The sequence below is a fragment of the Delphinapterus leucas genome, chromosome 15 (genome assembly GCF_059928025.1).
Source record: "Delphinapterus leucas isolate spDelLeu-1000000601 "Yukka" chromosome 15, BTC_Dleu_Yukka2, whole genome shotgun sequence".
Lineage (NCBI taxonomy): Eukaryota > Metazoa > Chordata > Mammalia > Artiodactyla > Monodontidae > Delphinapterus > Delphinapterus leucas.
The window spans coordinates 83,131,166-83,203,086 of NC_143143.1; the positions used below are offsets into that span (position 1 = coordinate 83,131,166).

Sequence of the window (71,921 nt, forward strand, 5' to 3'; positions counted from 1 at the left end):
TCAACAACAGGATACACAGTTTTCTCAGGTGCACATGGAACAGTCACCAAGATAGACCATATTCTGGGCCACCAAACAAACCCTAACAAATTTAAGAGAAATGATAGCATACAAAGTTCATGCTCTGACCGTAATGTAATAAATCTAGAGTTCACAAACCGAAAGGTATATGGAAAATTCCCAAATATTTAAAAACTAAATGCACTTCTAAATAACCCATGGGTCAAAGTGGAAATCTCAAGGGAAAGTAGAAAATATTCTGAACTAAAAATAAAAATATAACATATCAAGATTTTTAAAATGCAACTAAAGCAGTATTGGGAGGGAATTTTATAACATCAAGTGTGTGTGTTAGAAAATAAGAAACATCTCAAATGAATTATCCAAACTTCTACCTTAAGAAACTAGAAAAAGAATGGCAAATTTAACCTGAAGGGATGAGATTATAAAGATAAGAGCAGAAATCAATGAAATTAAAATCAGGAAAAATGAGGGAGAAAATTAATGAAACAAAAAGCTGGCTACTTGAAAAGACCAACAAAATTGATAAACCTCTAGCTGGACTGACCATGACAAAAACAGAGAAGACAGAAATTAGCAGTATTGAGAATGAAAGAGAGAACATTGCTATAGACTCTACAGACATGAGAAGGATAATATAGGAATGTTATGAACAACTTTACATCCTAAAATTTGACAACTTAGGTGAAATGGACAAATGCCTGAAAGACATGGACTACCAAAGCCCACTCAAGAAGGAACAGTTAACCTGAATAATCCCATAGCTATTAAAGACATGGAATCCACAGTTAAAACTTTCTAACAAAGCAAACTCCAGACAAGGTGGCTTCACTGGTAAATACTACCATTCAAGGAAGAAACAATCCTAATTCTATACAAACTCTTCTAGAAAACTGAAGAGGAGGGAACACTTCCCAACTCATTTCTTGAGGCTAGCATTACCCTAAAACCAAAGATATTACAAGAAAACGACAGACCAGTATTGCTAGTGTACGTAAATAAAAGAATCTTCGGCAAAATATTATCAAGTCAAATCCAGCAAAATATAAAAAAGAGAATACATCATGACCAAGTGAAGTTCATCCTGGAATGCGAGGCTGTTCAACATTGGAAAATCAGTCAGTGTAATCTATAATATTGGCAGATACATTAAAAAGCATATCATCATCTTAATTAATGTAGAAAAAGCATTTGGCAGAATTCAGTACTCATTCATGATTAATTCTCAGCAAACTGGTCATAGAAAGAAATGTCCTCAGTGCAGTAAAGGGCATCTACAAAACACCTACAGCTAATATCTTACTTAATGGCAAAAGGCGCAGTGTAAATTGAGTTCCCTGTAAATTGGAAACTAGGCAAAGATGTCTACTCTCACTACTCCTATTCAGAATCATACTGGAGGCCCTAGCTAGAGCAATACGGCAAGAAAATTAAAACATAGATTGGAGAGGGGAAAAAATAAAATTGTCTCTATTTGCAGATGGCATGATTGCCTATGTAGAAAATACCAAGGCATCTACAAACAACTTGGCAGAACTAATAACAAGTGAGTTTAGTAAGGTTGCAGGATACAAGGTCAATATACAAAACTCAACTGTATTTCTCTATGCTAGCAATGAACATTAGGAAACTGAAATTCTAAAAACAGTACCATTTACAATAGTACCAGAAAAAGAAAAACCTCATGAAAAACTCAGTATAAGTTCTAACATCTGTGCAAGATCTGTACACTGAAGTCTACAAAACAATGATGAACAAAATCAAAAACCTAAATAGGTGGAGAGATATATTGTGTTCATGGATTGGAAGACTCAATATTGTTAAAATGATAAATTCTTCCCAAACAGATCTGTAAATTCATCCCCTCCAAAATGTACTTTTGTCCAACAAAACGTACAAATTTGTACATCTTTTGTACAAATCAACAAATGGATTTGTAAATTTATATGGAGAGGCAACAGATCTAGAATAACCAAAACAATTTTGGGAAAGAAGTACAATGTTGGAGGACTCACATTTTCTAATTTCGATGCTTACTATAAAGCCACAGTAATCAAGACAGTGTGGTACTGATGAAAGCCTGGATCAGTGGAACAGAATGGATTCCAGAAATAGATCCCACGTGTGGCCAATTTACTTTCAACACAGCTGCAAAGGGAATTCAATGGACAAAGGATGGTTTTTTCAACAAATGGTGCTGGAACAATTGGTCATCCATATGTGAAAAAGAAACCTTGATCCACACCTTGTATCATATACAAAATTTGACTCAAAATGGATCCTTGACTTTCACGCAAAACATAAAATTACGAAACTTCTAGAAGTAAACCTAGAAAAAAGTCTTTGTGACCTTGCGTTATGCAAAGATGTCTTAGCTAGGACACTAAAGGAATGATTCACCACCAAAAAAAGGATAAATTAGACGTCATCAAAAAATTTTTTTAAAAATCTGCCCTTTGAGAAACACCATTAAGAGAATGAAAAGAGAAAACAGAGAGAAAATACTTGCAAAATATATGTCTGGTAAAGAACTTGTGTCCAGAATCTATAAATAACTCTCAACCCAATTTAAAAAATGGTTAAAAGATTTGACCAGATATTTCATCAGGGAAGATATGCAGATGGCAAGTAAGCTCATGGAAAGATTTTCAAACTCACTAGATATCAGTGAAATGCAAACTAAAACCACAATGAGATGTCACTACACACCTACTAGGACAGCTCAAAACAAAACAAGACAACCCCCTGACAATACCAAGTGAAGGCGAGGATGTGGGCAACTTGACCACTCATACCTGGCTGGTGGGAATACAGGTGTGTCCACTTTGGGAACTGGTTTGGTAGGTTCTTATCAAGTTAAACAACTTCTGTCTTATGACCTAGAGATCTCCCCTCAAGAGAAATGAAAATATATATTTGCGCAAAACCTGTACACAAATGTTTGTAAGATCTTTATTCACAATCCGCCCAAAGTGGGAACAACTCAAATGTCCTTGACCTGGCGAATAGACAGGCAGACTGTAGAATAGCCATACAATGGAATATTGTCCCACAGCAGAAAGAAATGAACAAACAATCCAGGAAACAGCAAGGCTGAATCTCAAAGTCATTACATTGAATAAAAGAAGCCAGACTTGGGCTTCCCTGTTGGCGCAGTGGTTGAGAGTCCGCCTGCCGATGCAGGGGACACGGGTTCGTGCCCTGGTCCGGGAAGATCCCACGTGCCGCGGAGCGACTGGGCCCGTGAGCCACGGCCGCTGAGCCTGCGCGTCCGGAGCCTGTGCTCTGCAACGGGAGAGGCCACAACAGTGAGAGGCCCGCGTACTGCAAAAAAAAAAAAAAAAAAAAAGAAACCAGACTGAAATATATAGTGTATTTGATTGGAAACATATGATTGCATCTATATGACATTCTGGAAATGACAACTGTAGGGACATAAAGAAACCAGTGGTTGCTATGGATTGGGAGCCAGGGAGCAACAGGGAGCACAGTGGGATTTGGGCCCATGGTTACATGGCCATTCGTTTGTCAAAACTCAGAATTGTACACTTAAAAGGGAGAATTTCATTCTATGTAACTCATACCTCAAAAATTAAAAATATGTAAAAAAATGTATTGTTGGAAAATAGCACTAAGAAGAATTCTAATATCCATTTCACTTAGATAAAAAGTTGTGATTAGTAAATTAATTTCTATTTGGCCAACATTTAAAGGCCCCGTATTCCCATGACTAATTTCTGATTCTTCATGAAATTTTTTAAAAACAAAATTTTTAAAAATGTGAGCAAGTATCTACCTGTACACATCCATCCATCAGTCCTGACATTATCCTACCTGTTGCAATAAATGGTAAGGATAATTTTTAAGAAGATCCAGCTGTTCTTATTCTGAAATGGGTCTGTGTTATCCAAAGTGCACTCTTAGCCTGACACAGGACACATGCAAAGTTTGCAAAGTCAGACAAACGCATTTTCAAACGTTCGTGCTCTACGTGACACATTTACCGGCAGCCTGATAGTAACTGCCGTACTGTTGGCAGGTCCCGGATCTTCCTGCCATCTCCCTCCCCTTGCCATGGGTCACGCGCCGCCACCGTGAAACAGCTGTCCCAGGCCACCTGAGCGTGCGATCTCGGTGCCAAACTACGGAGGAGGCCTCGCAAATTCCAGAACACAGCTCACATGTCGCTTCCAGAGGCCCTGTCTTCTTCCGTTCCCTGTGGGACAAAAACCAGTTGACAGGACACCTGAGAGCTGCTGAGTTGCTCTTTGGGGTAGAACCACCCAGAGTGAAGTGCTTAGGTCCTGGTATTAAAAGCATCTTCACTTTTCCAGACATTGGTGAAAACAGGGAAGAAACCCAGCCTGGAGGGCAGACGATGCCGAGGTGGCGTTGCCACAATACTGCCTGATTCTCCGGTGCCGCTTGGAGCTGCTAATTCCGTGGACTGGGGTGTCCAGTTCACAAGCCCCTGGACAGTCCCAACGCCCAGAGAGATTTCTGAAGCTCCATGGTCAAGGGCCTTGGAGGAGCTGGGATTCCACCCTCGCCCCCGTGACGGGAGCAGGTGACGGTCAGGTGTGTTGTGTGGTGGGACATAGAGCCACGCTTCAGGAGGGGCCTCACGCTGGCCGAGGCCAGTGGGGGACCAGGTGACCAGTGCAGTGAGAAGTACACGCCCAAGCAACAGGCGACGCTGCTCCGAGCAGGACCCAGGCCCTCTGCAGAGACAGGCTGCCACTGGAGCAGAAGCCCCCCAGAGAACTGGGGTGTTGCCTGCAGACACAGGCTTCAGTCCAGGTGGGGCTGTCCCGCTGTCCTCACTGCCCACCTGCAGCTCCAGCCACGCCATCCATCCCTGAAAACACCCCTCCCCACCCCCTCCAGCAAGGGTGCCAGGCTCCCGCTGTGGCTCACCGCTCTTCCCAGGTCCTGAAACATTACTTCCATTTCGTGCTGGGGCTTCCGAGGGAATTCAGGAATCAGATGCAACATGGGTTCACGCATACGGTATTGAATATCCACAGCTTTGGGATCACATTCTAAAATCCAGGCGCACAAAGTTGAAAAAGAGTGGTCAACAATTGTGGCCGCTTCTAGGGAGACGGTCATGCTGGGTGACACTTCAGTCTCCAGGGCTTGTCCCAGCAGAAAATGTTCCAGGGATTTCACTGCTAAGTTGGGCACATCCATTAATAAAATTTCAACTTCCTCTAGCTCCTTCGAAAGACTCCTACTTTCAAATATTAGCTTTTTTATTTAGGGAGTTGGCCTCAGGCTTGCTAATGACACTCTGTGGCCAGGACAGAAAAACCCTATTTGTTCCTATAGTCCATTTAAAATTGATTTTTGACACCTGGGGCAGCTGTACTTAAACCCTTCTACACCAGCAGCAAACCTTGGGCGTGCCTGTGTAGTGAAACTCTTTTTTCTGCTTAAGATAAATGATTTAACTGGCAACATATTTTTATATTGTTGAAAAATCCTAGGATCCTTTTTTTGTGTGTGTGGTACGCGGGCCTCTCACTGTCGCGGCCTCTCCCGTTGCGGAGCACAGGCTCCAGACGCGCAGGCTCAGCGGCCATGGCTCACGGGCCCAGCCGCTCCGCGGCATGTGGGATCTTCCCGGACCGGGGCACGAACCCGTGTCCCCCGCATCGGCAGGCAGACTCTCAACCACTGCGCCACCAGGGAAGCCCCCTAGGATCCCTTTTAGAATTATTTTGTCAGCATTCACCAACGATTTCAATGCCGTAAGCATGTTACTCTCATTTGTAGGGGGTAAAGCGGTTCTCATGCTTTGAAATACTAGATGAGCTTCTCTCCAGAAATTCATTTAAAGTTTTCAAATGGCCATTATGTGAAAGGACTACCTCGGAAAAGGTTAAACACAGCTTTTCCAATCAAGTTAGTGACCGATTCTGATTGATTTAAAGTAATTCATCGTCTGGCGTGCTGTTTTCTGTTATTACTTTCCTGACACTTATAGTTCAGGCCTTGGGATACAATTATAATAATTATCTGGATGAGTCTTTTAATCGGTGACCTTTGGACTCTTCAACAAACTGTCACACTCCATTAACAGGAAATGACATCACGTGCCGGCGGTCGTCTGGCTGCTTCTCTGAGGAATATTCCACCATGAGAACTATTTGTAGTCTTCCTATATGGTCTCCCGTGGCTGGCTCCCAGCCATTGTGGCTCAGTTAAGAGGTATTTTTTCCTTTACTGCATTTTTTTTGTCTCAACAAGCATGGTGAGCATCCCGTATAGTACTTACCTGCAACTGCTCAGAAAAACAAGCACGTATGTCTTTTGACATCCTAAACTGTGCATACTGTAAAAGACAATGATTTATGCAAATGAGGCTCATCATGGCAGCCATGCCTTGGAAATGAGACAAAAGCTACTTAAGTAGCACCGTAAACGAGGCTGCCCCTTAAAATCTGTTTTATCTGATACACTCAATTAAAAATAAACTGCAATAAAAAAATTGGGGAAATGTAGAAACAGTCGGTTTGATAAGCCAAAGGTCCTAAGGCTGTTCATTGAACATGTTTAAGTATAAATAACACTACCCACTAAAGACTGATCGTCATACAGGATACATTCCCAGGGGCTGTTCAGTAAGATTATCAACGGTTAGCCAAATGCGTAACATTTGTACTGGAAATAATACCTGGAAAATAAGAAATTCCTGCCATTTTCACAAGGCTGTCGAACTTTATAATGTAAGCTGCTTGAGTGCCATCAGGACTTAACCTCCCTTGTGGTCCCAACCCTTTCAGTGACTGATCTCAAACAACAGAGGCAAGTCATGCCTCAGGTGTGTTTCAAAAGCATCCTTTATATAGTAGAACTGTTGTCAAACAATGTTGTAATTTGAACACCCTTGGCCCCAAAAAAAAGGCATTAAATTGTGCAAGAGGTGTGCATTCTAGAATGATCTCCTGCTGGATTCGCAGAACTAGGTCGAAGGCGGCCTCTCTCTCGGCATCCTGACCCCGGGGCCACGAGTGTCTTCTCTTCCAGGTCCTGGAAAAGCCCTTTTCTCACTGAGCAACCTCAAGGGCCAGAAGCCCTCCTGTTAAAGACACAGCTTTTTACTCACTCTTCTGTGTTGTACGAAAGTGATCAAATGAATCGCCAAGACTGTTATGACTTGGGTTTGTTAACTGTCTCCAAGGTCTGGCGTCCGTCTCCGTGTTTGAAAATAAAGAAACCACTGCCCTCTTGTGGAGACTTGTGTCATTGCTCCTGTCACAGAAGTCAAAGGCATCAGGAATTTCTCCTTCGATCCAGGCGTCAGTGGGAATCTGGGCACATAACGGAATCAAAGCCGAGCATCTGAACTTAATTCTACCTAACAGCTCATCCAGATGTTATACATGCAAAACACTGAAAATTACCTATGAAAGACTGTTTCTGGGGAGTTTCTGATGGTGTCTACATACCAACTGGGCTTACATTTTCAAACCATGTTTCTTATGTTATCTGTTCTTTTTAAATTAAAAAACTTACATGCTAGTAAAATACATGACGTGAAGTTCAGCACCTTAACCATTTCCAGCGTACAGTTCAGTAGTGTTAAATACATTCACTCTGCAACCAATCTCTGGAACCCTTTTCGTCTTCCCAAACTGAAACTCTTTCCTCATTAGACAATAATTCCCCCTCCCCCACCCCTCGGCCCCTGGCAGCCACCATTCTGCTTTCTGTCTCTATGAACTCGACTCCTCTAGGGAGCTCACATAAGTGGAATCATACAGTATTTGTCCTTTGGGGGCTGGCTTATTTCACTTAGCAGAATATCCTCAAGGTTCATCCATGCTGTAGCAGGTGTCAAAATTGCCTTCCTTTTTAATGATATTCCATTGTATGGACAGACCACATTTTGTTTATCCATTTATCTATCTATGGACATCTGAGTTACTTCCACCTTTTGGTTATTGTGAATATTGCTTCTATGAACATGGGTGTACAAATATCTCTTCAAGACCCTGCTTTCAATTCTTTTGGGTCTATCCCCATATTGCTGAATCGCGTGGCGATTCTATTTTTAATTTTTTGAGGAACCACCATAGTGTTTCCATAGAATCTGCACCATTTTACATGTCTACCAACAATGCACAAGGGTTCCAGTTTCTCCACATCCCCACCAGGCAAAGAAGACGGTTTTTTAGAACCATCATTCACATATAACAAAGAAAGGCAATTTTAAGTCATTTTATTTTATTGAGTTTTGCAAAAACCTCTTTAAACAACAGTCAAAGAATAAGAAACTACTGCAAAAGTTCAAATAGGCCCAATTATAGCATACAACAGACCATGGGGTTAGTCTTATTATGTGATTTCAATTAATTCACTGTCATAAAATGAATATACTGCCTTTCCTGCTGGGAAATTGCTTCCGTATGTTCACCTGACATGGGGCTTCTGAACTTGGGGTATTTTAACACCAGATGAGCATTTTAAGAATTTGAGTTTAGTCAACTAGATGGGAGAAATTCTTTCACAATGCATACATACATCAAATTGTATATCAAATCATCACAAGGTACACTTTACAATTTTATTTGTCAATTATATCGCAATAAAGCTGAAAAAAAAAAAGAATTTGAACTTAGGACCTATCAATGATTTTAAAATATGGGCTGGAGGGGAGTTCCCAGCAAAAGCAGCCGCTGAGCTAAGAAAAGAAGCAAAATACGACTCAGTATAAAGATAGATACTAGTTAATTTTAAGTACGAAAGAGGCATTTCATGTGCTGCTCGAATGTGGGAAAACCTCTTCGGTGTGGCAAAAAAATACTCATTATAGGTGCTCTAAAAAAGTACAAATTCTCTGCAAGTACACATTTTCATTATCAGATTTTTCTGTTTCTTCGCACTTGGCCAATTATTTTAAAAATATAAACAAAGGCGTTTTAGCAAAACAGAAGGGTGACAAACTGATATACTAATGAGCTATAACGGAATGTAATGGGGGGACTTCATACCTGCCGAAGAAAATTAAGAAAGAAACAAAATCTCAAAGCGAGCCCTGCTGATCTGCCACAGTAAAAAAAATTGCTCATCACTTTCCAGTCTAATGTGAGGTTTCTCTTTTTCTACTCAGTTTTTAAAAATACCATTAGGATCCTTTGCACTGAGTTTAGAACTAATTAAAAGTATTATGGTAGCTTTAAATTTTATGGATAACTCATTTGTATAAAAAAAGGACATAAAATTAGTCTTTTATGTTTAAAACTCATAATATCAGAAATATCACGGGTGTGTACAATTCAACCTGTAGTTCCCCAGCTTTGCCTGTCTGGTGAAGCACTAAGTAGTCCACGTTATCGTGGAGATGACTATTATCCAAAAATCACTGCTCATTCATTGGGGGTCACCCTGCCAGTATCAAGTGAATGAATTCATAGGTCTGAGGTTTCATCCTCCAATTCAGGATTTGGGCCCTTTATCAAATACCTGCAGTGTTTCTGAAATACCCAACTGAAAATAGGCAAACAATTCTAGGCACTACCACAAGCTCTGGAAAAACTGTGACCATCCGCTGTCATGAATTTAATTGTTTCAAAGACAGTGCTAAACCCTCGTAACGCGCGTTAAGAAGGACACGTTGTCACACCGAACCTGGACTCCCCATCACTTCTCCATCATGGCCAGGATCATCTCACAGGTCATGTCTTCATCCGGGTCCTCGCCTCCAGCCGTGGCTTCTCCGAAGTCGATGGGAACCAGCCCTCCCGGGTACTGCTCCCCGCTCACCAGGGAGGCCTCCTCGGCAGCGGCTTCTTGGGGAAAAGGCACAGCATTGGCAAATTTAAAATAAAGCAGCCAAGAAATCAGAATTGATAGACGCTGCGATTGTATTTTGGAAACAATGGCTGAATTTTTAGCGCAGCATTTTAGAAAACAATACTTCCATTTATAGGACAGTACAAATACCCTGATCTCAACTGTTTAAGGCAGGGCTTCTCAACCCCAGCTTTAAGGCAGGGCTTCTCAACCTCAGCTCTGCAGACATTCAGGGCCGGAGGGTTCCCTGCTGTGGGAACCTGTCCTGCGCACCGTTACGTGGTTAGCAGCCTCCCTGGCCTTGACCCGCGGGGCGCCAGAAGCACCCTCCCCCAGCTGTGGCAACCAGAAATGCCACCAGACACAGGCACCTGTGCAAAATCACCCCCCGCTGAGAACCGCGGCTTGAGGTGAATGCAGGTCCTGTGAATTACTGGCCGGACGGCTTCACAAGTCTTGTCCTGGTGCCCACGGAATGACACTGATGACATGAAAAAGGCCAGCTGCTCTCGGGACACCCGTCCCATCAGCTAATCAACATACCCCGAGTCACCTCCGGGCCAAGCGTCCTGCTAGGTACACACCTATGAGCCACGCTGAGATCCGTGACCATCCCTGCCCTCCTTCAAGCAGCTTCTAAACAGTCAGCCCAACTTTGGGAGTCTCAAAACAGAGGCTCACATCCACATCCAACCCCCTACCCATTTTCCAAATTCCTCCCTGAGAAGACCCGTGGAAAGTCACTGACGAGGTACCGGGAATGAGAGACAGAGGGCCCCGCGCAGAAGAAGGTTTTTATCGCATGTGACTTCAAACTTGTTGCAACATAGTTTTGCTTACGGTTCCTTGAAGCATTTAGGAGGGGGGAGGGGGGAGAGGAATAAGACTCAGGCCTCGTGTACGAAGATGAACACAAGAGTCGGCGGAGTAGGTGCCGTCTGACAGTAACTTGCAGAAATCTACCGCGGACCTGGTGGGGGACACGCTGACCCACTAACACAGCAAAAGCAGAAATGAAACGATGACCTGGAGGATGTAGGTTCAAAAAAAAAAACCCTGAAGTGCAAATCAAGCCCTGTTTCTGGCTAATACAAGTCAGGTTACTTGTCTCAATTCACACTTTGCTTTGAATACACAGCTGACCCTCTTCGATACGCAAAACGTTTTAATATATCCAGTCTTTTCATCCCCGATTTTTAAAACTGCAAGAGTTTGGCCCTTTCTGCCCTTCTGGCTCACAAACAGTCAACGCCAGCCGTGTCTCCAGGGCCCTTCCCAGAGCTCGTCGACAGAACGGTCCTGTTTCAAAGACTAGTGTAAGTAAATGGGGGAGAAGGCGCACGTGGGGACCTACTCTTCATCACTAAAAAAATTTTTTTCTGTTCTTTCAATGTCAACGTCCAGAAAGCACGTTGGGGAGAGGTCAGCTCAGGATTAATGAGGGTGAGGTGCTGCCCCACAACTGCGGAGGCCGGTGCCCAGGCTGGAAGCCCTCAGGCTTGAACAATGGAGGGGCCGACGGGGCAGGGGAGAGGGGAGTCCATGGGAACAAGAGGGAGCAGAGTGGAGCTGGGAGTCCTGCCGGTGTATTTATTTTTTCTCAAGACACAAGTATATTTGAGGCTGGTGAGAAGGATCTGGCTGAACCGGACGAGCTGGCCGCTGGGGAGGGAGAAGAGAAACGTGGAGGGGTGAGCAGGTGGGAGAGGTGCCACGGGGTGTCCACGGGAGCCCGGGGCGGGCTGTGGCCTCTGCCATCCAGTTCTCCACTGGCGGACGGCATGAAGGCCTGCGGTGTGGGGCTGCACTCAGGATAAAAGGGACCACGTGTGAGCTCTCGGTGGGACATGGTAACTCCTGCAGGAGATAAAACAGGTGCTCCAGAGATGGGCCGTGGGTGCGATTCTGGATGGTTGTAACTGAGCTGGGCAGCTGTGCACCGACTGAGGACCCCTAGGTCCTGCCAGGTAACCCGCCCTCCAGGACCTGGCTCCCGCGATGCCTCCAGGGTTTGAGCTTTGCCAGGTGGGTGAGACGTGCAAAAAGAACCAGGGAGTTTGGCATGTGGACAGTTACTGAAATGAGGGACGCTGCACAGAGGGGAAAGGGACGGACTGCAGGACGCCCTGTTAAACGTGAGTTTCCGATAAACACTGAATCATTGCTTAGCATAAGTTTATCCCAGATAGTGTGTGGGATATACTCAGACGACAAAGTTATTCATTGTTTATCTGAAATTCAAATTTAACTGGGCGTGTCCTCCACTTTACCTGACAACAACCCTTGGAGGAAGGAAGAGGCTTCCAGCTCTCCGTGGGAACATTCACAAGTCCAGGATTGGGGCTGGAATCAAAATCTAGGGAATTTAAAGGATGAGGATGCCATGCAAACATTTTCCATTTGTTTTTGCTGAAGGTTGCCTTGGTTTCCAGTCACACTCTAAGTCTAAGATTCTCATACGAAAGGAACAGAACAGCTGCACAGGAGCTAGGGCCTCCTCCTCGTGGAGCAGAACCTTCCACAGGGCCGACAGCGCACGGACAACCCGTGTTAACCTGGGGACTCACATCTGCTCCCTGAGGCTGGAGGGAAAAGACTGACGCCTGGAGTGGGTTGAATGGCAGCCCCGCAAAAGACACGTCCACATCCTAACCCCCAAACTGAGACTGGGACTTTATTTGGAAGAAGGGTCTTTGAAGATGTAATGAAGGCCCTCGAGATGAGATCATCCTGGATCTTCCAGGCAGGCCCTAAAGCCAACGACACGTGTCTGTATGAGACAGAAAAGGTGAGACGCAGATACAGGGGATGCGCCCACGGGCAGACAGAGGCAGAGACGGGGTGATGCAGCCACAGGCCCAGGGGCGCCTGGGCCACCGGAGGCCGGAAGAGGCAAGGAAGGGTGCCCCCCCCCCCCCCCGCCCCAGAGCGTGCAGATGGAGCGTAGCCCTGCTGATGGCCTTGATTTAGGGCTTCTGCCTCCAGACCTACAAGCAAATCAATTCCCGTTGTTGTACGCCACCCAGCATGTGGTCATTTGCTGCGGCAGCCCCAGGAGATGGACACAGGCCCATAGCTCCACCAGGCACAGGGACGGTCCACCAGCACGACCGAGGACAGCGGGGGCACGTGCAGCGTCATCGCCTGGCTCTCACGTCCCGTCAGGACCCCACGTGACGGGGGGTGTGGACCCACCGGGGTCCCCAGGCTCACTTCCTCTGCGCATCCTCCCACTTCACCAACCCGCCCGTCGGGGCAGCAGCAGCAATGGCTGCTGGGACCAGGCGCCTGCTGCGGTCGGACACTCAGGGTTTCTGGATGCGTCCCCTGCATAGTAACGCTCAGCACCCAGGGAAACGCACAACCAGAGAACCACCGTCAAAAGAAAACCGGATTCATTTAACAGGAGGTACCGTCTTCCTCGGCTGCCTCTTTCGGGATGGTCGGCTTCCTCATTTTTGTTCGTCTTCCTTTTTCCGAGGTGGTTGGCTTTTCTCGCCTGGAGCCACACTTTTTCAGGTGTCTCTGCATGTTATTCTGCCGGAGAAATGAGAGCACAGGGAAAGCCAGCATCACTGGGAATGGCGTGGAAAACCCACGGCTAAAGAGACGGGAAGCGGGGAGGAACGCGCGCCTTGGGTAATCTTGTACAAAAAAGATGGTTTTTTCAAAGGTGACCCTTTTCCGTTGTGTTTTCGGTCTGGCCGAAACCCAGCTTATTTTTAAATATTTTTAAAGTCGTGGACGTCAATGAGAAGACAAAATTCATTTTCCTAGACTGCTTCTACTGAAGCGAGGCTTGAAAAATTCAATAGACCCTCGATTTTATGAAAATCAGTAATATACCATGGGCATTCTACTGCCCTACCAGCTTCCCTCCAGACCCACTATGCATGGAGGTATTAAGGCTGTACAACATTTGGAATTAAGAAGGCAGCTCAGAGCTTTCCTATCGAACCTAGTAACGATATATTTTTGTCTATGAACACGCAGGATGGTTTAAAATAAGTGAGAACACTTAACACTAAGTCCATATGCTAAAGTAAGATACTGGCGGCATGTCATTAAATATGCTGATTATATAAAATGTGACCCCTAATTTCCACTGAGACTTCAGTGTGGTGGTCGGGGCTGTCCTGGTGCGTCGGGGGGAAGAGGAAGGATCCATATGTGAGGGGAGGGGGATGGTATTTAAATTTCTTCCATTTTATGCTTATCCATAGGCGTTGGCAAACTGCTTTTGAGCTACAACGGCAGGCTTGAGTAGTTGTGAAGCTGAAAATATTTACTCTGGCCCTTTCCAGAAAAAAGCGTGCCAATCCCTGGTTTATAGGATGACGAAGTATATAAAACCAAGCCTTTTGGGGTCAAGGATTCCTTTGTGAATATGATAAAAAGCAAGGCTCCTTCCCCAGCAACGGGCATGTGTATCTCCATACACAGTCTCCCTACAACTTCACAAAGTTCATGGTTAAGAACTCCTGACACAAGTTTGGATGAGCAAACAAAACAAACAAAAACACATCCAGCCTTTACAAAGTAAGTGGGGTAAGATTTTAAGTAAATATATGGACATTTACGGCCCAGGGGGCAAAGTAATAATACAAACCTCTGTGTCAGGGAAATGTTTCTCAAGAGAGGAGGTGCCCAGTATTCTGAATCCAGAGCAGGGGGTCCTTACTGGGGAGGAGAGGGGTGGCCCTGTGACATTCTGGTATACAGATACACTGGGACCACTGTGGGCTAAAGAATGGAAGTTTGTGAATCATATACTTTTTAAAAATTAAATTGAATTTGAGTATCCAGATATACTTTCATTTATTTGTCTGTTTTTAAACATAATTTTTAAAGAGCAGTTTTAGGTTCACAGCAAAATTGAGAGGGAGGTAGATTTTCTTCCCTACAAATCCTCTGCTGTCTACCTATTCTTTCTTCCCCCAAACCCCAACCCCAAGCGACCGCTGGTCCTCTTACTGTCTCCACAGTTTTGCCCTTTCCAGAGTGCCACAGGGTTGAAATCATACGGTATGGAGCCTTTTCCGACTAGCTTCTTTCACTTAATGCACATTTAAAGTTCCCCCATGTCTTTTTTTTTTGAGATTTTTTTGATGTGGACCTTTTTTATTTTTGCTCTTTCTAAAATAGTAATTTAAATGTTTATTTCCTCTTTTACATTTTGTATTATAAACTCATTTAAAGCTACAACTTTACAAATATTGACAAGCTAATCCTAAAATTCAAATGGAAATGCAAAGGACTCGAACAGCTGTAGTTTTTGGCTGCATCCCATTAGTTTGGACACGTGCTATTCATAAGTTTTGAATATAATCTTAATTCTATTCTTGATTTCTCCTTTAGTCCTAATCATGTTATAAAAGAGTGATTTTAAATATTCAAATTTGTACTGCTGATTTAAAAACATTTTTTTGCAATGGTCAAGAACATGATCTTGCAATTTCAAGTATTTTGGAAGTTAAAGAGAAATTTGAGGTTTTCTTTATGAACAATTTTGATAAAATTTCTTCCGATTCGTGAAATGTCCCGCCCCATAACTTTGAAAGTAAATATTAACTGTTTCTACCATCTAATTGTTATATTTTGCCCATTGTGTACTGTGAGGCTAAGAATGAAAACCAAGTATTTAGTCGGTAGTTTTCTTTATGCCTGTGCCATCAAATCTTTTTTAGAGAGGAAAGACATAGAAGTTTAACAGCTATTCTTAATGAAGAAACAGCTTCACCCCACTCGCTGTCACACAACAGCTGAGAATTTTCAACGGGAAAATAACTGGTTGCTCTCATGTTCAGAAAGGGGAGATCTGAGGAGAATTACACCATTTTCATTAACCTGGGACACTTATAACCCTTTACCCCACCAACGCTTGCTGCAGCTCATTTTGTATTACTGCGTACACTATGAATTCCTAACACAGGAAGCTAATGCAAAGTATACTGTTGTCCTCCTAGACAAAGATAATGTGCTGATAACAATGTCACTTCTTGTATTTACAAGTTCAGCGAAAGAGATGAAAGGGACACCCATTCCTCTTCTTGGGAATCACAAGTTGAATAGAAGTATTCAGCACTGGTCATGCTAGATCTCTGAAGAACTAGGCACACAAAAACCAATAAGTAACCATAAGTCCATAAATAATCATTATTTCACTTAATTAAAGTATTCACTCTTTCTAGATAACATCTTCAAAATAGAATTTTTCTCTTTGATATTAAATTTTTTTGTTGTTGTTGCCATTGTTTTGTTGGTTTCGGATTACCATAAACTTTTGTAACTTCTCTTAAAAATAAGAGTAATAATTTTCCAACTGTAATGACTAAACATTTAGGCCACGCTAAATTGTTACATTAAAAGCCTGCTTTTTAAATTATATAAAGGGAATTAATAAGAAGTTCTCTAACTAAAAAAATGTTTTTAATTAAAAAAAAGAAGAGTAACAACAAAAAAAGAGTGACAATGTTAGGGAGCTAATAGATTTAACGATCCTCAAAGATATAACTCCAACCTTATGAATCCGGCGTCCTTAGGGTTAGCACAGAGCCTGGCACCTAGTAAGTCCTTCACAAATTTGTGTTAAATGAGCATATGTGGCACTGTCAAAATGATGCAGTTCCAGAAAAAGCACTCTGGTGCCATCCAAGACAAATCACATACTTGCCGCGTGGTTAAGATCCCTTGACTTATCTGGTCCTCTACCAAAGCTTTTCTCTCCCTTCTTGGAAGCCCTTTTAATCCAATTCTAGTTCTCTGATGCTAACATTATCTTTACAATCTACTAAAGAAGGAGGAGTCGGAAAGGGACAAGGGAGAAGAGGGAAAAGAAGAGAAAGGAAGGTATACAGACCACGAAACTTCTCCACCGTCTCCATCTTACTGCTGTTTGCTCACAATGAGCCATCCAAAGTCCAGGAGGTTATGGTCTATGCAGGTGTTCAATCAGGAGTCTCATTGTTGATGTGGACCATTTTTAAAGCCTTTATTGAGTCTGTTACAATATTGCTTCTTTTTTATGTTTTGGTTTTTTGGCTGCGAGGCATGTGGGATCTTAGTTCCCCGACCAGGGATCGAACCTGCACCCCCTGCGTTGGAAGGCAAAGTCCCAACCACTGGACCGCCAGGGAAGTCCCTCTCCATGTCTTTTCATGGCTTGATGGCTTGTTTCCGTTTAGTGCTCAATAATATTCCACTGTCTGGATGCACCACAGTTTGTTTATCCATCCACCTACTCAAGGGAGTCTTGGTTGTTTCCAAGTTTGGGCAATTATGAGTAAAGCTGCTATAAACACCTGTGTGTAGGTTTCTGTGTGGACATAAGCTTTCAACTCTTTTGGGTAAATACCAAAGAGCACGACTGTGGAACTGTGGGGTATGAGTATGTTTAGTTTCGTAAGAAAGTTCCAAACTGTCTGCACCATTTTACACTGCAACCAGCAATGAAGAAGAATTTCTGTTGTTCCACCTCCTCACTGGCGTTTGGTGTTGTCAGTATTCCGGATTTTGGCCATTCCAATAGGTGTGTCGTGGTATCTCATAGTTTTAATTTGCATTTCCCTGATGACATATGATGGGGAACAATTTTTCATATGCTTATTTGCCATCAGTGTATCTTCTTTGGTGAGGTGTCAAAGTCCTTGGCCCATTTTTTAACTGTGCTGTTTTCTTATTGTTGAGTTTTAAGTGTTTTTTTTTTTTGCGGTATGCGGGCCTCTCACTGTTGTGGCCTCTCCCGCTGTGGAGCACAGGCTCCGGACGCGCAGGCTCAGCGGCCATGGCTCACGGGCCCAGCCGCTCCGCGGCATGTGGGATCTTCCCGGACCGGGGCACGAACCCGCGTCCCCTGCATCGGCAGGCGGACTCTCAACCACTGTGCCACCAGGGAAGCCCTGCCTACTTTTTCTGTTAGCGTCCTTAGCATATGAATCATAGTTGTTTTAAGCTCCTAGTCTGATAACTCCAACATCCCTGCCATTCCTGATGCTTGCTCTGTCTCTTCAAATTGTGCTTTTTGCTGTTTGGCACGCCTTGGAATTTTTCTTTTTTTTGGATAAAAGGAGCTGCTGTAAATAAGCCTTTAGTAATGTGGTGGTGTGGGGTGCATTCTCCAGCCTGTGTTGAGGGCTCAGCCTTTTCGTGAGCCTGTGCCTCTGGGCTGTGGTTTCTCAGTTTCTTTTTTCTCCCCTCTTGGGTGGGACAGAATGTCTAGAATGGGGTGGACTTGGGTATTTCCCTTCCCCAGGTCAGTTAGGCTCTGATAAAACCCCAGCAGATTAGGCACTGGTTAACTAGTCTACCCCTAGGACAGGCCCTGGTAAGAAGAATGGTTCCTTTTCCACTCCCCCTGCAGGAAGCAGAAGGAGATTTTTTTTGTTTTTTGTTTTAGATATTCGCTGTGGGAACCTTGTTAAACTCCTGGTGGTAAAACTCACAATATTGTGGGGATCCCCCTATGACTGGATCCCCCTGCACCTTTCAACACTCAGTTGTCCACACCGAGCCTCCAGCAATTCATCAGTGACAGCTCTGGTTTTCCTACACCGGCACTGGCTTCCACAGCAGTTCCTGCTTCTAAGTCTCTGCTCAGGTAAGAGGGGACTCCCTGCGTTCACCTGTCTGTGTCTCCAAGCTTGGGGGCAGCGGTTTGCCCTGTGGCCTCGCCTCTTTTACGGATCCTAAAGAGTGGTTGATTTTTCACTCTGTTCAGTTTTTTACCTGTTAGGATGAAGCAGTGACTTCCAAGTTCCTTACACATGGAACCAGAAACGGGAAATCCCTTTCTTTTATTCTTTATAAACAGCTTTATTGAGATATAATTCCCATGCCATAAAGTCCACCTGTTTAAAATGTGTAATTCAAGGTTTTTAGTTCATTCACAGAATTGAGCAACTATCCACCACAATCAATGTTAGAACATTTCAAAAAGAAATCCTATACCGTAAACACTCTGCATTCCCCCTCCTTCCAGCTCCAGGCAGCCACTAGTCTACTTTCTGTCTCTATGAATTTGCCTGTTCTGGACATTTCATCAAGATGGATCATATAATATGTAGCCTTCTGTGTCTGGCTTCTTTCGAGGTTCACCCACGTTATATAGCATGTATCAGTGTTTCACTTCTTTTTGTGGTTGAATAATATTCCAGTGTATGGGCGGGCCACGTTTTATCTGTTCGTTAGGTGATGGACATTTGGGTAGTTTCCACTTTTTGGCTATTATGAATAACGCTGCTGTGAACATTTGTGTACACGTTTTTGTGTGGCTATATGTTTCAACTCTTTGGGATACATGCCTAGGAGTGGAATTGCCGGGTCACATGGTAACTCTATGTTTAACTTTTTTGAGGAACTGCCGGACGGTTTTACAAGGTGACTTCACCGTTTAAAAATCCCACCAGCAATGTATAACAGGTTCAGTTTTCCCACATCTTTTATTATCTGCCTTCTTTGATCACAGCCATTCTAATGGCTCGTCCTAGGGGTATCTCACTGTGATTTTGACTTGCATTTCCTTAGTGACGAATGTTTTCATGTGCCTATCGGCCATCTGTATATTTTCTTCGGAGAAACGTCTACTTAGATCCTTTGCCTGTTTCTAATAGGGTATTTAACTTTTTATTATAGTGCTGTAAACATTCTTTTTATATTCTAGATGCAAGTCCCAATGTGCTTTCTCGAATGGAAGGAGAAGCTTCAAAACTTCTGACTTCATGTTCTGAAGGATTCTGTGAGGTTGACTTACTCTTTACTCTGCTTTCTTGTTCCTCACACCAAAGGGCAGCTTCTTTACAATTTTAACTCAGTATGAATGACACTGTTTTTGGAGCACTGCCACCGCTTCTGTTTGAAATTTTCAACTAATAGCATTAACACTCCAGAACTGTCCCACACACTACCCAAAAAACACAACTACCCTACCATCTTCCTCTAAGAGAAAAGATAGTTTCTTCCATAAAAATAGTCAAGTTCAGATAATTTTCAACTTTTATAAAGTACACACATCCTCTAGGGATCTAGCTAATCACCTGTGGTGGCTTTAAAATGTCCACAAATTCTTTGGCGCTCTTTCTTTCAAAAGGGACTTTACTCCTCACCCCTTGAATATGGGCTGAATTTCTAATGAAATTAGAAAAGTAGGGTCGTGTCACTTCTAAGATTAGGGGACACTGTGGCTTCCTCCTTGCTCTCTCTCGCTCTGGTTACGAGGACACTTGAGCAGCCCAATGGAGGGGTCCACGTAGCGAGGAACTGAAGCCTCCTGCCAACAGCCATGTTGAGCACGCCATCTTAGAAGCGGTACCTCCAGCTCCAGTCACGCCATCAAATGACTACAGCCCCTGACAACATCCTGACGGCAACTCACGAGAGACCCAGAGGCAGAACCACCCAGCTGAGCCACTCCCAACTTCCCAACCCACAGAAAATGAGAGATAACAAACGTTGGTTGTCTTAAGCCACTACGTCTCGAGGTGATTTGTTATGCAATAGATAACTAATACGACACCTAAAAAAATAAAACTGAAGAGTAAATGTATTTCTGAGCACAGCACCGAGCGCCCTATTCTAAGAATATCTACAAAACATATTAAAAACTGCATTCTCTGTGAAGTAGCCTAAATCTAATCCACAGGGACAATTTTTAAAATGTTACCCTAAAAGCAGGGGTTCTTTGTAGATTGTTTGGGAGCCTGAGAAAACCCTAAAGCCATTTGCAAGATTCTGTCTGCAGGAGTGTCTTTTTTCACGGAAGGGAAACCACATGTTTATAAGATTTTCAAGAGTTTTGTGACTCCAAAAAACTAATAACCACTTTCTTAAGGCATGACAGATGCTACCTTAAATCCTGGCAAGTTTCTATAATCAGGATAAAACTGCCCAAGTGTGACACCGTGCCTGGGGACACAGGGATCTTTTCAAGGAGGATTTATTGGGACTTGAGTGAGCTTACCAAGCGGGAAAAGCCTTTGCCACACCTGGGGCATTTGTAAACAGTCGGGACGAAAGTTGTGTCGTGGTATTTCTTGAAGTGCACGTTTAGAAGTTGCTTCTGTTGGAAACGTCTATTGCAGGAGAGGCAGGCAAACGGCTTCTCTCCAGTGTGGGTACGTATGTGAACTGTCATATGACGTTTCTAGAAGGGAAGGAAAACAAATGGCTGAGCTACTGACAGGAATTTTTTAGCATCAGACGTTATTTACTGTATACCTTTTTTTTTTCCCCTCCCCAAAGATGTGTGCATTTTTAAGAAAAAACAAAGCAAACGCATTCTTGACACAGCACTACGGTGGAAGTAGCGCGGTCTGGCCTCTAGGAAACAAGCTTACACAGTCCCTGCCATCAGGTTACCAAGTTCTCACGATTACTCCCAGCTGGTCCTACAGTCCCAGGAGGGATGCAGTAGAACATACCTTGGGGAGTGAAACCGTAATCAATTTCCCCTCCAAAAGAGCTTATGTATTTGCAGCCCTATTTCTATAATTATTTGCCATGATCTGAGTTTACAAAGGGCAGATGGAACCTGCAAACTTGAAAATCTATTGTTAGAGTTTCAACTCAGCAGGCTTTTGGGGTCTGAAGGACATTAAGCATCTAAACATTTTCCTGGCTACTTCCTGATAGTGTTACAAATCTTCATATCGATTTAAAAGCATAGTGGGGGACTTCCCCAGTGGCACAGTGCTTAAGAATCCACCTGCCAACGCAGGGGACACGGGTTCGAGCCCTGGTCCGGGAGGATCCCACATGCCGCGGAGCAACTAAGCCTGTGAGCTACAGCTACTGAGCCTGCACTCTAGAGCCCGAGAGCCACAACTACTGAGCCCATGTGCCACAACTACTGAAGCCCGCATGCCTAGAGCCCGTGCTCCGCAACAAGAGAAGCCACTGCAATGAGAAGCCCACACACTGCAACAAAGAGTAGCCCCCGTTCACTGCAACTAGAGAAAGCCCATGTGCAGCAGTGAAGACCCAACGCAGCCATAAATAAATAAATAAATTCCTTTTTTTTTTATTTAAAAAAAGCATTTGGGTGAAAATAATTGTTCTTGGCAAAGAAATCGCCAAAAATTTTAACTAAGATTTATATGAGTAAATCATTTGGGGCATCAGGACAAGAATATAGAGAGAGCCAAGCAAAAGTACACATTTTTTTTGTTTCTTTTTTTTTTTTTTTTTTTGCGGTACGCGGGCCTCTCACTGCTGTGGCCTCTCCCGTTGCGGAGCGCAGGCTCCGGACGTGCAGGCTCAGCGGCCATGGCTCACGGGCCCAGCTGCTCCGCCGCATGTGGGATCTTCCCGGACTGGGGCACGAACCCGTGTCCCCTGCATCGGCAGGCAGACTCTCAACCACTGCGCCACCAGGGAAGCACCAAAAGTACACATTTTATTTGTTTTACTTAAAATGGCATGATTATTCAGATGGAATATACGACCACTTCTGCATTACTGTTAATGCCCCAACTGATGGCCTTCCTTGCAATCTTTCTCTCATGAACATACACCTCCCCGCCACACACCTTTCAGCTCATCCCTCTCTCCCAGGTAAGCATCACCTGGTCTCCTGCTGGGAGTCGTGGTCCAACCTGGGAGGGCTGCTCTCCAGGACCAAAGCGGCTCAGTGCACCCAGCAGTGCTCCAGCCTCATCCCTGGTCTCCAGGTACCCCTGTCTGCTCTCTGCTCCCCAAACACCTGGGGCTCTATCCTCCCTGGGACCACCTCCCAAGTCTCATCCATCTTCCAGGAAGCTCTCTTAGTTGATTTACACAAATTTGAGCCTGAGGCATCCAAACAGTCTAAACCTCAAAATCTATGAGAAAAACGCACTCTCTTTTATTCAAAGCATATGCTATTTCTAGCCCACACTTTGAAACACAATAAGAACTGACCTCCACCTTCGGTGACCAGCGGCAAAATATTCACAGTAGCGCACAATGCTTCAAAACCGCTGTTGAGTTCTCCAGCTTTTGGTCTTAGGACCCATTATACTCATAAAAAATCATGGCCAACTCCAAGGAGCTTTTGTATATGGGGATGATATCTATTAATATTGACTGTATTAGAAATCAATCGAGAAATTAAAAATATAAAAAATATTTATCAATTCATTGAAAAATAACAACAAACCAACTATGTTAACATACCTCTGTAAATGTCTGTTATCTATTTTTAAATTTTTATTTATTTATTTTTTGCGGTATGCGGGCCTCTCACTACTGTGGCCTCTCCCGCTGTGGAGCACAGGCTCCGGACGCGCAGGCTCAGCGGCCATGGCTCACGGGCCCAGCCGCTCTGCGGCACGTGGGATCCTCCCGGACCGGGGCATGAACCCGTGTCCCCTGCATCGGCAGGCGGACTCTCAACCACTGCGCCACCAGGGAAGCCCTATTATCTATTTTTTTTAAAAACAAAAACACTAATGTCTCGCCTCATATATAAGATGGCACTATTTGGGACATACTTGTATACAAAAGTATTTGTTGTTTACCTGAAATTCAAATTTAACTGGTCATTATCTATTTTTATTTCTAAGTCTGGCAACCTTATTCAAAGGAAATAGCTTCTGCCTTCGGTCTGTAGGGGTGTGTTATTGTGGCCGAAATAGATGAAGAACATCTGCTCTCCCAGATATGTAGTTGGGAAAGGGAGCAGAATTTTTATCGTTTTTCCTCAAATAATTGCGGGTATTCTTCTCTATTACACCAACATTCAACAAGTGGTAATTTCTTAAAAGTTGGTTAAAATGTGGGACCTGAAACCACACCAGTGAACTTTTTGTACTTTGTTATGTTAAAATGTGTTGCTCTTTTTATACTTAGAATGGATCTTTTACCCATGCATGATTTTGTAAATAACAGGTGGGTTATTACATGATTTTGTAAATAACAGGTGGGTCATTTGGAAACCATCAGAAGCTCTGAGTTATAAAGAGCTTCTAGGTGTTGAGTGTATACTATTAAAAATGCTTTCTTAAAATCACTTCAGTCTCATTTGAAAAGTCTTAAGTATTAGAAAGCTGCCAGGTTCACGCTGATGGATGTAAGTTTTCCAAGTGGGAACTGCTTTCTTGGCAACCCACTTTCCTTGACATGGCAGGATCACTTCATTTGCTTTCAAGAGAACGTCTACCAAATACCCAATAATGGAATAAGTAGAGTTTGTCATCTGTTCTTTCAAGAAAAAATAGTGATTCACGAAAAGGTGGCTAGTTGAGCTGGCAACTCAAAAGTCCCACGGATGCCTCCTCCAGATGACCACCGTGCTTTGGAGGACAGCGGAGGTGCTTTATGCCAACTTCGTAGTTCATCACGCAGACTATTAAAAAGAGCATTCAGGGTCAATCAAGATGGAATAAAGTGAATAACTTTCACGGCTTTGTCAAGGACATTCTTAAGTAAACTGCCCTTCCTTTTTGCTGCCAGTGCACGAAGAACAAGAACACAGTGGTCCTGCTTGGTGTGGCCGCACTGACTCACATTAAAGCAGCTCCACTGTTCTTGCACCATCAGTGCCAATGTCACCTAGTGAAAAGGGCAAATAATGTGTTGGCATTACAACTAGTTAATAACAGTGATCTTGATCTTATGATCCTGATTGGTTTCAAGGACCTCTAGGGGTCTGTGAGCCACACTTTAAGAACGCTTGCTTTCAACTCCTGGCTCCTCCCCAAAGTGCCTGAAACACAGTACCTGCTTGCAGGCGTAGCTGCAGTGTTCACACTTGAACCTCTTCTCGTTTCTGTGAGTTTTCTGGTGCTGAATGAGAGCGTAGCGCTCGTGGAAGACAGCAGAACAGTAGCGGCACTTCATCTCTGCAGCTTCGTACGTATGCAGCTTGAGCAAATGGACACCTAAAAGAGTAACAGAACATCACGTGGGAGAATAGGGTTACTTTCTGTGAGGCCGATTTCCCCCTACGCTCCAAATAGGGTTTCTCACCCTTGCTACTACAGGCAGACCTCGGAGATACTGCAGGTTCCGTTCCAGACCATCACAATAAAGTGAATCACATGGATTTCCTCGTTTCCCACCGCGTATAAAATTTACGTTTACGCTATACCGTAGTCTGTTAAGCGTGCAGTAGCACTATGTCTAAAAAACAATGTACATACTTTAAACATACTGCTAAAAAATGCTAATCGTCATCTGAGCCTTCAGCAAGTGATCATCTTTTTGCTGGTGGAGGGTTTGAAATATTGCGAGATTTACCAAAATGTGACATGGAGACCAGAAGTGAGCAAATGCTGTTGGAAAGATGGTGCCAACAGACTTGCTCAACGCAGGGTTGCCACAAACCTTCAATCTGTAAAATACGCGGTACCTGAGAAGCACGAGAAAGCAAAGTGCAATAAAACGAGGTCTGCCTGTATTAACACTTGAGGCTGGCTAATGCCTTCCTGGGTGGGTGTCCTGTTTTCAGCAGCATCCCTGGCCTCTACCCTCTAGTGTGCCAGTAGCATCCCTTCCTCCCCACTTGTGACAACCGAAGTGCCTCCAGACACTGCCAAATGTCTCCTGGGAGGTAAAATCAGTCTCAGCTAAAAAACTGCTGCTCTAAATGCACATCACACTGACATCTCATTTTAACATTCGTTCATACAGAGTCAAGCGTTACATAAGCTAGGGCATATTGGACCTAGTGTGTTCATTTAACAAAGCACTTGGAGAACCTTACGGTGTGGGCGGACTTTTAGGATAATGTTAAGATGGTTTTACATAACAAAGATATAACTTCAGTATTCTGGCTTAAAATAAAAGCCCCGACGTTCTGTTAGAGGCCAGTGCTCTGTTTTTTCCTACGTCGTACTTGAGAGGCGCGCTCTAGGATAATTTCTGCTCAACTAGGTCTAAAGCATGGTGGCTTTGTGATCCTTTGTGTAAGACGTCTCTGCAGGGCAGAGGTACACACCTCATACGTGCCGACTCGGTCATTTAAAGAGCTTGGTGTCTCATATAGTGTCAGGAAGGAAGACTTAGCTTGTGTACAAAGCACCTTACGGCTACATGGAGGTATAGGGAGTGCGCCACCGACTTGGATGGGACATGACCTGTATTTCTTTGCCGTGGTGTCGAAAATGTCCTTTCTCGGCAACTGGCTCAAGACTCTTGTGCTCTACAGGGTCTCACTGGGCTGTGTTTTGCAACTGACAAAGGATCTGGACGCAAAGTTAAGACTTCATTAAACACCTTTACCCTTTCAGAAATGTTTGCAAATGTCTGTGCCTCTCATCTCCAGAATTTCTCTGGGCAAACCAGGGACTCTATTTCTGCCGACATATTCTGAGTGTCACAGTGTTGTGTGCTTTAGAAAGAAGAAAATGAGAGACCAGGAACCCTGAAACAAAGGAGAGGGGCTGGTTCACTCACCGTCACCTCCACCACCGCCCCCGGCTAAGTAGGGCCGGTTTCCCCTGCAGGCGAGATACAATCCCAGCTCCCAGTCTGGCACTCGGAACTGCTCAAGGTGCCTCGTATCATTAGGAGGGTTCACCTTGTCACAGTACGGATTTCACGTCACGTGAAGCGGGCTCTTTTACTGAAGCAAGTTCCTTATGGGAAGAACCATGTCTTGCTTCCACCCTCGGTTCCCAGAATTGTTTAGGATCACAGCAAGGGTTTAAGAAAAATTTGCTGAGTGTCACGGGAGAGATCATTTAATAGAGAGTCAGAACCTGCAATCAGGCCACCTCCTGGCACCTGGTCACGAGACTCTGGGGCAGTTCGCTTTTTGTCCCTTATCCGCTTCGTCATCTGTAAAAACAGGCCCACTATGGAATAAAATAGTATCCGGGGAAGCCCTCTATGAGCTCAAATGCCCTTGAGAGCTCATCTGTGTACCTGGACCGGGCCTGGGCCAGACTCTGAAACTGCACTTACGAGATCTAGCCACAAGATGGCATCACAGGACGTCCGGAAAAAAAACACACACACACCCAGGAGCAGCTCCTGAATCCCGCTGCCTCCCTGGAATCAGGCCCAGGGCTCCACAGGCTTCCCGAAGAGCCGGCCCACGGGGCAGCTAAAGGAAGTTCTCTAAGCCAGACACTCACGCAGGTCGCTCTTCCTTGCAGTGACGGTGTCACAATGCGGGCACTGGTACTTGGGGACGTTCTCGCCGTGCTTCTGCAGGACATGTATCTTCATGGTCCCGCTCTGGGTGAAGCGTGCGTGGCAGATGTGGCATTCGTAGGGCCTCTCACCTGGGACACGGATGACAACAACGACCCTCCGCCGAGGGGCTTCACCCCGAAACCCCTGGTGCTCCCCAAAGGACACCTGGAGCTGAAAGCCTTTCTTTCCCCCCCAAGACTCCCTTTGCAACTCCTTTCCCATATGTTTAACCCCCAACTAGGGCCAGGCTCCTAAATCAAGCCCGGACAACGTGATGTCCAGCTGTGTGGACAGCAGCCCAGATGGGCGACTCTCCTAACATCTGGCGGCACTCACAGTTCAAGACCCAAATCTAGTTCCTACCCTTGGTGTAAAGAACCCAGAAGCACACATAATCATAGTCCTTATACAACAAAATATAAAGACAGTGCTTTACGAAATCAGTACACTTTGTTTTTCGTTTTGCCTTAACGTTGAAGGATGAATTAAGGCGCCGACTTTGAAAAACCTGGAAAACCTATGGGAGCAAATAGTTGACGGTGTTTACTCTTCACAGTGGGGTCACCACGGGGTATTTACGTGCTGTGTTTATGTGTTGAATTACGCTCCCTTAACGCTAAATAAATGCAGAGGCAACATCCCTGTGTCAAAACTTCGCTTTGACGTTCGAACTCTAATTCTGCACCGAAGATAACTTTGACAAGGTCACTTGTAAGAAGGAAACTACGCTTTACTTATTTGGCCTTAAGCGTGAGAAACTTTTACCGGAATGCGTCCTCATGTGCCGTTTCACCTTGTAGGCGTCTTTGCCAGCGTAGCTACAGAGATGGCACTGAAAGGGGCGTTCGCCCGTGTGCGAACGGATGTGGCGCTTCAATTTACTTGCCTGATAAACAAATGAAAGATATTTATTGCAACAGAAACTTCAAACTTGTGGCGTCTTCGATAAAGCAGCGTTATAAAAGATATCTAAACGAGTCCGATCTTAACAGCAGAGCCTACCTCCCACCCTGGAGAAAACCTGCTAAAGCCACTGCTGCTTCCTTTCTGTGGCGGATGACGCTCTGCATTTGATGTGTGTGCATAAGACCCTCGGGCGATAATGAACAGGACGTTCAAGAGACTCTCACCTCAGCTTCACTTTACAAAGGAAAATGGAAATCTAGCTGCTCCGTGGCATCCACAATCTTATTTTCATTTCTAAGGCAACGGCCTCTCAACAGCTGCAAAGTTTAGATCATGCTGCGGAAGTGCAGAGGCCAGAACATTTTTTGCTTTGCATAAACAGAGAAACTTGAAAACATGAGCTCTTGAATGGACCGACACCTGTCGGAGGCACTTCACAGTTCCAAGTTCTGTGGACCCTAAACGGCCCAGGGATGGAGGAACACCTTCCTTGCCATTAAGAATAGATTCTACGCGGGGACTTCCCTCGTGGCTCAGGGGTTAAGAATCCGCCTGCCAATGCAGGGGACACGGGTTTGAGCCCTGGTCCGGGAAGATCCCACATGGTGCGGAGCAACTAAGCCCGTGCGCCACAACTACTGAGCCTGTGCTCTAGAGCCCACGAGCCACAGCTACTGAGCCCACGTGCCACAACTACTGAGCCCGTAAGCCACAACTACTGAGCCTGTGCTCTAGAGCCCGCGTGCCGCAACTACTGAGCCCGTGTGCTGCAACTACTGAAGCCTATACGCCTAGAGCCCGCGCTCCGCAACAAGGGAAGCCACCGCAATGAGAAGCCCGCGCACCGGAACGAAGAGTAGCCCCCGCTCGCGGCAACTAGAGAAAGTCCAGCACAGCAACGAAGACCCAACGAAGCCAAAAATAAACAAATAAATAAATTTATATATATAAAAAAAGAATAGGTTCTACGCGGTAGCAGTTTGTAAGAACTTTTAAGTAGAAGAAAATACATTCTAATTTGATTAATTACATATCGTAGGCAATTAGTTAAAAGGCAAACATGCCCATTTTATCATGTTTTGGGCCTATTGTAGTGACCTTCTAGGACTGTTCTTATTCTGTATTCATTTATTTCAGGCTCTTTTCTACCTTTAGCAGAAACAGAGGTAATGAACCATGCTTGGGCTACAGACGTGGGAAAGCCCTCAGCAGCCTGTCTGTGATCTTAGGAAGGCTTCACTCGGCCTGCTTCCCTCATGTGCAGCAAAAGTACCCAGAAGCCTAAAGAACATTCAAGGACAAAGGAAGACTTGGAATGGAAAACAGGACCCAAACCAAAAAATTCAGCTTAGATTTTTAGAAGAAAAAGAGATATCTTTGAGTGTATCAGAAAGCAAAACAAAAGGAATTTTAAAAATTGTAGCATGAGAGGTTTGATAAATGGAGTGGTGTGCATGATCAAAGAAGGCTGTGTGTAAGCCTTCTCTGGACGGCTTTGAACGGTAGGAGGGGGAGGGAGGGGAGTTCAGAAGTTGGGGTACTCTGCATCCCAGCTTCACACATTCCTGCTGGCATATGTGTAAAGGGGTGGCATCAGAGTGGGGGGCTTTGGCTACTCCCCCTTAGAGCAGACCAGCATGCTAGGACTTGGAAGATGCAAAAAACAAGGTGATGGCAGAAACAGAGGGTCCACACGTCGAGGTCGACCCTGGAGAAGGGTCTCAGCGAACGTGGGAAATTTGTGCTGAGAACTGGCAGGACACCAACCAAACGTCTATTCTAGGCTTAGGATTCTCAGATGGCTTTGTTCTTTGAAACCCTCATTTTGTGTTTTCAGCGTACAGTTTCAACCTTTAACTCAGATGACAAATAGTTTTTAAAAATAGTTATAGCAAAAAAAAAAAAATTATTTTTTTGGAATCAAATTCTGCCCTGTGAAATTTCCTAGTTGATGAAACGCAGTTTCATCACTACTGCATTTAAACTTTAGCCATCCCCTTTAACTCAGTTCAATTCAAGGGTATCGTCCTTTCCCAATGGGGCTCAAAATCAGGACCCAGCGTGCGCTCTGCTAGATAGTGGCGTTCTTAAAGATTAATTGTACAAAAGTGACACTCAAAAGTAAATATAGAGCTTCCCTGGGGGCGCAGTGGTTGAGAGTCCGCCTGCCGATGCAGGGGACACGGGTTCGTGCCCCGGTCCGGGAAGATCCCACATGCCGCGGAGCGGCTGGGCCCGTGAGCCACGGCCACTGAGCCTACGCATCCGGAGCCTGTGCCCCGCAATGGGAGAGGCCACAACAGTGAGGGGCCCGCGTACTGCAAAAAAAAAAAAAGTAAATATACCGTTCTGTTGTTTCACTGAGGGTGTGCTAAATCTGTTGGAAGGTATAAAGAAACCGATCCAGTTGAAATGAACATGACTTATAACTGAAGATTTAAAAAGTTGGCCTCTGTCATTAAGAGTGGAACTGGCCATGTTTAAACCTTTTTTTTTTTTTGCTGTACGCGGGCCTCTCACCGCTGCGGCCTCTCCCGTTGCGGAACACAGGCTCCGGACGCGCAGGCTCAGCGGACGTGGCTCACGGGCCCAGCCACTCCGTGGCATGTGGGATCTTCCCGGACCGGGGCACGAACCCGTGTCCCCTGCATCGGCAGGCGGACTCTCAACCACTGCGCCACCAGGGAAGCCCGGCCATGTTTAAATCTTTAAGCACATTGCTTTGTATCAAATCAAGTGCCACTGAGGAAAGCTCAAAACTCTCGGCGAACATTCAGATTGGGTCTCTGTTCTGTCAGAACAAATACACTTTGATTTTGTGGAACGAGTCCTACAAAGAATGCAGGGTAGAACTTTTTAACAAATATGAGAATTATTTCTCAAGGACCACAGATTATTTGTAATTTGTACAGCTCTGCATACTGCTTTCACTAGTCAGTAATCAAAGAAATCACATTTAAAAAATTAAATTTAGGAAACAAAGTGAGTATTGTTTCCTGCAGAGATGTTACAAGAGAGTCTACTGGTAGTTTGACTTACTGACTGTTACAGCAGCTTCTTAATAAAACACTACGAAACCTGAAGAGTGAACTTACCTCTACGCTAGCGTACGCGCACATGGAACATTTAAAGGGCTTCTCGTGAGTGTGTTTATAACGTCTGTGTCGGGCACGTTCTCCACTGGTGACAAATGCCATGTCACAGTCATCACACTTGTAGGGCCTGGTTCCTGTAAAATCACATAGTTTATTCTTTTAAGCAAGATTTAGCCACAATTTTCCTAGGGAATCATAACTTATTAGTGGCACTCAGTCTCAAAATGCTTTAAAAATTAAGAGGCTCTTTAAACCACAAATGCCCCGGAAAGATATGAGAAAAATCTTGGGAGCATCCAACGTTTTTAACTAAAATTGAAGAAAAAAGACAAAATTAAAGTCTAAACAAATGCATTATTTTAATATACAAACAGATGGATTTGCAATCTTACCTAAGCCTCAACACACATCATTCAAGGTAAACGTCCCTCTCAGCTGTTTACCTGTATGGGTGTTGATATGATTCCGAAGGACAGTAACAGTACGGAAAGCTTTCAGGCAAAGGTGACACGTATAGGGCTTTTCATTGGTGTGAGTTTTCATATGACGATTCAAACTCGAAATTCTAGAAGAGGTGAACGTGCAGATGTCACAGTGGAAGGTTCGTTTTACTTCTGTAGGAGGGAGAGACAACATTTATGTATTTGTAAAAACCTTTCTTTAGGTCTTCAAGTTCCACTTAAATACAAAGTAACTACACACATCCTTTTCTCACCTAATGTGGTAACTGAACAAAAGGTGCTCCATGCAAATGGTAAGCAAAAGAAAGCTGGGTGGCTATACTAATAGACAAGACAGACTTTGACAAAAATTGTTACAAGAGACAAATAAGAACATAATGCAATGATAAAAGGGTCAAACCATCATGAAGATATAACAATTATAAACATACGTGAACCTAGTAACAGATCCCCAAAATACTTGAAGCAAAAACTGAAAGAACTGAAAGTAGGAAGAGATGCTTCAATAACAGTTGAGACTTCAATGCCCCACTTTCAACAATGAAGAGAACTAGACAGAATATCATCAAGGAAACAGAAGACTTAAACATTATAAACGAACTGGACAGAAGAAACAGCTATAGAACACTCCACTCAACAACAGGAGAACATACATTCTTCTCAGGTACATAGGGTACCTTCTTCAGGAAAGACCATATGGTAAATCAGAAGACAAGTGTCAATTAATTTTAAAAGACAGAAATAATTTGCTCTCTGACCATTATGGAATGAAGTCAGAAATCAATAAAAGAAGGAAATTTGTAATATTCACAAATATATAGAAGTTAAACAACACACTCCTAAAGGACCAATGGGTCAAAGAAGAAATCACAAAGAAACTGTAAAATACTTTGAGATGAATAAAAGTGAAAACATGGCATACCAAGCTTACAGGATATAGCTAAAGTGCTCAGAAGGAAACTTTTAATTGTAAACACTTACATTAAAAAAGAAAAAATATTTCAGATCAATAACCTAACTTTACATCTTAAGGAACAAGAAAAATAAGAGAAGTCTAAACTCAAAGCTAGCAGAAGGAAGAAATAATAAGGATTAGAGTGAAGATAAATGAGATAGAAAATAAGAAAACAGCAGAGAGGACCAATGAAACTGAAAGTTGGTTCTTTTAAAAGATCAACATTGACACTTTCTCTAGACTTGTAACCAAAAAAAAAAAAAAAGATAAGTCAAATAACTAAAATCAGGAAGCAAAGTGTACTACCAACCGTACAGAAATAAAAAGGACTGTAAGAGAATACACAGATGTGTGTCAATAAACTAGAAAACCTACACAAAATGGAAAATTCCTAGAAACACACAAACTACCAAAACTGACTCAAGAAGAAATAGAAAATCCAAATAGCCCTACAATCAATAAAGAGATTGAGTCATTAATCAAAAAAGTTCAACAAAGAAACCCCCAGGGCCAGATGGCATCATTGGAGAATACCACCAGACTTAAAGAATTAACAGCAATCTAAAACTCTTAAAAAACATCTAAACTCTAACATCTAAAACTCTTAAAAAAAAAGAGAGAGAAGAGTAGGAAACACTTCCCAACCCATTTCATGAGGCCAGTATTACTCTGATACTGAAAAAAAAGACACCAGAACAAAACTATAGACCAATATCCCTTATGAATACCGATGCAAAAATCTTCAACATACTAGCAAACCAAATCCAGTAGCATACTTAAAAGACTGTGCACCTTGACTACGTGGAATTTATCACAGTAATGGAAGAGAGGTTGAGCAGATGGAAATCAATCAATGTAATACACCAAACTGACAAAAGAAAGGGAGAAAAAGCCCTACATGATCATCTCAATAGGTACAGAAAAAGCACTTCACAAATTCCAACACCCTTTCCTGATGAAACACTCAACAAACTTGGAATAGAAGGTTTTGGGGTTGAGTTGTGTTCCCCAAAAAGATCCGTTGCAGTCCTAATGGCAAATATCTATGAATGTGGCCTTACTTGCACATAGGGTCTTTGAAGACAATTTCAGATGATCATACTGGACTAGGACGGGTCCTAATCCAATATGACTGGTATCCTTATAAGAAGAGAACAGAGACACAGAAAGAGACACATGGAGAACTTTATGTGACAACAGAGGCAGAGACTTGGAGGGATGCATCTACAAGCCAAGGATGCCGTGGTTGCTGTATCAGCAGAAGCTAAGAGAAAGGCATGGAACATATTCTCTTTCAGAGCCTTCCGACAGAGCATGGCTGTATCAACACTGATTTCAGACTTCAGCTTCCAGAGCTGTGACAGAATATGTTTATTTATTTATTTATTTATTTTTTTAAGATGTTGGGGGTAGGAGTTTATTAATTAATTTATTTTATTTTTGCTGTATTGGGTCTTCGTTTCTGTGCGAGGGCTTTCTCTAGTTGTGGCAAGCAGGGGCCACTCTTCATCGCGGTGTGCGGGCCTCTCACTATCGCGGCCTCTCTTGTTGCAGAGCACAGGCTCCAGACGCGCAGGCTCAGTAGTTGTGGCTCACGGGCCCAGGTGCTCCGCGGCATGTGGGATCTTCCCAGACCAGGGCTCAAACCCGTGTCCCCTGCATTAGCAGGCAGACTCTCAACCACTGCGCCACCAGGGAAGCCCTGTTTATGTTGTTTTAAGCCACCCAGTTTGTGGCATTTTGTTATGGCAGCCCTGGGAAGCTGATACAGGTACCAATTTAAAAATGGGCAAAGGATTTGAATAGACATTTTCGAAGAAGACACACCAATAGCCAATAACACATGAAAAGATACTCAACATCATTAGTCATTAGGGAAATGCAAATGAAAACCATAATGGGATACCCCTTCACACTCACTAGGATGGCTGTAATTTTTTTAAATGGAGAATAGTGAGAATGTGGAGAAAGTGGAACCCTCCTACATCGCCGGTGGGAATGTAAATTGGTGCAGCTCTGCAGCTCCTCAAATAGTGAAACATAGAGTATCCAGCAATTCCACTCCTAGGTATACACCCAAAAGAACTGAAAACAGGTGTGCAAACAAAAACTTGTCCATGAATATTCACAGCAGCACCATGGACAATAGCTAAAAGGTCAAAACAGCCTAAATCTGGATCAACAGATCACTGGATAAACAGAACATGGTGTGTATCCACACAATGGAATGTTATTCAGGGGTGAAGGAATGAAGTACCGACACATGCTCCGACGACGTGGATGAGCCTTGAAAACGTTATGGTATGTGAAGGGATCCAGACACAAAAGGCCATGTGTTACCTGGGTATGATTCCATTTAAATGAAATGCCCAGAAGTGACTGTTTGATGGGTACACTTTTCTCTTTAGGGTGATAAAAATATTCTGGAATTAGACAGTGGTGACAGAATTGTGAATATATTAAAAAACCTGAAAATGAGCTAGGAGCTGGGAATTTGGGGGTACAATCTCTTGACTTAAATATATGAGAAACTAATATATAGCAAAGGTTACGAATGCAACCAGCTACTGAAGCCAGAGGCAATCAGCCTAAATGAATAACGTTAACCACACGTAAGGAGAAGGGACAGTGGTCGCAGTGTGGCTTTCTAAACTGAGTCTCTTTCTAACCCCGACTAGCTGTTGCTAGAAGGAGGAAACAGCCGAGGGTGGCCAGATATGACTTCTTATAAATGAGCTAAAAGTTGAGACTTCAAGGGTGAACTCTCTTGATTTAAATAAGGGAGAAAAACTAATACTTTAAAAAAAAGCTGAACAAATACTTTCCGAGGGTCAGAGTCATCCTCTTTCCTGGCCTCACCTAAACATCCCCTCCCCTTAAAGGGAGCCTCTGCTGCCCTCTGGGCATCACTCCTTCCTTCTCCAGGGCCTGAAGCACTTGCTCTGGTCTCTGTCAGACCCCCTAACCCCCCGGGGATGCAAACTAGGGAGCAGATGGGGCCCAAATTTCTATTTATGTGCACGGCCCTTTTCGGGAGCCTCCGTTCTATGCTTTCAAAACATCTGCGCACAAGATGCAAAACTCTTTTGGATTTGACTCACAATACAGAACGTTAGCTCAAAACTTCTCCCATTTCCTGACATTCTGAAAGCGACTAAGGCAACCACTTCAAACTTCAACTACCATCCCCTTCCCCTAAAGAGAATCAGCAGCCCTGTTGTTTGAAGAGTCTCTTACAAAGGAACTGGCCTACCCTTCGTCTTTTTTTGACTTTCTGTAGCGTTGGCTTCTTCAACATGTGCTTGACCCAGCGCAGGTTTCTCAATATTTAAGGGTGAAATTGTCAGAACAATTTCAACTCTTCCTTCATCTCCTGGGCTCACTTCCAGAAGAGAAAACTGCCCTTCTGTTTCTTCACTGGATCCACCTTCAGCCAGCAGCCGTTCCTCTTCCTGACCTTTCTCAAGCTAATACATAAAAACAGGTATTCAAACAAGTACAATACTATTAATTACAGCCTGATTCAACTCTTTGCTTTGATGAAACCATAGAATCCATAGAGAAAAACACAAATTAAAGAAGCACAAAAGATTGTCCATTGCAACCAAAATGCTTAAACTGTAATTACTAAGCATCAAGGGTCTCGGTGGTGAAACAGAATACAATTTAAAAACTCGATGCATCTCATCGTATTCTAATTAGTGTAACTTTTTAAACTCTTCAAAAACAACATGAGGTCCCCCAAGATTTTCCTGGGAAGTATTTTTACTGTATTTAATTTTAAACTGCAAATTTTAAACTGCTTGTCCATACATAATACTGCATGAAGGGTAGCTCTAAAAAACAGTTTTCTGGCTTCCTCCCCTGCCCCCCATTTTATTAAAGCCAGTTGTACCTTTATAGATCCAGAGCTTTCTGCCAGGCTCACTGCACACTTACTGTCTTCACTGGCCCCGGTCACTTTCTCCTCCAGAACATGAAACTGCATCACCTCCACCTCCTGCAGCAGGTACACCTCCTCCTGGATGCTAATGGTGACACACTGGTGCGGGCTCTGCTGGGACCCGTCCCCACGCCACACCCGTGACTGCAGGCCACTACCAGCCTGCACCTCTTCCTGGCCCTGTGGTGCCAGGTCCCGCAGCTCCGCATCTTCGGAGGTCAAGTGCACCATCTGCAGGGTCAGGATGTGCTTCTCGCCCTCCTCCGGGATGGCCAGCAGGAGCTCCAGCTCGCCCCCTGGGATCTTGGCCTGGAGGGCCCCGTGGGTGCTCTCGGCCTCTAACTCTTCAGAGCTTGGGTGTTCCCTCGCTCTGCACACCCCTTCTTCTTCCTCCTCCAGGACTTTTTCTGTTATCAACTCTGGTTCTTTGCTTTTGGTGAACTGCTCCGGAGGGACAGAGATCTCGGTCCCTGCCATTGTGACTTGGTCTGTCAGAGAAAGAAGCAAGCCGTGTGGGTGGGCACAGTGGGTTCGGCCTAGCAGGCTTTGGGGCTGATCAAGGCCTGACAAGTTTCCAGCCTCAAAAGGCTTTGGGGCTTACACGGCTCAGGACTAAGTTAACTCAGCCTAGGCCTAGAAGGGGCTGGACTAAGTAGGACTGAGACTAAAGCAGGTGTTTGTCCAGAAGATTCTAGAACCAACAGATGTGGGCCTGGGCAGGCTTTCAACAAATGCACATTCCAGGCCTGGAACGCTTGACCCTGTGCAGGTTTCCAGCAAATGCGCATTCTAGGCCTAGAAGGGAGGCCTTGACAAGCTTCCCACCAGGGCACGATTCCAGACTCAGCACCCTTTGAGCCACGGAGGCTTTTTGCCTCGACCCTCTACCCACGCACCCTTGGCCATGCAGACCTCAGGTCTAGCATGAGCCCCTCCTGGCTCCACCCTGGCCGACTCCCTCCTCGCCACCCACCAGAACCTTTCCTGCCCACACCCACGCGGAGCAGCTCCGGCTCTGGAGGAGGCTGCAGTCTGGCCCCCGGGGGTGGCCCCTCACCCGGGAGGCGTGGCCTCGTTGCCCGGCCGGCCCAGTACCGGTGGGCTCCACCTCGTGCCGTGTGCTGCAGGCCACCGCCTGCCGCCGCAGACAGCTGCCTGAGCTCGAGGGTCAAGAATGGCAGTACGCAGGCGCAGGGCAGGAACGTGGCCGCGTGCAAGGGGCGGGGCCGGGGGAGGGGTTGATGGGGCATGCGGAATCTGGAGGAGGGGAGGTGGGAGCTGCAGGGGGCGCTGAGACCTGAGGGGAGGTGGATGGGGGGAGGGGAGGGGACCTGCAGGGGCGCCGAGACCTGAGGGGAGGTGGGTGAGGGGGGGAGAGGAGGGGGACCTGCAGGGGGCACAGAGACCTGCGGGGAGGTGGATGAGGGGAGAGTGGAGGGGGACCTGCAGGGGGCGCTGAGACCTGGGGGGAGGTGGTGAGGGGAGGTGGTGAGGGGGGGAGGGGAGGGGGACCTGCAGGGGGCGCTGAGACCTGGGGGGAGGTGGATGAGGAGGGAGTGGAGGGGGACCTGCAGGGGGCGCTGAGACCTGGGGGGAGGTGGTGAGGGGGGAGGGGAGGGGGACCTGCAGGGGGCGCCGAGACCTGGGGGGAGGTGGTGAGGGGAGGTGGTGAGGGGGGGAGGGGAGGGGGACCTGCAGGGGGCGCTGAGACCTGGGGGGAGGTGGTGAGGGGGGAGGGGAGGGGGACCTGCAGGGGGCGCCGAGACCTGGGGGGAGGTGGTGAGGGGAGGTGGTGAGGGGGGGAGGGGAGGGGGACCTGCAGGGGGCGCTGAGACCTGGGGGGAGGTGGTGAGGGGGGAGGGGAGGGGGACCTGCAGGGGGCGCTGAGACCTGGGGGGAGGTGGTGAGGGGGGAGGGGAGGGGGACCTGCAGGGGGCGCTGAGACCTTGGGGGAGGAGGTGAGGGGGGAGGGGAGGGGGACCTGCAGGGGGCGCCGAGACCTGGGGGGAGGTGGATGAGGGTGGGGGAGGGGAGGGGGACCTGCGGGGAGGTGGTGAGTGGGGGGAGTGCAGGGGAGGAGAGAACCAACTGAAAGGGGTTTTGAGAGATGGAGTGTGTGGAAGGGGGAGGAGGGAACCCGCTGGAGGCTACGGAGAGATGGCGGAGGAGAGGAAGAGCGGGAGTAGAGGGAGGGAGGGGGGAACACGGCGGGCGTGATGGAGAACAGGAGTGAGCCCAGGACATGGCCAGGGGTTGAGAAATGGAGGTCAGTGGAGTAAAAGACGTTGAGGGGTGAAGGGCGGGCTGTGGAGGAGATATGAGGAGGCCAGAAGGAAGACACGGCTATAGGTGGAAGCAAGAGGGAGCGAGAAGGCGAGACGCTGGGAGGGGGCTGGACCCCGTACAGTTTTACATCCTTCCCGGCTCTTTAGACAGTCTAAAGTGCTTTCCGGAAGCTCTCCTGTAAGGCAGCTGGAGGGCAAGGGAAAGTGAGGGAGAAACAGAGAAGGGGGTCGGGGGAGAGGTGAAACTCAGAAGGAGCTGTGAACCCACCACCTGTCCTTGAATTGTTCGTTTTAAAGGGGTTACTTTCTCTTGTACGAATTTCATCTCAATAAGTTCTTTTTAATGGAGAATAATGGTTTTGATGGTCTCCACAAGGAGTTGGTTCTCCAGCTAGATACAAACTAAATACAAGTTTGGAGCCAACACATGATTAAAATCATTTGCAGTTCACTGATGTTTTTAAGGCATGGTTTACACTATTCCAGGAAATTTCATTGTTTTATTTTTACTTTTTTTCAAAATTCTAATGAAAATTTAATGTTTGCTGATTGTGTATAAATATATTTGGATGCTGGGAAACAAAAAATAACTCAAAGAAGAAAGCATTCTTGAGGACAGGATTGGGGTGGGCCTCCAGAACCTCAGTGGAGGAATGGCCTATCATTTGGCCTGCCTTTATTTGAGCCCATCTTCCAACAAACCGGTGATGGGTTTTTCTCCCATCCATAGCCAGAGAATCGTTGACGTCCATCAAAGTGCTTCCTGTATGTCGGCCCATTCATTCTCCACAGCCCCTTCTTGTAGCTCTGTATCTTATTTCACATTATCGTGCAGAGTACATATGCAAATTTTTTTCATTTTTGATAGTACAAAGGATAGAACTGAATTCACTTTTAAAAGAAACTCATTTGAAACTAACACAGCATTGTAAACCAACTATACTCCAATAAAAAAACAGAAAAACAAAAAACCAAAAACTCATGTACCAACAGTAATGGGTTTGTTGGTTAAAATCTTGGATGGCTAGTCTTAACATTGTGTCTGGGTTTCTATTAGAGTATGTGTGCTATATGGGGGAAGATAAATATTTGAAGGTCACTGGGAAAAGACTGTGTTATAATAACTTCTTTTAAATCATTTAAATGAGTTTTTCTGCTCGAGCAATCACGACCTATTTAGTGCCTTCTCGGGTAATTTTGCATTATTGCTCTCACACTCATGAAGCTAGAAAGTTTTAACAGGATTTTATATAATAAATTCATATTTAGAAATTTCAACTACGAATTAAAAACACATTTTTTAAAGGAGAGGAGGGACATAGAAAGGGGAAACCGAGGTAGACTTGGAGGGAAAAGTAGGGGCTTAAAGAGGAGAGAGTCGGGCGGAGGGGCGAGCAGGGGGAGAGCGTCCTTGAAAGGGAGAGTAGGGTGACGTGGATGAAGCACTCAAAGGAGGTAGAGCAGAGCAGACAAACCTGCAGTTTTCCAAACTTTGGTTCTGATGTGGAAAGTTCCAGCAAAGATTGCATCTGCTTCCTTTCCTCTTTGCAGGCACCCCTGGGACTCCCTGGCAAACCTGGACTCCCTGGCAAACCTCCCACCGAAGGATGTGTCACCTTGGAGCCTCTGCGGAGCCTTCTTTCAGAAGGTCGAGGTAGGAGGGACACCCCAGAAGGTTGTCTTCCTTTGAGAGTCTCCAGGCAGCCCTGCTGACTGGGGGAGGGGGAGGAGATTGCACATGTGCAGGACCCGCGAGGCGGCGGGTGTCGAGGCAGCCTTCCTGGGCCAGGCTGCTACCCTGGCCGTGTCAGTGACTGGGTTCAAAAGGTGGGCAGTATTTGGAGCCCACCGGTAGGCCAGACACGATCTCAAGACAGCAGGTTTGGCTGGCAGCCTCTGGAAGAATCCACACTGTCGAAGCCTCATTTCGGCAGGGCTGGCTTCTTTGCGGATGCAGGTGACTGTCACCTGTCCATTCCTTATTCTCTGTGGAATCTGAACTGACCCTTCCTTTCCGATTCCATAAGCCTCCCTGCGTTCTTGGTTAATATAATATTCGGGGGGAGACACCTCCAGAAAGAGATGCTGGATTTCTGTAAAAGGCCCGTGGAGTGCAGGAGACTAGCAAAGTAGGAGATGTGACCGATTTCAGCCCGGGTGCGTGGAGCAGTTTCTACCAGTTAAACTCTCCATCCCTGTTTATTAGGGGCATTGAGGTAAAGCGTGAGGCAGGCTGCTTGCATTTAGTCTAGAATGAAAAGAGCGATCAACTCGTGGGTCTGCAACCGTCTTGTCAAAAGCCTAAACTCCTCAGATTCGCTTCAGTTGCCTCCCTTACCCCTTCCCGGTCCCTGCTCCATCCAGACCCATCTCCTGATGACCTCAAGTGGCCACACAGGGTGTAAGCTGAGCCATGTGTCTGTTCTAATACCCAGAGCTTTGCGCCTGGCTTGGCTTTGCTGTCGTAGGTGTCCCTGAGAGCACTGACGGGTACAGCGTAGCCCTGCTGAGACCTGGCATCCTGTCCCGGAGGCAAATGTTGCATCTCCTAAAGATGCTGCGGTTGGCACCGGCCAGCCTCAGGCTCCTCCAGCACCTTTGGTGTAGTTGTTGGTCACTTGCCTCCTTCAGGTGACAGGGATGCTCACCACACCTTTTGGCCAGTATGTCAAGCGACTTGTGTGTGGTTGTCAGCTGCTTGCTGGATGGGCTCCTGGGAGAGGCTACAGAGGCCTGTAGCATTGTGGGTGGTATTGTTCCTTGGCTCTCCACATTATCAGCTTTTGACCAGCCAGTGTGGCTCCAAGGAAAGAAGGGTCCTGGCCAAGTATATGGTGCTTACCACGTAAAATGGAACAAGGGTAGGAGGCCACGTTAACACTTGGTTGTAGAAAGCAAATGTTCGAGTACCTCTACTCAGCTCTCTTGGCCACAAGTTCTACCTCCAAGGTCTGCTTTTGACCCAGGAGGCATGGATGACGGGGGCAGCGGGGGGAGCAGAAGTAATGTATAATCCTATTCATAAATGTAATAAATTTACCCAGAGATATATACGTGATCAATATAAAAATATTTTGAAACAAAAATATAATAAATGCATGTCTTGCAGGACGGCACTGAATGAGGCAGGCCAGCAAGTGCTGACAACATCTTTAAAGTTTATTCTCAGTCTGCTCACTGCTTCCAGAGTGAGTGTCATGAGCCTTACCACCTAATGAGTCCCTGGCCCCCTAACTTGAGTGCAAAATCTTGATAAGGCACGTGGTGCGCGCTTAAATAGTTGAGCTTCCCAAGTGAAAAAGGAGTTTAGTGGTGAAGTGCTATGTGAAGGTTGGAATTGTCAGAGAATCTGCGGCAAGGGGTCTTTGTCAGTAGTTTGTATCCAGTGTGCGTAGGACAGGGAGGGCCCTCGGCAGTGTTTTGTGGAATTGCTGGATGCTGGCGTCCATAGCCCTTCCCCATTCTATTTTTCTTGCCTCTTTAGCATCCAGGAAGGGTGAATTTGGTTTTTATATCCTGGAATCTTACCTAAATAAACGTCAGAGTGGTTTTCTCCTGTTGCCCTGAAGCGATATTTACCTGAACAGTTGAAAGACATCTCTGACCTCTTCATTTTAAGAAGCCTTCCTGAAACTTTTTACTTTCTTCAACAGTTGTTCATTCATGCCGTAGGTGTTTATAATTAACTCAGCTAACTCCATCGCTGGGAAATGGGGTACTCAGAGGACCTTTCTGAAAGGTGGTCTGGTGCCCCAGAATTTCCAAACTCCACACTGGATGGGCCACTTCCCAAGACGGGCGGTGGGCCTGCTTTAAGGTAAAGAGAATTTAACCCATGATAGGTTAGGAGGAAGCCCTAGTGCTAACTAAGGTATGTTCGTACTGCCTCAGCTGCGTGTGTTACTATAATCAGTGCACCTCTAAGGAAGAGGAGATGGAAAGTTAATTTCTACTTTGTCAAATATTAGAATTTAAGAGTAGATACCAAGTTTTTCTTCTGCATGGTTGGTTGTTTCTGTGTTTATTTGCTTATATTGCACTGAAGCCTGACTAGCAAGTGGTAGTACATTATTATTTGATCTGCTGTTACAGTGATAAGGTTGGCCCCTCCGTGTGTCATAAAGATAATTCATGCCCAAAGAATACATAAACAGCCTAGCTCTTTTGCCTGAAATGTGATTGCTGTCATTCTGGCTTCAACCAATGGGTTGCCAAGGAGCGTCCGCTTTCGAACCTGCCAGTTAACCTGTCGGGCAAACAATGTTTTTATATGGATCATTATCCTTTGACCTTTGGTATGAACACAGACCGAATGTACTTTTATTTAATGAGCAATTCAGCATTGCTTGTGGACTTGGCCACAGGGTGAAGAGTTTGGGGACAAAGGAGGCACAGGGGAGAATTCTTAAAACCATGTGGGATGTTTATGAGAAGGGAAGAGGCAGGATACAAGCATGGGAATTTGACTATTAAGCAAAAGTGCAGTAGGTGTTCTGGAACTCTCCAGAAGTTTATCATTATAACCTCTACCTTGTCCTGCTTCTACACGAAGAAACGTTTGGGAAATAAGTAGATAACTAAATAATAAAAGCTTTATTACATTAAGTCTGATTAGCTGGAGTCCAAAAACAAGCATCTTGGGGGGAAAAAACCTGGAAATGTGTACTCCAGCCCATGAATGGTAGTTAACCTGGGGGCTGGGGTACTGAAGAGGCCGATGGGAAAGACTGTTTTATTCTGTGCGTACTTTCTTTAAATAGTACCTAAAACGAGTGTGAAAGAAAAGGTGATCTACTTTTTTGTTGTTGGGAAAAAAAAACCCTGGAGGATCGAAAATCTGAAATAAATGCTGAGGGTTTATGGACTGTGTTCCGTTTGTCTCTACAGCCCAAGCTTCTAACTGCTGTTCAGCATCCAGAGGAAGCATAACTTAGCAGTAAAAGTGGCGCACAGCTTCCCTGCTGTGTGGCCTTCGACTGCTTACTCACCCTCTCTGAGTATTTTCTCATCTGTAACTTGAGCCTAATAATAGTGCCTTCCTAATTTTATTATTATGGGGAATAAATGAAATAATCCATATCAAGTGCTGAAAAATAACACGGAGCTAGGGATACAGTAAATACGAAATAAATGTTAGTTATTTTATTAGTATTTTTCACCAATTTATGCAACAGTTGTTATTTATAATAGAATATTTATGTTGTTGGAATTTTGCAGGTCTTTATCTATCTACCTATCTATCTATCTATCTATTTATTTATTTTTGGCTGCATTGGGTCTTCGTTGCTGTGTGCAGGCTTTCTCTAGTTGCGGTGAGCGGGGGCTACTCTTCGTTGCGGTCCGTGGGCTTCTCATTGCGGTGGCTTCTCTTGTTGTGGAGCACGGGCTCTAGGCGTGCGGGCTTCAGTAGTTGTGGCACATGGGCTCAGTAGTTGTGGCTCACGGGCTCTAGAGCACAGGTTCAGTCGTTGTGGCGCACGGGCTTAGTTGCTCCGCAGCATGTGGGATCTTCCTGGACCAGGGATTGAACCCCTGTCCCCTGCATTGGCAGGCGGATTCTTAACCACTTCGCCACGAGGGAAGTCCCTCTGCAAGCCTTTTAAACTTCACTTTTTAGATTTCTTTTGCTAGTTCTAAAATTAAATCTGCCTTAAAAAAAAAATGACATCCTTAAATTTTCTGGCACAGAACAGATAAAGAGGGATTATTTTACATTTTTATATTTCTCCAGTAGGTTTAGCATCAGAAAAAGGTCTAAATTCAGTGGCATGGTTAGATCATACCTAATTAGATGCTAATTAGAGGCTGGTAATTCTACTCTCAAATCTAAGAGGACTGATGCCCTGTGCTGTCCAGTACCGAGGACAGCTTGGGATGTCCTAGCTTTTGCAGGAGCTGTTCCATTCTTGCTCTTGTCAAGGTCAGTGCTAACCACACTGATGGGTCCCTGCTCAGCTCCCAGTGCTCTGACCACCCCTCCAATCCTCCCCTGCCCATCCCCCAACACAGGCCACTAGGATCTCGCCTCCGCTCAAAACACCACCCCGCCCCACACAGAGCCCTCCAGATGCCAGGAGAGCTGGTGACCCCCGCCCCCCAGACTTCAGGCGACCACCTCTCTCCCACCTGCTCCCGTCACACAGCCCCTTACTGTCTCTCACACCCCAAGCAGGCTGTCCCTCAGGGACTTTGCGCTTTGAAGGGTGGCAGAATGCCACCCCAAGTACCCCACTTTCGCATAAGGATTATTTTGAGCTAAAGGCACTTGGAAAAGAGCAGATGCAAGAAGGGCCTCCTGACCTCCCCGTTTCTTCCTGAAAGTGGGAGATGAAACCCCCCAATGAATGGTGCCCTCCCGGTACCAGGAAGAAAGAAACAGTCTTGTCACCAGAGGTGGGGCATGGAGGCCGAGAGAAGTTCGAACAAGCAGACTTGTTAAAATAATTCCTATTTTCCTTTAGTCTCCCCATGTATTGTTACTTTTCCATAGTTTCCTGTCTTTGCTCAGCTCGGTGGATAAACACCCAGACCTGACCCGTTCACTGGGTCTTTGTTCCCTTGGGGGGCGCCCATGTCCATGGAACAATCTGTGTGTGTTTCTCCTGGTAATCTGTCTTAGATCAATTTAATTCTCAGGCCCAGCTGGAGACTCTAAGAGGACAGAGGAAAAGTTTTGCCTCCCCTAAAGTTTGATCTCTGTTCCACCATCCCTTCTCTGAGGCCTTCCTGACCTTCCTGTTTATTTATTTATTTTTTTGTTTTGTTTTGTTTTTTGAATTTTATTTATTTATTTTTTATACAGCAGGTTCTTATTACTTATCTATTATATACATATTAGTGTATACATGTCAATTCCAATCTCCCAGTTCATCCCACCACCACCACCCCTGACCTCCCTGTTTAAAATGGACCCCCCAGTATCCTTTGTCAGCTTCCTGTTCCCTAGCATTTAAAAGTAGTTGGCATCTCCTCCAAAACGTGAAGGCTCATGGTGTGCTCGTAACAAATGTCACTAAAATGCATGCTCCCCCAGGGCCAAGGTCGTCCTGCGTTTTCTCCTGCTGTCTGTTCCTTCCTGGTACTAGATCGGGCTTGCCACTTGCAATGCACTCAACAAACGTCTGTTGAATGAATGGAGCTGAGTGAATAGTTGTGCAAATCATTTTATGCACTAGTCTTACCTGGTTCTGAGAGCCAAGCGTTCGAAGCCAATGTGTAGTGGGTTCCGTTTACCTTTTAAGGTTAGCTGTCTATATCCTTGTAACGTCACACACGTCTACTGCTTCTTTAACTTCTCCATTTGGAGGATTTAGAAAGGCTGCCTGCCGTAATACAGCAGTAGGAAATAGAAGCCCCAAACGGAAGCTGAGAGTCTGTTCATGGTTTACCACTTATGCCCAAAGTACCTCTGGCTTTTCGTTGACACATGTTCTAAAATATATGTTCTACAGAATTAAAATTAAGAATCATTACTTTGGAAAGGGGAAGAGATGGTTTTCATTTGGAACAAGGGCTGCATTTAGGGTGACAGAGGACTCAGAAGAGTCTCCGTGTGTGGGACACCTGCCGAGATGCAGGGCAAACGGTCTTCTCTTCAATTTGGGGTCGTCAGGGCTGTACTTCAGCCAAATATTTGTGAATGGATGGATGGAAGGAAGGAAGGAAGAAAGGAAAGGAAGGAAAGGGGAAGGAAGGGGGAAGGAAGGGAGGAAGGAAGGGGCTTGAAAAACAGACTAGAAGCCCCGATGAATGAGTGGGAGGCTGGCGGATAGACTAGGTTTCCCAAAGACTGCTGTTCCAGCCAGATGCCCCTCCGGCCAGGCCGCCCAAGGGGAGACGCGTTGTCTAAAGCAGCTGGCCCCTCGCATCTCTGGAGAGCATGACTGTCACGAAGTGGAAAATCACCTTGATAAGTTGCCTGCAGGTGGAAGAGGTTCCCGGCCAACACCCTCAACGAGACAAAGAAACTGCTCTGTATCAGACGTGGAGAGTTCGCCTCTATTGTGTTTGCCTTTTCTTGTCTGTTTGTTTTCGAAGGTGGGGGGCGTGCAAGGAAAAGAGCAGAGAGGGTGGAAAGAGGGACGGCCAAACAATACAGCTGACTCTTGAGCAACATGGGGGTTGGGGCACTGACCCTCTCTGCAGGGTCGAAAATTCTGGTATAACGTACAGTCGGCTGCCCCCATCAGGGGTCCCCTGCATCCACGTCTAGGGATTCAACCACGGTGAACAGTGCAGCACTGTTGTATTTACTACTGAACACACCCGCCTGTCAGTGGACCCAAGCACTTCCAACCCGTGTTGTTCAAGGGTCACCTGTACTGCGAAATGGCTAAGGTATCGCTTAGAGGTGCGTCGTATGAAGCTGCAAGTTGCGCTTCTCTCTCCCAGCCGCCAGCGAGCTCTCCTGCACACACAGAGGCCTTGGTCTGGGGGTGGTGTGTCTCCCAGCCGTCAGCGAGCTCTCCTGCACGCACAGAGGCCTTGGTCTGGGGGTGGTGTGTCTCCCAGCCGTCAGTGAGCTCTCCTGCACACAGAGGCCTTGGTCTGGGCGTGGTGTATGTGGTGTGTGTGTGTGTGTGTGTGTGTGTGTGTGTGTGTGTGATGTTTGTGTACATATAGAAATCAAGCGAAGGGCTGGCTTCCACGTGGGCATGTGTGCAGTGCAGGCCAGCATGGGTTGGGGGAACGATCCACAGGTGAAATTAACCCAGAGCTGGGGTTTGGACGCAGAGGCCACCATGAGGATGTTGGTTTTGAAAATAATTATAGGTTGATGGGAGGTTGTCAAACAATAGTGTACGGGGGGGGTCCCTTTACCCAGTCCCCTGCAGTGGTTACATCTGAGGTATCTGCAGTGCAATATCAAAACCAGGAAGCAGACATGGGTACAATCCACAGAGTTTATTTAGACTTTCACAGTCTGACGTGCACTCCTTTGTGTGTGTGCATGTGTAGCTCTATCACACGTGTAGATTTGTGTAGCCACCACCACAATCAGGATAGCAAGTACCATCAGCCCCGGGATGCCTCCAGCTACCCCTCGGTAGGCACACGCACCCTCCTCCCCTACCCCATCCTTATGACCATAAGAATTTAAGCCCCTTGCGAATTGGCAGGAATCTTGGGAAGGATGTTGTATTTTTCCACAAGACTGGCATGGGAGGCTCATGCTTATCTTATCTAGACATTACGGGGCTGTGTTGGCTACTGTACCGTAGCCCTGATGTGACAAAACGCCTCTGACTTCTGTCCTAAAGAGCTCACACTCCAAAGTCCTCTCATTCCCAAAGTCTGTGTGTGGACAGCCTCTGACAAAGCGGGTGGGGATGGCGTCTGACAGCTAAACGTTGTGAGCTGGGTCCTCGAGTGCCAGGGGTGTCCATGGAGAGTGGGGAGAAAGCCTCGTGGGGTCCGGAAGCATCGGGGCCCTGTGTTACCAGATTCGTTTCCTCTGCAGCCCCGGAAGCGTACTTAGTATCTCAGTGATCACTTCCATGAAGCATCCCAAAGTGCCTCTGTTATGGATAAAGGATACATTTTAAAATCTAGAACACAGGTGGCAAAGCCACCTGCCTTTAGGGCCCAGGCACATCGGTGACTCTGGCAGCTGGTGGGTAGGTGTCCTCTCCCTCTCTCCCGAGGGAGACAGCGCTCCCAGCACCGCTCAGCCACAGCCACAAAGAGACAGATGCCGAGCATCTTGTTTTTCTAGACAAGCCAGGGCCTGAGTGTGCAACTAAATTCCTCTGAGTGTTAAACAGTGGCAACTAATTAAAAGAAGTTTTAAGTCCCCTTGACAACCAAACAAAATGGATGCAGGAACCAGATTGGCCCATAGCCAAGTGGGATATTTCCCCATTGGTTCCCATTACTTAGTCACAAAAGGAGGGGCCGGGTGGCTGGCACCATGGATCATTCTGAGAGTACTTGTAAGCGCTTTAGGAACTTATGACGTCATTGTTTTTCTCAAAAGAGAGCTCTGGAAGTGATAATAATTAAACTTTGTAGAGCGCTATCAGGCTCACCACATCCATGTTGGTGCAGGCATCCTCGATTTACCGCCTGGTACGACGGGTACGTGGATGTTTGTCTGAGGTCACGGGGCCCGGGAGTCCAGGCACGGCCTGAGCATCTGAACCACAGGTGTGCATGAAATCAGGGTGGACTGGGGGCACCCCAGGGCTCTTGCTACAGCCCCCAAGTGCATGACAATTACTGCAACAGGGCTAACCAGAGAAAAGTGACTTTTCCCAACTTGGGAGGGGAAGCTGGTGGTGTTGGACCTATTGCTGCTTCTTGAGGGGCTTTCATACGCGTTTAGACTGTGTTTACTTTAGACTGTGTTCAGAAGCTAACCCCCTTCCCTCCCCATCGCTCCCCGGTTTTTCTCACCACCATCAAAGACGGCTCTCACCGTGCTCCCCAATGCACGCACGCGCACACACACACGCTTGCTCCCTGCATGTTTTTTCACTTGCCTGTCTCTTCACTGGTCCAACTCTGAAGCATGCCTCAAGACTCCTTCAAATCTGTCTTTTCCTGTGTCTGCCTGGGCCACACAGGCCCCCTCTGAGCGCCCCCTCCTTCTTCCCTGTTCTCAGGGCTCCCAGGAGGTGGAGGAGGGCAGGGCCGGTTCCTGCAGGGCTGTGTGGATGGTCCGAGGTCAGGAGTTGGACTCTATTTGGGATCCATAGGAACCCACTGGAAGGGTTTGCCCCTGGGAGCGACGCAACCCAATTTATATTTTAGAAAGTTCTCTCCTTTCCTTATCTCTCGTCTCACAGCTCCTTGCACCCTCAGGTGCCTAGATTCATGCTTTCGACTTCATAATGGTAACCGTGATTTTTGCTGATGGGAAGGTCTGCTGCGTTTCCACTGACTTGGCAGGAGAAAGATGCTAAAGGTGTCATCCTGGTGAGGGTGACGGGTGAATGGCCAGGTGGTGGGAGGCAAGCCGCCCCCGGCGTCTTGACTTCTCAGGGAGCAGAAATGATTTTCTTACGGCCAGAAAGGTCACAAACATGACCAGCTCATCCCCATGTCTCTCCCTTGAAAGACACGTCTGTTATTACAGCCGAAACGTTTTTCTCATCAGGTTGCTGTTTGCGGAGGTGCTCACTTGGGAACTGTTTAGTCTTGATTGTTCTAAACAGCCTGGGCTGGAGAGTAAGGGAATGAGTCTTCAGTTGGTCGAGCTTGGACACTTGATCTAGAAGGAGCCCGAGATGTTCTTTCCGGATTGCAACCCTTCGCCCCGGCCTGCGTGCCCGCCTGGTCCAGCTCCTGCCAGCGGCCTCTGGGCCGTCACACCACCTCCTTCTCTGCCCCACTGTTTCTGCGCTGCAGCCTCCCTGGCCTCAGCTTTCCTCTTAAATGCCAAAGGCATGCCCATTTTGGGGGGTCTCCTCCCTCAGACATAAAAATGGCAACTCCTTCTCAACGAAAGTGTACTTTCCCCAGTGTAACTGCTGTCTAGAATACTCCTCCACAGCACATGATTTCTGTCACCGTCATGTGTTTTATTAGCTCTTTCATCTCAATTCTTGTTTATGAGTTTGCCTGTTTATTGTTTGTTTCCCCTCAGGATGTGGCTCCAGGAGAGCAGGGCTACCTTGGTCCCCTCTGTCCCACAGAGCCGTGAACAGCGCCTGGCATTCAAATGCTGAGCGAACTTGAAGAGTCCAAATGTCAATGTCCTTTTTTTAAAAAAAAAAAAACTTTATAAATCTATTAGTTTTTTTTTTTTTTTAATTTCAAATATAGGACTTCCCTGGTGGTACAGTGGTTAAGAATCCGCCTGCCAATGCAGGAGACACGGGTTCGATCCCTGGGCTGGGAAGATCCCACATGCCGCGGAGCAACTAAGCCTGTGCGCCACAACTACTGAACCTGTGCTCTGGAGTCCACAAGCCACAACTACTGAGCCCTTGTGCCTCAACTACTGAAGCCCGTGCGCCTATAGCCCGTGCTCTGCAACGAGAGAAGCCACCACAACGAGAAGCCCGCGCACCGCAATGAAGACCCAATGCAGCCAAAAATAACTAACTAAATAATTTTAAAAATTGAAGTATGGTTGATATAATGCACTCTCAAGTCTTGAGTTCCTGCAGTGGACAGAGCAAAGGCACTGCTGGTGGTCTTGACCTTGACAACGGCAGACACAGCGTTCGTAACTCCCCAAACTCAGTCTTCTCATTAACCCTGTGCAAGCGTTGAGCTCTTGCAAACAAACTCTCCAACACATGGAGCATTACAGAGAATGGAGGTGCAGGGCTCCGGAGTGGACATGTGCCAACACCCCTTATCCTACTGTTTGCTTTGGCACCATATGGCCGCTTGCTTTCTGAGAATTTCCTCTGGCTTCTTTCCAGCAACCTGTCAGGAAGTTACAGACTAAGCACCCTTCAGCAGTTAGACTAGACTTCAGTTGTTTTTTGAAAGATGAATTTAGAGGTAATTTCCCAATTATCAGCAGTCGTCACATGAACGGAGACGAAAGACCGATGAATCTTTGCTTTGGTACAGCCCAGCCCTCACTCCAGCAGGAACCAGTTGTTGTGTCTTAGTGATGAATGCAGGGAATCAGCAGCTTAAAAACCAATTAGCTTTGCTGTGCAAAAGCTTTTAAGTCTCATTAGGTCCCATTTGTTTATTTTTGTTTTTACTTCCATTTCTCTAGGAGGTGGGTCAAAAAGGATCTTGCTGTGATGTATGTCATAGAGTGTCCTGCCTATGTTTTCCTCTAAGAGTTTGATAGTGTCTCACCTCACATTTAGGTCTTTAATCCATTTTGAGTTTATTTTTGTGTATGGTGTTAGGGAGTGATCTAATCTCATACTTTTACATGTACCTGTCCAGTTTTTCCAGCACCACTTATTGAAGAGGCTGTCTTTTCTCCACTGTATATTCTTGCCTCCTTTATCAAAGATAAGGTGTCCATATGTGCGTGGGTTTATCTCTGGGCTTTCTATCCTGTTCCATAGATCTATATTTCTGTTTTTGTGCCAGTACCATACTGTCTTGATTACTGTAGCTTTGTAGTATAGTCTGAAGTCAGGAAGCCTGATTCCTCCAGCTCCATTTTTTGTTCTCAAGATTGCTTTGGCTATTCGGGGTCTTTTGTGTTTCCATACAAATTGTGAAATTTTTGTTCTAGGTCTGTGAAAAATGCCAGTGGTAGTTTGATAGGGATTGCATTGAATCTGTAGATTGCTTTGGGTAGTAGAGTCATTTTCACAATGTTGATTCTTCCAATGCAAGAACATGGTATATCTCTCCATCTATTTGTATCATCTTTAATTTCTTTCATCAGTGTCTAAGAGAAAAACAAATACCATATGCTAACACATATATATGGAATCTAAGAAAAAAAAAAAAAAAAGGTCATGAAGTACCTGGGGGTAAGACGGGAATAAAGACACAGACCTACCAGAGCATGGACTTGAGGATATGGGGAGGGGGAAGGATAAACTGTGACGAAGTGAGAGTGGCATGGACATATATACACTACCAAACGTAAAATAGATAGCTAGTGGGAAGCAGCCGCATAGCACAGGGAGATCAGCTAGGTGGTTTGTGACCACCTAGAGGGGTGGGATAGGGAGGGAGACACAAGAGGGAAGACATATGGGAACATATGTATATGTATAACTGATTCACTTTGTTATAAAGCAGAAACTAACCATTATAAAGCAATTATACTCCAATAAAGGTGTTAAAAAAATAAATAAATAAAAAGAAATCCATAACCAAAACAACAACAACAAAAAACCCAAAACCAATTAGCTTTCTGCTTCTTTGCTAATGAGGGGACAGTGCCGGGCAGGGTTTGGCTGCTTGAGAATGGAGTTCAAACAGGGCCAGCCGTGGAAGTCAAGCTAGCAGAACTGATGAAAGGAACACACTTCAAGGACGTCTGTGTTCTTAGCAATACCAAAATATTCATCTTCATTTGATGGAACGCTTCTGAGTCTGCATTGTCAGTATAGACGTTAAGGATGTAATAGCTATTGATGCCTATTCTAGATAGTAATGCCCAAAGATATCACTGGCGCATTTTTCATGGGAGCTTTACTCTGCCAGTGGAAGTTTTTCTGCATGGTTGCTATCTGCAAAAATGTCAGACTTATACACGCTGATATTTGTAAGGTGGCATTGATATTATTTGTTCCTGCAGTTGTTTGTGTGGCATTGTGCTTTGTTAATGAGTGCATTGTGTCATGGGTTGATGTCACAGGGCGATCGATGGCACAGGGGGACGGGGGGGTCACCTTGAGGCTGTTGCTTGGGCTCAGGGTCTGATTTGCCACCACGAAGGTCTAGGAATTTGATTCTGTCGGGACTCCACAGTGGTCTCACAAGGCACTGGCATATCAGTCAGTGCCAATTTCTTAATTTACGACAAAACAACCTTTCTAGAAAGATAGACCCCAACTCTACCATCCAGGCTTCCTCATTCCTTGCGGCTACTGTGATGAGAGAGAACTGTGGTTGGTGGAAAGACAGACTGGGGCAGAGTCCCAGCTCCACTAGTGACCTCCAGCAAGACCCGACCTGTCTGAGCCTCAGTTTCCTCATTTGTAAGCTAGCCACCCTGCCTGCTACTCACAGGGCAGTTAGGAAGATTAAAGGAAAATATGTATGTAACCTTCTGGGTCTAAAAAGAAGCACTGAATGATTTAAATGAGACAGGCAAATGCAGTGGTTAAGCATATAGACTTCAGAGTCAGCGAGGGGACTCCTCTTACAGCTGTCATCCCCTGAAATACGCTGCTGCTTTTTTCTGAGACTCAGTCTTCTCATCTGCTAAATGGGATCAGAAAGTTATCTACTGCATAGGCTTGTCGTTGCACTGAGTGAGATACTGAATGGTGATCATGGTGCCTGGACACGGCAAGGGCTCCAGTGAATGGAACTCACCACTGTCATTAGGAATCTTAGTAGTTTGGGTGGCGGAGATCATAGCAGCGATTGTGGCATCACCAGCAGCCAAAGCAAAACAAGCCAGGAGGTGAAGATCGCTTGATGAGCACAAAATCGAATGAAGAGGTGGACGGTCACGGGCAGAGCTTCTCTGCCCTGACATTGATTGGTGTTTCAGGCGGAGATTCTCTGTTGTAGGGCTGTCCTGTGCGTTCTCTGGTGCTGAGCTGCACCTCTGGCTTCTCCCTCCAGATGCCAAGAGCACCACCCAGTTGTGACAACCAAAGATGCCTCTGGACACTGACCCATGTCCCCAGGGAGAGGGCAGAATCACCCCGCTTGAGGAGCTCTAGTCTAAGGGACAACTTCACCCAGACCAAGGAGAAGCCCACGGTCCTCCATAAGTTGCTCCATTGCCCACACCCGTACGGAGGCCTCCCTGCCCGATATTGTGCTCTGATCCTCCCTTTTCTAATCTATGCTATCTTTTGTCTGTTTGATGACAAATATCGAACGACTACTATGAACCAAGCATCTGGGGGATAATCTACGGGGGAGCAAGGCTCAGCCTCTCCCTTGGGGACGCTTCCTCACACAGACCTTCCACCTTGAGCCCTTCCGTCTGCACGCTGCTGCTCACGTGGTCTGGGGCCTTGACCCCAGGTTTCTGAAGCTCCCTGCAGCCTGGAGCCTCCCTTGGTCCCTCGGAGACAAACCTTCTTTGCACAGAATTACCTCTTTGGAGAGCTCATCTTTTTCCTTGTGCGGTTGCCCACAATATTTACTAGCATTATGATCTTGGGGATGAGAATTAACCCCGCTGGACCTCAGGTTCCTGTGCAAAATGAGGGCGACGATAGGTTCCCCAAGTGGTGCCTGCACACAGGTGAACCGAGATTCCCGTGCCTCTCACCTCTTCTCTGTCTTTTCTAATGATAACTTCATTCTCAGTTGTACCTCGCCCTGCCTCTTGATATTTACCACAAAGTGGTTTTCGAGGACAGAGCTTAACTTAACGTGTCAAAGCTTCAGTTATTTTTTTTTCTATTATTCCGGTGCTTATATTGGTCTGCGTTACTATCCAATTTCAAATGTTCCTTACCAGTGGAACTCAGTGGTTCGTAAATCTCTTTATCATGGCCGGAACAGTTTGCCCCACTGTAATTTGGACTAATCTCTGAGAAGGCCTGGCTGAATGCGTAAAAGTACAAATAATTTTCCAACTAAAAAAAAAAAAAAAAAGAGGTACTTTATTACTTTCAAACCAAGCAAGAACCGGGCTAGAAAACTATGACTGAAGAAAATTCTTTAGGGAACTATTAAGTAAACATCAAGAATGACTGGGAACTTCATTTCGTAATGTCTCTGTTGCTTGTTGGTTTTGTGAGCCTATGCAACACCGCCAGGAGATAAGTGCATATATAATCCCTGCTGTGCTTGCTGTGTTGGGTAACAGCTTGAGCTCTGAAGTAGCTTCAGCAGTCACCAGAAATCCTCTTGGCACTGTTCATTTGCTTAGCAAAGGCTTTCTTTAAAGATCTTAGAAGGTAAACTTTAACCCGGCCTCTGTCAGAATTCTTATTAGAGGTACAGAATTGATGAGGTTTACTTAGCTCCTTTCCATTTTTGCTGTACTTACCAGGGCGACGGCTCCATATTTCTGAGATACATAATGTTCACATCATGACACTGGTTTTACAGCTGCTTCACATAATTTAATTTGGGGCACCCAATTTTACCTATTGATTTTTCAAAGGGAGGTAAATAATTTTAAAAGGAAATTTTCATTCCTGTTCACCCGCACTAGCTCCCTATCTCTGTCTAAGAAGTTGAATCATTGCCATGAGGTCTCCTGGAAAGCTTGCAGGAGTGGACGTCAACAGAACTGGGCCAGATTTGGATTTTGTCTCTAATGCACTATGTTCATTTCTTCAATATGCAGTGTCAGTATTTTGGAATAATCTTCAATTTTCCTACCTCTCAGAATTGTGAAGATTGAATTTGGGAAAGAAGGAAAGCAGAAAGGTTTCATACAAAAATCTGTGCACAGGGTCTGTCAGATCTGCAAAATGAAAATGGATGGGTTGGCATATCAAAATTCTAAAAATCTCTCTCTTTTTTTTTGGCGGTACGCGGGCCTCTCACTGTTGTGGCCTCTCCCGTTGTGGAGCACAGCTGCCGGACGCGCAGGCTCAGCGGCCATGGCTCACGAGCCCAGCCGCTCCGCAGCATGTGGGATCTTCCCGGACCGGGGCACAAACCCGTGTCCCCTGCATCGGCAGGCGGACTCTCAACCACTGCGCCACCAGGGAAGCCCTAAAGAGATCTTTAAGAGAGAGTGTGCAGGAAGCGAGCCGTGGAGGAAAGCAGAAATGTCACAAGGGACATTTCACAAAACACATTGTGGTTTAGAGATAAGATCAAGTTTCAGGCAGGAGAGGCAGTGCCTGCTATGGAGGATGGGGGGTCAGCCCAGCGATATTTGGTCTCTAGTTTATGCCATGACTTAGGGCCAGACAGGCAAGATTAGGAGAAAGGTGGGCCATCACAGTTACCAAGAAAGTTTATATAGTATTGTTACAAGGGAAAAGAGAACAGCCAGCTACATTATCCATAATAGCCCCCAAATGGAAACAACCCAGATGTCCATCGGCAGAGGTATGGATAAACAAAATGTGGCATAAACACACAATGGAATACTATTCAGCCACGAAAAGGAATGAAGTACTGATATATGCTTGAAAATATGATGCTAAGTGAAAGAAGCTCCGAAAGGCCTACATCTCGTATGATTCCATTTATAGGAAATTTACAGAATAGGCAAATCAGTAGAGATGGAAAGTGGATTGATTGGTGGTTGCCAAGGGGTTAGGAGGTGGGAATGGGGAGCAGTGAGTGGTTTCTTTTTGAGGTGATGGAATGTTTTAAAAGTGATTGGGACGATGGTTGCAGAATTCTGTGAATATAGTAAAAACCACTGAATTGTATACTTTTAAAGATGAATTATTTTAGGGTGTGTGGATTGTATGTTACAGGGGGAGAGAGAGAGAGAGAGGGAGAGAATTAGGAGGTTATGATCATGAAAACTTGAAATAGGATTTTTAAAAATCATTATTTCTGTTAATAAAAGTTAGGCCTCCAGGTGCTGAGTTGCTGGAAAGAGTTTGGGTTTTGGAGTTCGGAGACCTGCCTCTAGGCCTCGGGCAAGTCTCTTAAACTTTCAGGGCCTTAGTTTCCTCATCTAAGCCTCAGGGAGTTAGATAAAATGATCCACGTGTTCCTTTCCAGCTCTAAATACCCTGTGATTTCCAAGATTCTCTTCCTGTCTTCTTTCTTGCCAAGCATCGCCCCAGAAAATTCGACCCGACATCTCCTTGCCGGCACTGACGTGAAGACCCGACATCTCCTTGCCGGCACTGACATGAAGAGAGGTTATGGTGTGAAATAACTTTGGGTGTTTTACATATTGGGTTTCCTTTGAACGGGGTGTCCTTGAAGCAGAAAGTTCCTAATTCTTCTTAAATCGTCCCATACGATTCTAAAAATACTTAGAAACGCCATGCATGGATCATGGGAATTGTGACCCTTGACCTACATTTATGTAACCTTCTGGTTACACAATCAGGCAAGGTGAGGTTAGAAAAAGGAATGTCCTTTGTCTCGAGTCCGATACCTGCCCATGGGACCAATTTATCACCTTATTTTCTTTCTTGATTCCTGTTTATCTCTCCTGACCTTATTCAAAGCGACTTGAAAACATTAAGTACAGCTCTCGATTTGGTTAAACTGATGGCTCTAAGTGAAAAAACAAGACTGTCAACTTGGAGCTGTAGATAAGGCCGTTTTCCGGGGACGTGAGGACACCAGGCTTTACCTGCAACTGACATCTGAAAGTTAAAGGTGGAGGGGGCTGGTTGGGGGGAAGGAAAGAAAGGCAAAGGAGTTATGTTACTGTCGGTAAAGGTTAGAAATGAATCACAAGATCAGGGTAGGAAACCAAGTAATAAAATAAGTGCATAATAGTGGGTTGCCAGGCAGACAGTGGGCTAATACTGAAGTGACAGTTGAATACAGCTGAGGGGCTCAGCAAGGGAAGAGTGGGCGAGATGGAAAAACAAAGGAAGAAATCCTAAAAGCCAACACAGAGGGGAAGAGCAGTCTGTCACTTTGTCTTAGGAGAAATTAAGAAGCCTGACAAATTATAAGTGTACTTTCCCTGGGAAACATGATCAGACAATCTGAGATTGGCACTCCTGGCGGGGTGGTGAGTGGCACGGTGGGGTCCTGTGGGTTGACCTCTCTGACTCGGCACGGGGACAGTCGGGACTTGATGAAGTTTGCAGGTGTCAGTGAGGTGCCGGAGTGGGAGCAGGGTGATGTTTGGGGGTTTCGCTGGATCTCCTTGATTCTTCTGTTCAGAAAGAGAATAGCAGACAAAGGTAAAGACATGTAACGTTACCGGGGGCCCGTGTACCCATCCGTGGGCTGCCATGCATTCTGCCCTTTGATTTTCCCCGTGACCCTGTGCAGTTAGAACTATTCTTATCCCACTGTTCCAGATGAGGACACTGGGGCAGCTTTGCTCAGTCACACACAGCAAGGACCCTGTGCTTCTAACCTCCCTGACGTCTTGTGTCCCTCCCCGGGCGTCCTTCTGGAGCCACGGCATAAACGGCTAAACGTACCTCTCCCAGGCAGGGCTGGAAGGAGGGGTTTTCAGGGACCACCTAGACTTGGATGACATGGATTTCACTTGTCCTGTCACCATAAGGGAAATGGACAGGGCCATTCTGAACATTTGCTCTCCTTTGCAGTTGGTTGTCTTTTTCTTCTCTCCATTGGCAATGGCTTCACCAGGCTCTCGGAATAACACCTTGCCAAGAGTGTGCCTCAGTGTGTCTCAGGAACAAGCTGCACAGAAACCCTCCACACTCAAACACCGGCCTCTGCCCAACCAGCCTGCGGAGCTGGCCACGGCCTGTGCTTCAGGCAGGCCTCAGGTGTACAGGGCAGCTCAGCTCAGCGATCAGACGAGAGTGGGGCCTTGGAAGGATGGGGCTCCTCCCCCCGTCTCTCTAGCGCCCACACAGAGTCAGGCAACCACTCTCAGCCACAGTGGACCTCTGCAGACTAAGAAGGGATTCAGTCTCATTCTAGAAGGTTCTCTCCAGTTCTCAAATGTTATGACCGAATGAAGAAAGAAAGGCTGACTTTGAAATCAATGCCTCGACAGGGCAAGGCAGAGAAAGTTTCTAGTGGACGGCCCAGGCCTAGCTAATGTTTCGTGAAGGTAGTAGAAGGCATCATTTGTCTTCAGAGTGTAATTTTATTGTATCTTAATGCAACGAAGGTAAGATAAATTCCCTATTATTTTATAATAACCCTATCATTTTTATAATACCATACTATTATAATAACCATTTGATTGCAAGCGATGAGTATGTAATTGCATTTCTTATATATTAGTATATTATAATTTACCACCACAAACTTTGCTCTTTTTTCCCCTTAAGTTTTTATATTTTCACTATTGAAAAGCTTCTAAAGATTTTCTGAAGTGGCTCATTCAGGCTTATACTGCAGACTTTCTGCTACAAATCTTCTGCCATCATCTCTCTTTTCAGATGGTAAACTACTCTGAAAGGTTTAATGAATAAATGAATAATGACCAGAGAAAGGTCCGGGTAAAGCAGTGCGTGTTTGGGGTGCTTGGCTGACATTTGGCGAATGGTGACGATCTTACGATCTTATGATAAAAGATGAACTTAAGTCCCTCCCCCCATCCCAACTCTCCTTCCTGACTCCTTAGAGTTTTCCCTGGCGTGGTTATGTAAATGTGCAGAGCACGAGGGAAATTATTACCTAATTTCAGAAACAAATGTAAATGTGCAGAGCACGAGGGAAATTATTACCTAATTTCAAAAACAAATGTAAATGTGCAGAGCACGAGGGAAATTATTACCTAATTTCAAAAACAAATGAATCACCAGTATAAAGGGCGATTCTGCCTCACGCTTTTATGTCTACAGTGACTCATGACGGTGCTGCGTTTGCAAAGAGATGGAGTTTGGAACATGTTTCCATGCCTGCCAGAGGTCATTGCGTTCCTCCCTTTAGCCGTGTGGATGCAGGATGCCTATCCCCCGCCCACTGCCCTCCACCAAGAACTCAGATGTGCAGAGATTCCCGACAGGGCCCCAGGGTGTCGGGACAGGACAGGTGTGCGGGCCCGTCCGGCACTTGGCAGGATGTGGCACGTCCCTGGTCCCCATGCAGTAAATGCCATTCATGCTTCCGTCGTTTTGTGACCACCCCATAAGCTCCACACGTTTCCAAAGGCAGCCGGGTGGCCAGGGGTGGTGAGGGTCCTGCCCCCGGCGGAGAATGTGTTTGAGACAGTGAGGTTCTGCTAAGCTCTCGTAGATGCTGTGTGCACGGGCACCTAAGTGCTCACCTGCGTCTCCTCTATTGAACACGTGGCCAACTTAAAATCGATCATCTAATTTAGTGCTGCCCGTATTTATTCCTGGCAAGACACTTGTTTGAGGTTTTTGTATTTTGTTTACTCAAAGAATTCTCGTACAAATAGGCTCTGAGGTCTCAGGAAAGGAGAGAGGTAAAGTACTTCATACAAATCAAACCCGGAGGCTTCTTGATCTGCTTGGAAGTCCAAACAAGATGTAACAGTGGCAGGAGTGTGAGGCCCAGGCGAGGCCCCCAGGGCTCCCCCTGTTGCATCGAGGGGGACATATACTTCTGACTGACTTTTCCATAGCCCAGTGTTATGACTCCAAGCGCCCATCCTTAAACCCAATGTTGTAACCGGGAAGTAGGTGGCTGTCAGAGCTGGGCTCATCTTAACCAAGCTCACGAGACTGTTGTTCAAAACAAGAACACCGGGCTTCCCTGGTGGCGCAGTGGTTGAGGGTCCACCTGCCAATGCAGGGGACGCGGGTTCGTGCCCCGGTCCGGGAAGATCCCACATGCCGCGGAGCGGCTGGACCCGTGAGCCATGGCCGCTGAGCCTGCGCGTCCGGAGCCTGTGCTCCGCGACGAGAGAGGCCACAACAGTGAGAGGCCCACGTACCGCAAAAAAAAAACCAAAACAAAACAAAAACGAGAACACCAACATGCTGACCTGCAGTGAGGCCAGAGCTGTGCTGGGACTGAACTCCTGGCATCTATGACCTGCAAGGCCTTCAGAAACCAAATCCTAGTCTCATGGTGCTCAAGACCATAGAACTCAGGCAAAGAGGTCGGTTAGGTTAAACGGAGTTTACCTTCTCATGCAGCAAGTAGCCCTGAGCATTTACCACGGTCAAGGCTGGGACACAGTCCCGACCAAGGCTGACAAGGTGTTTGTCCGGCACGGAGCTCATCACATTTGAATCAGGGGACCTGAAGTTTAACCCATAGACAAATAAAGACACTAATGTCAAAGGGTAATAAATGCCAGGAAGGAAACACACCTGGGGACAGTGTGCTGGGGGTTGCTTGGAAAGGCTGAGCCCCGAGTGACAGGGAGGCCCAGCCACCCACAAGCCAGGGGCAGTGCTCCAGGCAGAAGGAAGAGCATGTGCAAAGGCCCTGAGGTAGGAACAAAGGTGGCTCAAGGACGTGACCAAGTTTAACTCACAAAAAGGAAGCTGATTTTGGAGTTCTGAGGAGCTCCTTGGAGCTCCCAAGGGCGGACCACAATCTGATACAGAGGGTTGGGTAAGCAGATGGAGCAGGTTACAAAAAAACAATGCACTGACATTTCTGGGATTCTTCTGGTTGCTGTGTGGACCTTCCCACACCCGTCTCACTCTCACATCAGTTAGCACAGTGTCTGGCCTCGTGAGTTGCGCTCCAGTATGTGTCAGTAAATGTCCCAGGCACTGCAGAAAGGGAAGGAGCAGCATGGGCCAACCCCAAACCAATAAATGCCTTTCTGTTAAAACGTGAGTGCCTGCAGCCGGAGGTAGTAAAGGCCATTTCCCAGAGATGACCTGTCCAGGCCACGATGTACCATGGAGACTTAGATTTCATCTCTGACTTAGACTTTTTTTTTTTTTTTTTTTTTTGCGGTAAGCGGGCCTCTCACTGTTGTGGCCTCTCCCGTTGCGGAGCACAGGCTCCGGATGCGCAGGCTCAGCGGCCATGGCTCACGGGCCCAGCCGCTCCGCGGCATGTGGGATCTTCCCGGACCGGGGCACGAACCTGCGTCCCCTGCGTTGGCAGGCGGACTCTCAACCACTGCGCCACCAGGGAAGCCCTAGACTTTTTTTTTTTAAAGGAACAACGTATGTCATATGAAACTTTTTTTTGACATGACAATACCTGTAATAATTAGATACATAAAGAACAATGAAACAGCAAGCGTTTCTAAGTACATTTTGAGCCGTTATTATCTACCATCAGTGCCTTTCAAATGTCACTTTGTCGAGGGCTCCTCTGTTTGTCGCAAAGCGGGAAACTTTCTCGCTGTTCTTCTTTAAAGTAGTTGAGAGTATTTTAAATCTCTGTGTCGAACTATGCGAGTCGCTCCAAAATTAAAGTGCTCAAAACCTTTATTTTGAAAAGCCCAAATGGTGCCCATCAAATCAGCGAGAACATTCCCTTTTCAGAATTTAGCACGTGCTTCTGGCAATGTCAGATGTGCTCTCGTTTAAATAATGTGACATCTCACAAGAAGACATCTGATGAGCATTGCATTCAATTGTTAAAAGTACAACAAAGGAAGTCCAAGAAGCTCCCCCCCCCACCGCTGAAATTTATCATTAATAATTCACATGAGCTACTTTGTGTGGACGCCTACTGAATGTAATTGAATTTCTCTTTCTCTCTCTGCAAATGGAGGCTGTGAAGGACTCGTTTGAACTGAAGGGACACCTGAAATTTTCACCTGAAAGGAAGAAAGATGAAGCATCACAGTTACTCAGCTAGGCTTCACGCACTCAAAATGTATGCAAAAATGTCTAAACACAGAAGTGCTTGAGATACATCTTCAAATACAGATATTTTAAAAACGTGTAGTGACCCCCAACACGGGAACTTTTCACTTACCACCATGGGCCAACTCACAGAAAATCCAAGCTCGCTTGTTTGCGACTCATCACAGTTTTTACAGGTGTGCACAGGGTTCAGAATGCTCGTGCATCTCTTGCAACTTTGAACCTGGAAGTTGTAGTCTGCTGAACAGAAGTAAACACGAGCCCCCGAAGGACTGGTCCATGGCTACCGTCTTGTTCCCAAGATGCCACAGGCCCAGGAAGACAAATGTTGGCCTGAATACACCTTGGGTTGGTGTAGCGGGTCAATGGGAGGGGTACCAGGGAGCTGTTTCTGGGCCTGGTATTCACCCTTTTCCTTTTCCTTTTCCTCTGCTCCCCACCCTTGGTCAAAAATATGGAGGCTCGACTCGAATGAATAGCTCAGGGAGCAAAAGGCCGACCTCGGTGCCAGGTGAAGTTTTGAGACAGGTGGCTCACCCTTGCCCATGGCCTAGCCCCTGGCACCCATAGCATCAGGGGCCAACAGCCTTCCCGGCACTGAATGAGATCAGGGATGGGAAACAATTAAGAAAACTTTGCTAGCATAGCCCCCTAGCCTAGGAAACGGCTCTCTGAAGGAGAAACTGTCTTCTCTCGGAGAAAGTCGAGGCAGGTCGGCCTGAGTCACCGTGCATCTTTGTGGTGCAGCCAGTGGTACAGAGTGCGCTGGGGAGGGGAAGTGTAATGGGCTGCCATGCTTCCTCTCGCCAGGCTTAATTCCTTCGTATGTTCTCGTTAGTTAACAGTGATTGATAGAGTGAAGATATTATTAATAAAAATTAGGTGACCAGCCTGGGAATGGACTTCTGTTCGGGCCTCAGCACTTAGCAAAGGGCAGGGGGTAAAAAGGATATTTTCAGCAGCTTGTGGTTGGAATGAGTCGGGCCAGGTGGAAAACGATTCCAGCCATTTATCAAAGCTGTCAAGACGCGTCTCCCACCAGAAGTGTTTACCGGTATTCACAATGAGCTCCCGCGTGCTGCTAATAGGAGCCCGGTCGGCCGTAACTCAGGACTTTGAAAACGACTCGGGTTATTTAGTGCACCTATTTGATTGAATGTGCGTACGTCCTGTGGTTCCTGATGCTCTGAATTATGAGAAGGCACCGTGGAACTTCTGGAAAGGTAAACAGCTGCTCAGAAAGGCTGCTCAGAAAAATGCCTGCCTGGCTATAGCTTCGAATGAGCCCAGGCAGAACGTGCTCCGGGGAGTGGATGATGCCGGGGAAACGGCAGCATCAGGAGTGAAAAATGAGCCGGTTATTCCACACACGTGATAACATAAATCTGATTCAAGGAACTGAGAGAGAAGAGTAGACAGGAAGGCATATGGAAGAAGTTAAATAAAAACCCGAGGTGATACTGCCGTTACTCCGTGAGGGGGTGGATGCATTGATTGGGTGTATTTATTGCCTGCGCCCTGTACTTGGTGCTTAGTCACTGTCGCCGAGGGGGGTTCTGCGCCTCTGTGTGTAGAACTTGTCTTCCAGCTGCGTTTATTTAGCGGTTGTTTGCTGTGCGCCTACTGTGTGCCAGGCATGGTTTAACGTGCAGAGTTTGCTGAAAGGATTGAGAACACAGACTCCTAGAAGTCAGGAATTTTGCCTTTGCTTTTTTTGTCCCTTCATAAACCCCCAAGGATGTTTATTTGGGTTACCAAGTATGACCTGGGCTACCCTCTGATGTAAGTTCTGTAATAACCCTCACTTGACAGTTGAGGGAACTGAGGAAGCATAGAAAGGGTATGACTTGATGAGGGCCACATGGTCCAGATACGAATGGGAGCCTCGGCCTCCAGCGTCCATGCCGTCGGCTACTACAGTGCTCTGCTCCCAAAAGGACACCGTAGGCCCCGCCTGCAGATTGAAATACTGAACCAATCCCTGTTTCTGATCACCGGAGTGGTCAAAGAGGGTCCACTGCTCAGTGAGGTTGACCCACGTCTGTACATATAGAAGCTGGTGTCTGAAAGCCCAGACTTCCCATTGCCTTCCAACCCTGGAGCAGTGGGCCCTGCCACTTGGAGAGAGAGCCCACAGGGGCTTGTGTGCGGAGGCCAGCCCCTGAGACAGACGTCCATGCCCTAGACCCTGCTGGTCCTGGCCAGGTCAGCCCCCAACGAGGCAGAGAAGGATTGAGAAAGAGGCCTCTTGCATCACACCTTCCTTGCACCAAGCCAGGGAAAGAAAACTTGCCTAACCTCGGCTTTCGGCAGAGCTGCAGGATGGAATTCTGCCTGACTGAAAATTAAAGAATGACAGAGACATAAGCAGGGCAGAGGTCTCCCCAGCCCCTGCTTCCCATTTTCCCGGCTGAAACACCAACTTACTGACGAGACAAATCTTCCCCATCTGTGTTGGCCTGTGATTCTAGGTACCCACAACAGATTTCTCACCCCCTTGCCAATTTTACTTTTTCTTGAAATATCCGAAACACCAAAATGAAAGTTTCTTTCCACCGTTACCATTTATTTTACTTGGTTGCCTCTTCCAAGCAACACAGACTAGTTTAGGCAAAGGGGCTCATGGGCTGGCATCTTTTTCCATCAGACTCTGTGGTCATTGTTCAAACAGGGTTTTCTGCATGTGGGTAGAAGGGCTCTGACTTGGTACTAGGATATGAGAGCAGCATCCTGAGGGGCCTCCGTTTCCTCTGTATTTCAATTTGGAAGTATTTTAGGGTACTACGGCTAAGTTAGATGCCCCAGTCCCTGATGAGACATGCTGGCTGGACCCCGATCCTGGGGGATGTGTCCCGAGTACCAGTGCTGGGAATCCCACCTCCCACCCTTGGGAGAGGAGCTGAGAGTGTGAGATTTACTGAGTTTTAGGAATTATCCCCAGCACGGATCAGAAAAGACATTTTTGTTCTGAGCCGCAACACTGCAGGCATGTGGAAGAACTTGCTTAGTTACCAGGGAGCTCTAGGAAAGAGAGCGTTCAGTTCCCGAGCGATTATCTTTATTTCCGACAGAGTTAACTGCGCTGCAAAGTGGATCCATTTTCTCGCTGCAAAATAAGTGCGTTGGATTGTTTTTTTTGGTAACTATGCAGTTCGTTCTTTTTGCCCCGTGCTTTGCCTGATGGTGCTGTCTTTTCTCTGTGAGTGTGCTTGGAACGGTGTCTGGCGGTGAATCTGTTTTCACTCTGCTGTACACGCTCTGGGAAACTGGACTTGCTTGCTCTGTAGCACCTGAAATCGAGGGCACTGTGAGTCGGAAGGACCGGCTCAGTGTAGAGATAAGGAGACTGAGACCGTAGAGGGTAAGGGACCGATCCAGAGACGCTCAGTAACGATGGCACAAGCATTTTCAAAGACCACCTGGAGCCATACCACCCAGCTAACGCCCTCCGCACTACAAGTCATGTGCAAACACATAGGAAGAGTAGAAAACTGGTGGGGGACGGGTGGGTGCGTTGGAGACCTGCCTGCCTCCTAGAGTGGCCTTCAGGTGAGCGCCCCTCCCCCACATACAATATACCTGCTCCCACACTGGGCCATTGTCCCACATCTTGCACATAAAAGACGGCACTACATAATCTTTTTTGGTTTTTAACTGAGGTGAAATTCATAGCATGAAATCAACCATTTTGGAATGGAATGTAAAAAAAAAGGTCATGAAGAACCTAAGGGCAGGACAGGAATAAAGACGCAGACATAGAGAATGGACTTGAGGACACGGGGAGGGGGAAGGGGAAGCTGGGACGAAGTGAGAGAGTGGCATGGACATATATACACTACCAAACGTAAAATAGATAACTAGTGGGAAGCAGCCGCATGGCACAGGGAGATCAGCTCGGTGCTTTGTGACCGCCTGGAGGGGTGGGATAGGGAGGGTGCGAGGGAGACGAAAGAGGGAAGAGATATGGGGATATATGTATAGGTATAGCTGATTCACTTTGTTATACAGCAGAAACTAACACACCATTGTAAAGCAATTATACCCCAATAAAGATGTTAAAAAAAAATAAACCGTTTTAAAGTGTAAAATTCAGTGGCGTTTCGTACACTCAGTGTGACGCAACCACCACCTCTATCCGGTTCCAAAACTTCCATCGCCCCTGAGGGAGCCCCCGACCCGTTAAGCTGGATTAACATCATCTTTTAAGGACCCTTTCAATTATATGATTCTATGGCTTTAAAATAGGAACTCAACTCATTCAACTCTGTAGAAAACAAACAAACAACAACAAAAAAAACCCTCCACACTTCAGAGCCTTTTAAGATTTCCCCATAAAAGTAGAACATCTAAATATTTGTCCCTAACAAACACAGCCGGGGTGGGTGACTGGGATTGCCAGGGGTAGATGGTGCCGCACAGATCATTACACGACTGAACAGTGTTTTCCTGCCGTTGGAAACTTCCACGCCTGGGCCAGTTGGTGCCCGCGGAGTAGCATCCCTGGCAATGGACACCCAGAGTTGATTTGCGCACATACTTTTGGCTCCAGGACAAGATATGGGATTTACATTGTTAGTTTCTTATCACCTTCTGGAAAACTGCTGTCCCTTTGATCTTGACCAGGAAAGGGGTATGCTGACCTACGAATTCAGATTCCTGAACTGAGAGGCATTTTTGTGGTCATTCCCTGGGTGTAATGAACCTCTCCATCACCCCCATTGGTGATGGGGTGGAGTGGGGAGGTCTCGGGCTTGCAGTTGACAGCCCTTGCTTGGGAAAATGGCTTATTTGCCCTCTCTGGGTCTCAGCGGTTCCACCCCTCCAATGAAAGAAGTGGTTGTGAGTGGTGGATTTCCAGTGTTTTCTGAAACTCCTTGTTCAAACAGAGATCCAATATGGCAGTCTAATATAATTCTCACCACGGGTGAAGTCAGAGATGCTGCGGGTGAGGAAGGCTCTGGGCACATCTCACCTGGCCATTCCCCCTTCCTCCTCCGGGAGGCTCAGAGGGATGCCCCCAAATCCCTCAGAGCACAGGATGGAAACCACAGATCCTGGCTGTACAGGACCTCCAAGCACTGGTGTTGATGGTCTTTGGAATTTTTATTTTATTGGCCTCAAGGTAACCATTGACCAATGGATGTCAACCAAACCGTCCTCAGAATCCTCTGGGAGACGCCACCCAAGTGCATGGCTTTGTTTTCCATTGCTTATCTGGAATGGAGCTATTCCGCACCCCTCGCCTCAACTGCTCATTCGTCCTGGCCCTGCCCTGGTTTCCACGTTGCCCTCCTGATGGCTCCATCCACGCAGGCATCCCGTAGGCTTTTCAAAGTCTTTCTCCCTCACTCCTCAGGACCCTGGGAGTGTGCTTGGACAGCTTAGGACAACAAAAAATGTGTATGTGGCCTCAAGAAGGCGTAGGGAAGATGATACCTTTAGGTTTGAAACTATTTTTTTTTTAGTGTCCGGTCTTTCTCCTTTCAACAAAGAGGTTTTGTATGTGGACTCAACTCTTTAGATGTTTCTTCAAAAGAAGAGCAACTTTGTACATTAGGACATATGTGCTTAAGTGGCCCCGGGAAAGCTGGGGCTGGGGGTCCCTGCTGTGTTTGCAAATGCAGAAATGACAAATGCAACTCACAGGGTGGGCCGGCCAGAGGTGGCCACCCACCCTCCCCAGCCACCATGGAGTGTGTTGAAAACTCCATGAGGGGGTTTGACTGAAGGTCCTCAGGGATTCCAGCAGCAGGGTGACAGTAGAGCTGCCCTTGCAGGTCCCCGTGGAAACCAATGGCCGGTACTCAGTTCTGAGACTTACTTACAACTAAGCCCGTGGGTGAATGGGGAAGACGCAGTGTCACTGGTCAGCCCTTTGAAGACATTGCTCAGTGAGTCCCCTTTGGAGCAGGGAGTCTCCAAGGACAGGGGCAGACTGGAGCCCTAAGACATCATCAACAGAGGGATTAGGGAACTTTGCCTGTGAGTCCTCAAAACCCTAGCTTCTCTCTGTATCACTCTTTTCTTCTAGAGAACTCAGTACTTTTAGGTAAATCTGGGTCCAGTGTTTACTTTTAACATTTTGACAAGGGACACTTGCAAAGGAATAGTACCATCCTTCCATCACGTACGTGTGCGTAAGGGGACGGTTGGATGATTCACTGCTCCTACATTTTAACTGAACCAACTTGTTCTCGCCGGGAGACTCAGAATGTAAAAACCTTGTAAGTGTTGGTAGCATGTAGAACTGCGCATAAATTCTAGTTTCTCCTTTTTGTTTTTAATCTAGGTACTCTTCAAGGGAATCTAACCTATCGTTACGGAGCGAGGGCTCCTGTGCCCATGGTATAGAAAGCCAAACTCTGACAGCTGGTGTTTGCAGGGCACCCAGCAAGGGAGTGGGAGACAAGCCTCAGACCTACTCCCTCTTGGTCTTTGAGTTGGGGGTGTTTTTAAAGGGGAAGAGCAAAGAAACAGGGATTATCCATCGTTTTGTGACATGTCCTACTCATAGTTTCAGGGGTCAGGATTCTCTGGCTTACGACTCTCTGGCCAGGTGGTCCGTGGCTCAGGGTCTGTGAGCTCACCCTGCTCTGGAGAAACAACCTGAGTTTGTATGTTAGTGATGAGGCCTACGGCAGCCCCTCCAGTGCGTTAATGATGCTACCGATGGTGACGACGGCAGTCTTAGTCATCTGATTCTGCTTGATTAGTGTTCAGTTAGCATAGGATTGTGGTCAGAGGAGACAAGAAAGGGAATAAAGTTTTGGATAGAGAGATTAGTCCTAAAGTCGGTAAGGGGGGCTCAGTTTCAATCCCCACTCTTGTTTTAACTTTTCCCAAATCTTTGAGGGAACAGGGTGATGACCATTCTGGCCTACTTCTGCTGAAATGAGGCATAGTCCTACCTTAATTGGAGGAATGAAAAAGGAGGAGGGCTTCCCTGGTAGCGCAGTGGTTAAGAATCCGCCTGCCAATGCAGGGCACGTGGGTTCGAGCCCTGGTCCGGGAAGATCCCACATGCCACGGAGCAACTAAGCCCGTGCGCCACAACTACTGAGCCTGCGCTTTAGAGCCCGCGAGCCACAACTGCTGAGCCCACGTGCCACAACTACTGAAGCCTGCGCGCCTGGAGCCCGTGCTCCGCAACAGGAGAAGCCACCGCAATGAGAAGCCTGCGCACCTCAACCAGGAGTAGCCCCTGCTCACCACAACTAGAGAAAGCCCGCGCACAGCAACAAAGACCCAACACAGCCAGAATAAATTTAAAAAATAAAATAAAATTTTTTAAAAATGTAAAGAATCATGAAAAAAAAATAGTCTAAGAAAAAAAATGGAAAATTATTAAAAAAAAAGTTTTCGGCCCCCACCCTTGTGCCGGTTGCTTACCCATAGACATCTTCCAATCCCCAAACCATTCCTTCACGACAAGCCTAAAATATTGCCCAGGGGTACTGATGCTTGGTCCAGAAGGGGATTCTCCAGCCAGATCCCCAGACCAAAGGGACTGGGCTGCTGCTGGATCTGCAAAGGAGAAGCCGCGCACCAGCAGAGGGTCCGCAGCCCATTGGCACTGATTGTTATCAAGGGAGGTGCAGAAAGCCAAACTCTGGCAGCGGGTGTTTGCAGCAAAGTCAGGGTTTATTTGCAGGGCTCCAGGCAAGGAGATGGGAGACAAGCCTCAGATCCACTCCATCTTGGTCTTTGAGTCGGGGGTGTTTTAAAGGGGAGGAACAAAGAAATGGGATTAATCATTGTCTTGTGACATTTCTGTGACCTTTCTTAATCGTAGTTTCAGGGCTCAGGATTCTCTGATATATGACTCTCTGGCCAGGTGGTCCATGGCTCGGGGGTCTGTGAACTCACACTGCCCTAGAGAAACAACCCGCGTTTGTAAGTTAGCGATGAGATCTAGAGCAGCAGCTTCAGTGCCTTAGTGACGTTATGACATCAATGTTCTCAGTCATCTAATGCTGGTTGATTAGTGTTCAGTCAGCAGAGCATGGAGTTCAGAGGTGATGAGAAAGGGATTGAGGTCAGAGAGCAAGGGAACAGTTTTGGATAGAGTGATAAACCATAAACTCAGTAAGGGGACTCAGTTCTGGGGGCACTTGGTTTAACTATTACAGTTTTTACTGGCAAAATGGGAATCTCTACCCACTCGGGGAGATCAGCCACACTGGTGTAAACGTGTGTTCTGTGTATGTATGGTTGTGCCTTTGAATGGCTAATTTCACTGATGTCACATGCTGAGGAAGTGTCCCCAGCGACGGAGCATCACATTGTGGTTGCAATTAGACAGGACACTCACTTCTGTGTGGCTGATAGCATCATTAAGAATGAATTCCAGTGACCATCTAGGCAAATGACTTTAAACAGAGGCATCTCCTGTCGTGCTTATACTGAAAGATTCGGCTGGCTGAATTAAAAAGCTGAATAAATGAAACCTAGCGATGGGCTGATAGTTTCCGTGGAAGTTGGTGACACGTGCACACCCAGTGTGGCAGTGGAAGCAAAGCCCCGCAGGATGGTCCTCCAAGTACTCCCGGTCTGAGATTGTCGTTCCCGACGCCTTGTGATTGTCACGGCGCCTTGCAGACACAGTCACGGAGCCATCTCAGCTCACCCTCCACGGGGGAGGCGGGCAACTCCCCACCGCCCTCCTCTGGGGAGGGGGCACCCACTCAGCTGTGGAGCTGGCTGTGGGGGGGCGGGGGGCGGGCCTTGGCCCCATTCTCCCGACTTCTCACCTAGTGTTCTCGACACTGGCCAGCAGCTCCATAGGTCATTAAATTCGACTGACGTTCTGACGGCTTGCAAAGCAGATTCTTTGCAGCTGTTATAAAGGTCTCATTGCTCAAGTGTAATCTAGCAAAACCAGCCCCCTCCACTCCCCGGACGCTAAGATTTGCAAGGGCGACAAAAAGTGTATAGTCGACTCCAGAAATAACTGCACCCAGCCGGAACTCCTCGGACAATACATGGAAGGTTCCAGAAGGGGCAAAGGTTCCTCACAAGGGGCAGTCCGGTGTGCCACTCCGGAGCCCAGCGGCTCCTGTTCCAACCCTCCCTCTGCCACCCACCAGCCCCGGATTGGGGAGTAGCCGCTGGGCCCCCTGTGTCTCAATGTCCTTGTCTGTACACAGACTGTTCGTGGGCGCCACCTCAGATGGTGGCAAGGAGTTAAGTCGATACAAAGCACTTACGACAATGCTCTGCACTTATTCATTCAGCGCCTACCGTGTGCCAGGAACTGTGCATACAAAACAGGGACAAAATAGGCAGAAATCCCTGCCCTCGTGGAGTTTCTTTCTATTTGGAGCGAGGGCAGGGGACGCACCATGGACACTCTATAAGGTTAATCACCCCTAATTAGGTCAGACAATTGCCAACAGCCGCACACCATCCCGTTGCATTTGGGGGTGTTCTTCCCGTTGGCCTTTGACTGTGGGGTGATACCTCACCACTGTCTCGTTCTACC

General features: G+C 46.4%; 1 protein-coding gene and 1 pseudogene across 1 annotated transcript; both read right to left on the bottom strand.

Annotated features, from left to right (window-relative positions):
- Nucleotides 1–12,738: 12,738 nt before the first annotated feature.
- Nucleotides 12,739–36,034, bottom strand: CTCFL (CCCTC-binding factor like). The gene is made up of 9 exons (XM_089895440.1): nt 36,026–36,034; nt 35,605–35,818; nt 31,379–31,549; nt 30,936–31,069; nt 27,700–27,820; nt 26,874–27,023; nt 24,514–24,674; nt 20,777–20,959; nt 12,739–13,359 (listed from the first exon to the last, which is right to left on the bottom strand). The coding sequence occupies exons 1-9, from the start codon at nt 36,032–36,034 to the stop codon at nt 13,222–13,224; spliced, it is 1,281 nt and encodes a 426-aa protein (XP_089751566.1). The 3' UTR covers nt 12,739–13,221.
- Nucleotides 35,736–36,811, bottom strand: LOC149747519 (transcriptional repressor CTCFL pseudogene; annotated as a pseudogene).
- Nucleotides 36,812–71,921: the final 35,110 nt, after the last annotated feature.

What these genes read in the sequence shown, in the direction of transcription:
- CTCFL (XM_089895440.1), bottom strand. An exon ending in TCATATCAACACCCATACAG is followed by an intron (nt 31,070 to 31,378) that starts GTAAACAGCTGA and finishes GTGATTTTACAG; the next exon opens with GAACCAGGCCCTACAAGTGT. An exon ending in GCAAAGGCTTTTCCCGCTTG is followed by an intron (nt 13,360 to 20,776) that starts GTAAGCTCACTC and finishes TTTCTCCGGCAG; the next exon opens with AATAACATGCAGAGACACCT.